Source organism: Rattus rattus, chromosome 8, assembly GCF_011064425.1.
Source record: "Rattus rattus isolate New Zealand chromosome 8, Rrattus_CSIRO_v1, whole genome shotgun sequence".
Classification (NCBI taxonomy): domain Eukaryota; kingdom Metazoa; phylum Chordata; class Mammalia; order Rodentia; family Muridae; genus Rattus; species Rattus rattus.
In genome coordinates, this window is record NC_046161.1 from 39702656 (window position 1) to 39773329 (window position 70674).

The 70674-nt window shown below is 48.8% G+C and overlaps 1 protein-coding gene across 4 annotated transcripts; it reads right to left on the reverse strand.

Moving 5' to 3' along the window:
* Positions 1-292: 292 nt before the first annotated feature.
* Tmprss4 (transmembrane serine protease 4) lies at positions 293-32919 on the reverse strand. 4 transcript variants are annotated; one of them, XM_032909945.1, is made up of 13 exons: positions 32627-32919; positions 17857-17890; positions 13558-13671; positions 12001-12153; positions 10948-11077; positions 8366-8467; positions 7091-7131; positions 5255-5414; positions 4155-4321; positions 3269-3367; positions 2917-3059; positions 1643-1792; positions 293-1195 (listed from the first exon to the last, which is right to left on the reverse strand). In XM_032909945.1, the coding sequence occupies exons 1-13, from the start codon at positions 32627-32629 to the stop codon at positions 1184-1186; spliced, it is 1308 nt and encodes a 435-aa protein (XP_032765836.1). In that variant the 5' UTR covers positions 32630-32919; the 3' UTR covers positions 293-1183. The 4 variants fall into 4 exon arrangements, with proteins under 4 accessions (XP_032765836.1, XP_032765835.1, XP_032765838.1 ...); XM_032909944.1 differs by lacking the exon at positions 32627-32919 and adding an exon at positions 20748-20826; XM_032909947.1 differs by lacking the exon at positions 32627-32919 and having other exon boundaries at positions 13622-13671; positions 17857-17878.
* Positions 32920-70674: the final 37755 nt, after the last annotated feature.

A 70674-nucleotide genomic window follows, 5' to 3' on the forward strand; every position in this document is an offset into this window, starting at 1 on the left:
CCTTCAGTGACGGACCGTGGCCTGAGAGCTATAAGATGAAATAAACCTTTTCCTCCCCAGCTTGCTTTTGGTCATGGTGTTTATCAGAGCAGTAGAATCCCAAACTGAGACATCAGCTGTGTATATCGACCTGTCTGAGGCTCAGGGAACATCACTGAAGAGGAGGTTAAAGCAAAACAAACGAGCAGAAATGCACAAGAGCTAGAAGAAGGGGTGGAGTTTTGTATGCATTATCTTGGAACTGAATGCTCCATTCTGGAAAGAGGAGGAAGGCTGGTGAGACACAGAAAGCTAATGAGAGGTGTAGTTTATGAGACATACACAGAGTCATAAGAGTCGTGACAAGTATACACAAGCAGCCACCAATTGCCAGGGGAGAGGTGATACACACGACAGAGCTTCTCAGTGAAGCCGTCTGAATGCTGTGCCGAGAATTCCAGTGATGTTGCTTTCATGTATTATTATCTATGCTGAGGGAGGGCTTGCTGGCGAGGCAGCTGCCTTCAAATTACCCATGCATCTGCCAGACACCCCAGCAAACGTATTGGTTCAGCAATGAAGACTCAGGTGGAATAATTTCTGTGGCTTGTCCTTTGTGCTCTGGGACCAGTCATGTAGCACCAGCCCAAAGACTAAAGGTGTGACAGTCCTAGTTGGATTCTTATCATGCAGTCCAGAAAGTCTATGCCAGCGATTTCTCGTACCCGTTTAATGATATTGACCACAGGAGGGACAATAATACCCTGACATTAAAATATACACCTCACCTTAGAAGCGACTGACCTCTTAACCCTGTGCTTTCACGACGAGGCAAAGAAAGCTTTTCTGACCCTTGTCTCATCTACTCAGTCCTCACTGGTCTGGGCTCTCAGGAGAAAGCTGGCCTCCCTTCCTTCAGTGGAAGAGAGAGCCACCTTGACTGAATAACACTTCTGAGAATTGTGTCAATGGCTTCACTCCTATGGACCGCATGTCTCCCAGGGTTTGGGAGAGGCAGGAGTGGCTGAGCCAGTCCACCTGACTCCACTCCAGGCACCTCTGCAATGCGTATGTCTGAGTCCTTGGCTGCTGCAGGAAATACCAGAGTTTGTTCAAGGAGGCTCTTGTCCCATGTCTGACTTTGAGGGATCACACAGTAGGCAGGTCTGAGGGGAAGCAGCCTCTGGGGTGGCAGACAGCAACATTACATCTCAGACTGGAAAGAAAAGAAGACAAACGGCAGACAGAAAATCAGATGACTCAAAATCCACAAAGTAGTGACAGGGTTGACATTATCTTTCTTTCCTAAGATCATTTTGCTTGCCTGTCCTCCTGCTCTCTCCTCCAGGGACCGGGAAACCTTATAACCCTTTCTACACCCTTAGCACCGTCCTCCTAGAAAGGACTCAGCAGGCTCATTCTGGTTGTGGAGAATGAGAAAGCTTAGGGTTCTGTACCCTAAGGTACTTGCATTTCACAGAGATCAACCAAACTAAGGAATCTTGGCTTTAATAGAGAGATCTCAGGCTGTCAGCTTGCTGGGAAGGAAATGTGTTTGGGATGTAAAAGGTTGTCAGAGCTATCTAAATCAAATCTAAGGACGGTGCATGCCCTCAGGGTAGACATAGTGAGGGAAGGCTCCCGGTGGGGCTGGAACACTCACCCTCCGAACGTTGTAGATCCAGTCAAGATAGGCAGTGACCTTGGTGTACACTCCAGGGGTACTTGGGCTCCCACAGCCATAGCCCCAGCTCACGATGCCTACAACCTGCCACTTGTCATAATGGTACATCAAAGGCCCACCACTGTCACCCTGTGGAAAGTTAGGGCAGGAGCTGTTGGAGAGGGCAGGGCAGGCTAAGGGTAGCCTTCTTCCCCCTGTCCCTCAACTTGTCCATCTGTTTCCCTGCACTCTCCATGGCTCTGTGTGCACTCACTTCTCCACCTCCTTCTTTCTAATATTGTTCAGTGTCCATTACTCTTGTGGGAGGTGGGGGGGTATGGTCCATCTGTGAGCAGGTAAGTTGAGGTCATGCTGCCTGCCTTATCAGAGGGCCATAAGTTACACTAGCAAAGTGCACTTAGTTTAAGTCCAGTAGTTCCTACATCTATTGGCTTTGCCATCGAGTGCCTGTCTATGGCAGGTCCTGTTCTGGATAACTGGGATTCATTGGACTTGAAAAGGGATCTTTGCCCTCAGGAAGTTTACGATCAACAGGGTTGACAGAGCCAATACATGAGCAGATGACAGAAAGCAAGTAGTGAAACTTACACCCACTGCCTCTCTCTGAGACCCAGTGACACTGTGGCCTGACAGCCGGCCACCATGTTGCCACCATGAGTTCCTGAGGGCAGACACGGTCTTTAAATCTGCTGTGTCCACGGCTCACAAGGGATGATTTAGAGACAGCTCTTGAATGAGGATTTTGATGTCTGGAGATGGTGGTAGACTGAGAAATTTGAATAAAAATGGCTCCAAAGATCCTCTGGAGGTTTGGGGTGGTAAGAAGATACACAGGAATTGCTCACAAGTCCCAGTGGCCATGGAGATGGGAAGAAGTCCATGTACCAAAGCTCACCTAGCATGGGATGATTTTATGATAAGGCACAGGACAGCGAGAGGGAAAATAGACCTGGAGCCACTGTCCCCAAAGGGGTCATAGATGTTGGGGAGTGAGGGTGGGTGGAGAAGGTAGCAATGGCATCTTTAAATGTGAAATATATTATTCAGATACTTTCCCTTCATCTAGAGCCAAATATCATCTAGCCACCCATCCCTCCTTCCTTCTTTCTCAGGCCACGTTTCTGCCTTCCTCCATCACAAACCAAGCACCCCAGTCTGCCAGGTTTTGTGCGGGCATCCAGCTTGTAGGGGTTCACATCTCTCTAGGACCTATTCCTGTCCACAGAGCTTCCCGTGCTCTTCCGAGGACCCACCTGGCAGGTGTCCTTGCCACCCTGTGGGGTACCTGCACACAGCATGCCAGCAGTCACCTCCCCCTGGTAGGCATCCTCCGCATTGCACCGTGCGCTGTCGATGACCTGGACTGACGCCTGCAGCAGCGTGTCAGACATCTTCCCTGAGAGGTTGGAAACATACTTCCTCATTCTCCTCCTCCCTCAGCCCAGGTTAATTTTCCAGGCCATCAATACTTTTTGCTGCTTGGGGTGTTGGTGCATGGTGAGCTGGGGTGGACTTTTCTGAAGGACGTTCTTATTTCTTATTACCACTGGGGAGGGTAATAAGACCCTCGGGCAAGGAGTCTGAGGTTCTGAGCCCAAGACTCACCTCCGTTTTCCTCTGTAAAGCCCCATCCAATGACCCAGACTGGCATGGTTGGCATGAGCTCTTCATCAGAGAAAGGCAGGCAGATGGGCCTGACCGAGCCTACCAGGAGCAGAGGGGAAGATGATCCTAGATTAGGGATGGCTTATTGTTTTCTGGTGCTTTTTCATGTTGGGGATCTTGCTGGTCTAAGTGAGACTAGGTTAGGTAATTCCTCGAGAGAATAAACCACTCGCCAGTGAGGCCCTCCACCCTTGACCTCACAATACCTTCACCTCCCTCTCATGTGCTTAGCCAGTATTCTCTGCCCCAAATCCCCTAAGTCTAGGTAATGAACAGTCAGAGGTCAACCTCTGCAGGCTAGGCAATTATTCTCAAGCATGCTCAAACTTGTCCACCCAACCTCCCCACTGTGGTCCCTTGGAACCACAAACACCACTTGAGCTGTTCACCTCCTCCTGAGCCCTTGCTGTCTTCTGACACATGCACATGCACATGCAAAGAAAAAAAAAACCCAGGAAATGCTAGGTTCCTTATTCCGGAGGAAAACAAGCAGAAGCACACGGACATTCCAGCAGGGTTATTGTGCAGGGCCTTGAGCACTGGCTAGGGGTGACAATTCTTTAAAAAGGGCCCTGACAACGCCAAGAGCAGATGACTTTGATCTTCCAAATAGAGCGTACAGACTTAGAAGAATCTCTGCCAGGGAAGACGTGCACGTCAGCTTGACGGCTAGCGCAGGTCTCATGGCACCAGTGATATGGAGGTGACATATGAACACCCACGGGTAAGCTGAGATCTTGAGTGGGAACAGGATGTGTCTAAAGTTGCTTAGCAGAACCTGAGTAAGGTTCACCTAGGGGCTCTGTGGCCGGGGACCACCTCCTACCTGAGAATGTGAGCGGCATCTTCAGCCTAACGAGGGCAATGTCCTTCTCTTTGGGTTGCAGGGGATTGGGTTCAGCAATGAAGATCTTGGCCACAGGCAAGGACGGAGAGTTACCCAGCTTGTTTGAGCCGGCCCTCACCTTCCAGCTGGACACGTCAAGATACTTCCTAGGGAGAGAGATGGCTACATCATGGGAGCATCCAAGCACTTAGAGGGCTCTGCTTACTTAGGGCCAGGCCCCCAAGTCTGCTGATGCTTTAGGAGATCATGGGATGGGAGGGACAGGCATGGTGGAAAGGACGATCTGAGAGCCACCCTCCTGAAGCCAGGTTAGAAAAGATCTGATTCCTTTTCTTCATAAAAGGAGCCCAAGGGAACTTCTACCCAGAGGGCTTGGGAAGGGGCTGCCTCTCTCCTGGGTTTCATGACCTGGCAGTCTCTCCCCCAGCCTTGTTTCTATCTTTGCATTGTCATGAGCTTTCAAGCTTTTGTTTATTCTTCACATCCTGTGTGCAGGGCTCTTCCCCAGCAGGGGATTTAGCGCCCTTGTCAGTCTCAAAACACTGTAAAACCCCTGATCTAGGCCTGGGAACCTTGAAGGCAACATGGGGTTTATGTGACGCGCACAGTTTGAAGGGCTGGTTTTTGGTACTCTCCAGATGCTGAATGAAAGGGAAATGAAGAAGCCCTGGGTGGAGCCCCTTTCTCAAGGCCTGGCCAGCTCCCTGTCTGCTGGACTGAAGGATCCTCTACACTCGGTTCAGTTTCTAGACGTAGGCAGTGACTCTAGATCTTGGTGTCATTTCCTGGAAGACTTACAAAGAGGAAACAAGTTCTTGGGAGCCCAGGTGTGTGGGGAGACCTTCAGTAGCATGGATGGAATGGGTGAGGATCCTGGGTGTCTGGAGCTTTCCACCCAATAGCGTTCAACCTTGGAGACCAGCACGGATTTTTCAGTGCTTAGCAAGGACATCATGGCTGGTGTCTCATTGCATAGAAGCTGCACCCAGAGAAAATGGGGCAGGATACGGGTGCACAATCAGGAAACCAGGCTGGCTCCCTGCACAGCCTCGCCCTCCTAGCTTCCTCATCTCACTTACCTGAAGCAGTGGGCTGCTGTGAGAATCCAGTGGTGGTCCAGAATGCTCCCACCACAGACATGCTGCTTGTTGTACTGGATGCTGACTTGCCACGGCCAAGAATCCGCAGAGGCCTCCACCCCACCCACCACACGAGTAGTCTTCAGGCTCTTTCCACAGTCTGGATTCAATCAGGGGTGGGGGGAGAAGTAAGGAGGGGGAGTCAGGCTTCTGGGGAGGGGCTGCCTCTCCAGGCACCCCTAAGTAGGAACCTCAGGAATGGTACGGGAATGATGGGAGAAACCACTCACACCAGCTCTGAACCCCACAGGCTTCTCTGAAACCCACCTCTAGTTTGTGGATAGGAATTTAGATTTTTGAACACGGCTGTGACCATCGTGCTGGGAATTTATCATCTTCAAACCAAACAAGGGTGTGGAATCACGAATTCTGAAAGCCCTTGCCCTGCCTCAAGGGACAGTCCCTAGAAGCTCCCCACTGAGTAAACAGATACTCACAAACTACTTTGGTATCAGGGAATAAGCACATTCTAGGAACTGGGTTTCTTCCTTCTGTTAAGGGAGCTGCCCATTGGCCACCCTGTCTTCTGACCTACCTTTTACCTATGACCTTTGAACTTGAGTTAAACATTTCAATGTCAGGGCTAGAGAGATGGCTCAGTGGCTAAGGGTGCCTTCTCTTACAGAGACCTGCGTTTGGTTCCCAGTACCCACAACAGGCGGCTCACGTCAACCAGCTCCAGAGGATCTCATGCTTTCTACTGGTATCCACAGGTACTGCGGGCGCATGCACGTACCTGCCCCATAATCAAAAACAAACAAACCCAAAACTAAAACCTCCAGAGGCACCTCTCTGCCCTGTACTGTGCCTCTCTGGTCTTTCAGACACTCCCTGACACGACGACCTTTCCAAGAAGGCCCCTTCCTGCCATCTCTCCCCTGCCTGGTCCTGTGCCTGCCAAATGCTGTCTGATCCAACCCTGCTTTCCACTTCCCCTGTGCTCGCTCACTCAAAGCTTCTTGGTTGGCAAGATGGGGGTCTAAACTCTTATGAACTGCTTCACACGGTCTTTATAGAGAGCTTCCTTCCAGCCAGTGACCTTCTTGGGAGTCTCTGGAACAGTTAGGCTATGGTTTGAATGTGCCTTCCCCAAAGGTAGCAGCTTAGCCCTGAGTGTGGTGGTGATGAGGCAGTGGGTTCTTTAAGAGGTGAGGCCTAATGGCCCTTAGGTCATCAGAGTAACTGCCCTTTGAGGAAAATAAAGTAGTTTTTGTGGTCCCTGAGTGTCTTCGAGAACTTAGGACAAGATAGAGCCTACCCTGCTGTCCAATTTCTTGTTTTATTCACATTCTGTCACATGAACCACCACCTACCATTAGGGCAGCACTTGAAGCCAAACCCAAGGTGGCTTTCTGGTCTTAGACCCCCAGGTTCTAAAACTGTAAGCCAAGCACGGCTTCTTTTGTATTGTGGCATATCTTTTTTTTTTTTCTTTTTTCTTTTTTTTCGGAGCTGGGAACTGAACCCAGGGCCTTGTGCTTGCTAGGCAAGCGCTCTACTACTGAGCTAAATCCCCAACCCTATGGCTTCTTTTTGACATTATCCTGCCTCAGATATCTCAGTACAACAATAAAATCTAATACACCCAGACCATGAACTGAGGGCAGATGGCAGAAGGGGAGCTCTCGGCATTAACCGCCTGAAGGAACACTGATCTGTAAGTCTAAGCTCGGCCCCACACAGTGGGACTTGGAGGCTAGGAGACAGAGCGGTGATGATGTAGGTCTTTCTTCTAACCATTGCTGGCCCAGACTCTAAGAGATAAGGTGTACTCACCAAGGCAGCGCAGGGAAACCAGGGAGCCTGAGAGGCAGGATCTGAAAGAGAGACACGGGGCCCTGTGGCTTCTGCTTTCTCCTTGGCTGGGAGGTTGGAACTCAGCCTTTGTGAACCGCCGATTCAACCCCACCCTTTTTGTTTTTTATATATGAGCCTATGGGGGTGCATTTTTTATCTTTATTAACTTGAGTATTTCTTATTTACATTTCGATTGTTATTCCCTTTCCCGGTTTCGGGCCAACATCCTCCTAACCCTCCCCCTCCCCCTTCTATATGGGTGTTCCTCCCATCCTCCCCCATTACTGCCCTCCCCCCAACAATCACGTTCACTGGGGGTTCAGTCTTGGCAGGACCAAGGGCTTCCCCTTCCACTGGTGCTCTTACTAGGCTATTCATTGCTACCTATGAGGTTGGAGCCCAGGGTCAGTCCATGTATAGTCTTTGGGTAGTGGCTTAGTCCCTGGAAGCTCTGGTTGGTTGGCATTGTTTCAATCCCACCGTTAATACTGCAAGAAACCCAGAGTGTGGGTAGAACTGCATTAATACTCAGTGTGGTTTGATTTGATGCACCACTCCTGTGGCTGTGCGTGCGCCTACAACATATAGAGCCTTGTCCAGTGCAAAGCTAGTCTGGGCTTCTGGCACCCCGGGAGGGAGCAGAACCTGCCGCACGGTGGCCCTTCCAAACAGAACAGGATTTTGATGGGATCCTGCAGATTGTTATTTTCCACTAAACCTGTCCTTTTCCAGAGTTACTGTGTTAAGACTCTGTCCAGCGTCCTGAATGCTAAGAAGCCAGTCTGCTCCTGGAGCCTCGGCTGCCTTGTAGCAGATTTTGTTTTGAGTCAGCTGTGCTCTAATGTGGGGTGGTGAGGTGAGGGCTGAGAGCCTTCTTTGGAGCATTAGAAGGTAGTGATTTGGCCTGGGGAAGTGATGGGATGTACAAAGCTTCTTTCAGGCTCTTGCCTACCAGGCAACTCACTAGTAAGCATGAAGTAGCTTGTGGGAGGTGTTAATCTTGACTGTTCAGGGAGAGAGAAGGTCACTGTTCACTGCTCTGCCTTTGAGCAGGACAGTGCATGTTGTATTAAAGGAAAAGGCCAGCAGAGAATACCCCCTGAGCCTGAAAATGGGATTCCATAACCGTGGACATTTAATGAGCTGCTCGGTTAGTTCTTCCTGTTGTCTGGCTTGTGTTCCCCTTGCTGCAACCCTGAGCCGCTCTCCAGTGTTAGGTAGCCTCTGCGGGTCAGAATGTGTCCTCTCACTCACCTGCTTCCATTCTGCATCTGAAGTTCCTGGCTGTTTCCTGTGACTGGGGTGACGAGGAGAGTCTGGTTTGGGCCCATCTCCACTGGTCCAAAAGCGGGTTGGCTGTGGTAGGGAGAGTCAACTGTGAGCTGGGGCAGAGGCTGGAATTGGATGGCAGAAAGAGCCCCTGCTCCCAGAGAGGGGGCACAGGTTAGTGGGGCACGGCTGGCTCTCTCCGCTGGATCACAGGGACAGCCCCACATCAAGGCAGAGCTCAGCCCACCTCTGGCTACTGTGGTCTTGTTTTCTTTGGCAGGATCTCCTGGCCCAGCAGCCGAGGTTTGTGGAGGGCTAGGGGCCTGCTTTCCTCACACCCAGCTCTGCCCCGATCTCAGATGCTCCAGCATCTTTTCAGGTTCACATCAGTGGGAGCAAAGAAGTGAAGAGACCCAGATGTCCTCCTGTCTCAGCACAGAGGGAGCTGGAGTGTGGATATTTGGTTTTCCATATAAGGGCCCTGGAGATAGGAGAAGCCTGGATCTATTCTCATAGGAGTCCAGATGGAACTTCCTGAAACTTGGTCCACCCTTTCCCTTCCCTTCTGCTAATCCATGTTTGTTTTCTTTCAAACCCTGTATTCAAGTCTTCCTCCTCCAGGAAGCCTTCCTTAACTACTTGGTTCTCTGGTTCTTTCTTTGCTAAATTTTCGCCTTCTAAATTTCTACCTTCTTCTCCAGTCTGTCCTCTCAGGTCAAGCTTTGCATAGACATCTGGGGCCAATCCATGTCCCTGGCTGGCTAATCCACACCCAGATAGGACTGCAAACACTTCCTTGGTGAAGCGGGTGCTGGATCTGGGATGACCAGAGTCTGTCTAAAGAGCCCCCCAGACGTAAGTTCCAATATGCTGGATCTGACACCAGTTTGGTGTGTGACCATGGGTGAGTCATATTTATCCTGTGTGTCTCCCCGAGTCCCAATTTTCTCCATAAAAGGATGCGTGAGCCAGGTGGTCCCTGACTCCTACACTGGACCACCTAGGGCTTTGTGTCCCTAGATAAGAAAGGTTTACTTCCAATTAAGGCAGGAAAGAAAGTAGAGAGATTTGAGCAGAGAGCTCTGACACAGAAGGAGAGAGAAAGATGTCAGTAAACATAGCCAGCAAAGCTTATTTCATGAACTTTGATGTCCTAAAGCTGAAGAGGTCGGGCGGTGCTGTCTGGTGCTTCAGTGCTTTCTAGAAGTGTAGGAATTCTGGGACTCTACCACTTTAAGAACCTCAGGAAACTCCCAGTTTCGTAACTTAGACAGCCTGCTGCTGCATCTGGTCCAGCTGACGCTGCAGTTGGCTGGACTGCAGTGGAGGAGGGGACGGCTGCAGGGGAAGTAGGGGACAGCAGGTGCTGGGCCTATTGTCCTTGGAAATGAGGTGACAGGTGTCCCTTTACTAGAGGGTGCTGGGAGTTCTCCTCCTCTGGAGGGGAGAGAGCTTTATAAAGAGGGGGCAGAGGGGACAGAGGCCATATGGATTTATACTGGCTGCCCAGAACATCTATGGGACAAAACCTAGAGGCTGCTTTAGGGACCTCTAGAGGGATAGAACTCTGTGATCGATGGGCAATGTCTGTCTAGCAGTCTGTCTTGTCTCTGGACTCGGTTTCTTAGAGTCCTGAGGAAGTTCAGCCTGCTAGGGAGAGTGTGATCCCTGTCTGCAGCAGACCACCTGGGTTCCTTTCCATCCTCTGTAGCTAGGCTCCCGAGGGACCAGTCCTCACTGTCCCTTCTGTCACTGATGAAGCCTTGTGAGTAGAGAGAATTCTCTATACAAACAGATGCTATGAGAACTCGTGGTGTCCAGGAATCGGGTCGAGGCGCGGACAGATTCCACCCCTCTACCTCCCAGCTTCTGCCCCAGCATGCTGCTTGTTCTCTCGGAACCCGCTTCTAACAGATTTAATATAACCATGCTTCGAGCTCTCTGCCAAGATCAAATGAATATAAATATATGTAATGCTAATTACCCTGCATGTACCTTCCATCCACTCCAGATTTGGACCTGCTTCTGCACTTCACCGAGAGAGCTGGGACTCTGGTGATGGGCCCCAACAGAATCAGGCTGTCCTTGCTATTTTTGTTTTCAAGTGCGGAGAATGGAACCCAGGGTTTTGCACGTGTCAGGTAAATGCTCTACCACCGAGCTACACCCCCAGTCTTCCTTCCTGCTAAATTTTAACCTAGATGACTTTGCATAGTAAATTAGTTTTTGTGTTATGGTCTGGGAAAGACTTCTCACAAAAGGACAAAGGAGAAGTAGTTTGGGAGAAAAGAAATCTTTCATGAGATTGACATTGGTAACTATGAGGAAACTGAGGCTGGGGGATTATCTTTTTGCTCCTTGTTAATAAAAGCGCTGGGATTCAAACATAGTTCTGTATGAATCTCATGTCCGCGGTTTTAGGGAAATGGAATAGGAAGTAAAAAAGGGAGGGGGGAGAGAAGAAGAGGGGGAGGCAGGAATGAAGGAAGGAAGAAAAGAAGGAAGGCAGGTAGGTAAAAAAAGTTGCTGGCCTAAGGTGACAGCCCCCTCTGGCCTTGGTGGAGTACCTGTTATAGCCCATCTGCCTGCAGGCTGTCTTGGCCAGTGCTTCTGTGAAGTTGTCGAAACAGACTGAGGCCCAGGTCCCTCTGGCTGCATCCAGTACCTGCAGGGTGGATCTGTCCTTGGAGAGTCGGACTAGGAGGGAAGGAGTCTGAGTCAGCTGGAGGGTGGGTCCATTCTAGCCCTCAGACGTTATCGTGAGACCAGCCCCCTCCCTCACCGCTACTCCCCAACCCAGAGCTGAGGACACACTCAACGTCAAGGGACGTTCTTCCAGTTGACTAGAGCCTAATTTGGATGGCAGCTAGGGGGAAGCCAGCTGCCCAGGGACAATGACTGACAGCCTTTCCTTTTGCTCAGATGGGTATCAGTTTTGATGGCTGGTGTCACAATTACTTTACCAAGGCCTATAGAGCTTGCCCAGTTTGGGAAAACATCCCAGCCAGGGACTTGGTAGCTTCTCCATGGAAGATGAGAGAGAAAGAGAGTTGGAGTGAAAACTTCTGTTGGTATTAGGATGGCAGGCATCCAGAGGTTTTAACCTCACTAATTAAGAGCCAATGCACAGGGAGTCACTCATCCCTGCCCTCAAAGGGTCTGATTAGTTATCTTTTGGGATAAGTGTTAGTGGGTCAACCAAGCCTGAGGAGCCCAGCTTTTATACTTGAAACACTTACTCCTTCAGTTACCTCCCTCTGTCCTGTTCCCTAGTATGTCACAGCAAATAACATGAGTAGAAGGATGGCTGGCTAGCTAAATGACATGGTGACAACATTTCTAGTCTAGTGGAGTTATCAAGGGGGAACCTTCAAGGTCATGCACTCTAGAAAGGCAAGTACGGCCAGCATAGTATCAGCACTGCTCCCTTGTCCCCTCAAGATCATTAGCCCTTCCTGAGAGTGTGCCCTGTCCAGTGCTGGGCTCTAAAGGTGCATGTGCCATGGCCCTGCTCTTGGGGACGTTTTCTATCAGGGCTAGACACTGACAAAGAAGGGGGGCAGAGACCACATCTGGACAGACTTCCTTCCCTCCTCCTGCTCTTCAGTCCCTGGACTCACCTGTCACTCCAGGCTTCTCAGGGAAGTTCTTGACACAGTGTTCCTCATCCTCCCCCGAGGCACAGTCAAGGTGGCCATCACACATCTGGCCCCTCGGAATGAAGGTCAGGGGATTTCCGCAGATGAAGTAGTATTTATCCAGAACCACCTTGACTGGAAGGTACATTAGGGAGGGGCAGAGCAGGCTGGGGTCAAGCAGGCGGCTAGGGACAGAGAGGGGTTGCTTTTTCTGAAAGTCAGGCTGGCAGGAGGCAGGCAGCCAATTTAAACAATGAATCTTTTGTGTGTGTGTGTGTGTGTGTGTGTGTGTGTGTGTGTGTGTGTATGCCCACTTGCACAACTTTTGGGAGTTACCTTCAGGTGTTTTGTTACAGTAATGGAAAGCTAACTAACACACCTGCATCAGGCTGGGCCAACTAAAGTTGAGAAGAAATGATTTTGAGTTTTATCCATCTCACAACCACCCTGGGCTCTCAAGGTTAGAGGTGGTGTCTGACGTGTGGACACCCACTCTTACTACGATGAGAACCTGGTCAGTCAGATAACTGGGGTCTCATCCCAGTCTCTGTACCTGCTTGCCTTGCCTGGGCTTTGAACCTCAGTGTCCAACTATAGAATTAAGCGTTCAAGCAGAAGGTCTCTATGCCATCCAATGGGTGGTATCTGCTGCTACAGCAAATGTCATCTGAGCTCTAAATAAGGCTCCCCAAGGGCGGGCAAGCCTTGCCCAGGTTGTATAGGCACTGCATGCCCAGGGTCCCAGCTCTTAGCTTTTAACCCAGGTTTTTGACATAAGGTTTCTCATTGCTATTCATGATGCTTAAAGGCATTTCATACTCCAGAGGCTCAGTGGACTTCTTTCTGGGCACACAGGTTCCACGAGGGGCCTTGAAGCCCATCCCTGACTCCTAAGCTTGTCTCCTATGCTCCGTTCCCTGCTGTGAGAGCCATGGTCAGTCCCTGCTGTAACTTTGGAAATCATTGTCACAGAGTGTGCTGCCTAAGATGACATCAGGGTTAATGAAGACCAAGCTGGGGTGGGCAGGGGGTTCTACCTGCCTGGTCATCTTCCCTAGTACCTCCTCTCCTCCGCTCTCTACAGGCAGAAATACTCTCTAGCCTGACAGATAGTAGGGTTGCACAGATACCCCATCCAGCCCCCTCACCCTGCTCCTCCACCAGCTGTCAGTTTGCAGGAGATGGGAAGGAGGCGGCTGGGGGGTGGGTACCTCTGCCACTGTCTGTGTGGGTTTGGAATGGGTGCCACGTGCATAGCAACCATCTGGAAGAGAAGCCATCTGGGAGAACTGGGGGATTTGCTTACCTTCCCCTTGCACTTAGAAGAAGGTTCCCTTCAAAGCAGGGGTGGAGACATGAGGTTTGAAGATTCACCCCCCCAAAAAAAAAAAACTTTGTGCAGATCACCTGCCTATCACTGTGGGTTGGAGGACTGGGGAGGTCTGTGGCTGGCTGAGGGGGTGAGGGTGAGCATGGGGGCTCCTGTACTGTCACCTATGGGTGGGGTGGGGTGAAAGCTGTGTGGGGGCTATAACTCACTGAGGAGGGCCACAATCCCGAGGGCTATCAGGCTCAGAATCACCGCGATGATGGGGATCCCCACCTTTTTGAAGGTCTCCAGGGGACTTCGGGGTTTGCGAAAAGGAGGGACATCTGCGAGGAGAAAGACAGAGGGAGGAGCGTGCAGTGAACACTCAGAACCCAGTCCTGCCAAGGCCCATAGCCCTCTGCCCCTGGCCTGTATCAGGATGCCCTGGTGACAGTTTGGTGAGAGTTTGACAGTTATCCCTGCAGGCAAGGCTGAGCCTTGAGAACACATCTTCTCCCACCTCCCCTCCCTCGCCCAGATTCACCTATCTTTCATAACCATTTCTCAAAGGAGTTGGCAGTGCCTGCCGCCTCCCCTTGTCTTGCCCTACCTTGTACAAGATGTCACTCTTGCTGGGCCTGACCTGTACCTGCCCTGGGAGGGGCCCAAGCTTGTCACACATGTACTTGGGTGCTTACCATGATATATGAGAATTTTATCATTTATCCTGCCCCATTCTTGAATATTTTTTATTTTTAATCAACACATAATTATATTTTGGGGGGTATAGTGTAACATTTTAGCAAATGTATGTGCTACATAATGGTAAGGTCAGGGTAATTACTGTTTGTCGTGTAAGACGTTTATTTTTGTGCATGTGTTGGGAACATCCAGAATTCTCTCACTATCTCTTCTGGAACATCGAATGTCATCAACTGCAGTTACCCCCAGTGCTGGAGAACATTAGACTTTACTCCTTTGCTCCTCTTCAGTTGTTTCTCCAATCATTTTTATTTAAAGGGCAGGGGAACTAGGTCATGTAGCACAGGCTAACCTCATGTTCTATATGCAGACCAGGATGACCTTGAACTTGTGGTCCTTCAGGTGCTTGGATTTTAGGCATACACCACCACCACTGTTCTCAGCAGTGTTGGGGCATGCAGCAGAAGGGTTTGTACAAGTTAGGCAAGCATCCTACCATCTGAGCCTCGCCCCTAGCCCACTGCCTTAATCTTCGCCTCCCCAAATAGTGAGGGTGTAGCAGAGTTTTGATGAACACTTGTGAGTTGTTATTATGTATTATGAGGACCCCACCTCCAAGTTAGTTCAACACACAGCAAGCCCTCAGCATGGTCCCTGTCTTTAAGGAGATTAGAGTTGGGGGCGGGGAGACAAACAGGACAAATGGCAGTCCACCAGGTGGAAGAAGGTAGAGTAGAGACATCACCAGAGGGATTCTGGGAAAGGATTCCCGAGTGAGTGATAGTTTGATACAGGGGAAAAAAAAACAGGAAACAGGGGCTCTGGGACAGTTCAGACCCAGGCACGGCAGGGTACTGTGAGTGTCTAGTGTCCTTGGGTATGAAGTGGGTCAAAGCCTGTTGGGTGGTAGAACAGCAAAGTCCTTTTGTGGAGACTTGAAAACCAGACTAGGGTTTGGCATTTGTCCTGACAGCACTGAGGAGCCACGGAACGCTTTGAACAAGAAAGGGTATGCGATGAGACTGTTGTCTCATTGTCCTGGGGAGGAGGGTTGAAATGAAAGACTTTGGGACCAGGGAATTCACATAGAAGACTATCATTGCCTACAAATTGTAAAACAAACAAACAAACAAACAAAAAACCCCAACCAACCAAACAAGCAGTTACGTTTGCTTCACACAGTGTCATAGTTTGAATCTGAATTGATACAACAGGCTCATAGTTTTTCAGTGTTTGGTCCCCAAATGGTGTCACTATTTTGGAAATGTCTAGAAACTTGGGGAGTTAAGGCTTAGCTGGAGAAAGTAGATCCCCGAGGGTGTATATTTGGGAGCCTACTTTCTTTGCCTGCTTCTTAAATTTCCTTTTATTGTGTCCCATTTTCTGCAACATCATGTGAATTGCTCTGTTACACCCTTTCATGGACTGGAACATTCTGGAGCTATTTCAGAATGAGTCCTGTGTCCATGAAGTTGTGTCAGGTGTATCGGCCACAGTGACACAAAAGAACACATGGCTAGCCAAGGACACGGGGCATGACAAGGTTGTGAAAAGTTCTCAGTTGGCATCAAAGGCAGGTTCCGGGTCTTTGCAGGTGCCTTTCCTTCAGGCAAAGAACTCAGGAGGCATTTGGGGCCCTTTCTCTCAAGGAGAGCTGGGTAAGAGGCACCAGAGCTTCAGAGACCTGGGAAGCAGTAGGCAGGCTCTTCTGCTTTCCCATCTACATGGCTCACTCCCTCAGCTTCTTCCAACCTCTTTTTCAAGTCCTTCGTGTGAGCCCACCCTAGATCTTTCTGTTTAAGGTGGGACCACTGCGTGTTCACCATCCTCTCCACTTGCCTGCTTTCCCCCAAAGCACTTATCATCGCTGACCTACTTTAGCAGGTTTTCTGTCTCCTTCCACCCCTCCCTGAAATGGAAACGAAGCCACCACGAAGACAGTGTCTTCTGTGCACTTCTGAGTCCCCAGCGCCTAGAACACAGCCCGCAGCAGACACCCAACTAGTGTCCACAGAATGGGAAATGATCCAACCTTGGCTCTGCTCTCTTAGGCGCATCCTGTCTGTCCTTCCCCCAGCTCTCACTTTATTCTGCCTCAGACAGTGTCAGTCATGTGTCTGCTCTACCCACTGTCCTCTGCTCAGCTGATACTCAGACCGATGTATGCCAGAGGCCAGTGCCCCATAAATGATGGTTTCAATGACTGTTGATAAGAGAGCTCAAATGTTGTGCTTCTCTATGGAGAGTTTGAACTGTACAGAGGCCCAGCACTGGGTATGTAAATAAGACGTGGTATGGCCTGTAAATTGTGAGGGCCTGGCACAAAGCAGATTATTGACAACGCTAGCTGGTCCTGTTTTTAAAGTCCACACACCAAGTCTTTAGAATTATTCTGCTTCTGTCGCCACGGATGCATCAATATTTTGTTCAGTCATCCATGAGTGATTTGTTTACTGGTCACTGACTCTGGGGGACATGAGCTTGATTTGTTTCCATGGTTAGCAAACATTCTGTTGGATTGTGTTCTGACTGTTTCAGAGAAAATCTGCTTCCCTTCTCTGGAAGGGATGTTCCTTAGGAAGGAACTTATTTAACTTTTAAATTTCAGAAATTTCCTCCCTGCCTATGGTTGTTTCTTCTGTCCGTTTGTCCTGCCTATTGCTTCTAGATAGAGCTTCCAGGAAGGTGGTTTTACCTTGTCCTTCCCCTTCAGTGACAACAGGGACTCTTGTCACATTCACTTCTGGACTTTTGTACTCTGAACCTTCTAAGCCGTGTAATTGACTTCATTTACTGACCCAAGTGGATTTCACTGCTAATTCAGCATTCACACACACACACACACACACACACACACACACACACACACACACACACTCTCACACACACACACACACAGTCACATCCACAGGCTGGCTTTCTGGTGTTGAATGACCTGAGTGTTATTCCTGACCTCTGGGACTCAGGATCTCAGACCCCCCTCCTTTACCACTCCCACCCCCTCACGCTCACCCTCTTCCCTGTGGCTGGCTGACTCATCCAGCCTGGTTAGCACAGCATTCCCCATCACTTGAGCAGCTGCACAGTCTCTCCCTTCAGATTCCTTTCCACCAGGTGTTCTGGTTTGGCAGTTCTTGGGTTTGTTCGTTGGGTGAGGCACAGGGAGAGCCAGGGGAAGCCTGGTGTTCTTTGGGGACTCTATGGTCTACTGTTACATTAACTCCAGAGTACAAAGGAGGTACTGTTTCTACTCGCTGAGTTATTGTTTCTGGTTATTATTAACTTGTGATTCAAATAAGACGTTAGCATGAGTGGGATTGGCCACTGTCTTATGGACGTGTTCCTCGTTCACTTGTCTTGTTGATGTGTAGGCTATCAGAAGTAGGTGTCAATGATTCAAAAAAAAAATATAACAAGAGAGGTAAAACCCTTAAAACTGGGAGCTTTTTTACTTATTCACTAATCTATCTCCTATAGTCAGAAATCCACAGCTATTTTCTGTTCTACCAGTAAAACACCAGAGCCCTGAATTCTTGGTGGCATGAACTCCATGTGACTGGGGCCTACACTGCCCAACTCCATGCAGATCAGGCCTGGCTGGGGAGTCACTGTTCTTGGCTCTTAGGTCTGCTGGTCACATTTCCTCCAGGACCAAACCTTTTTTTTTTTTTTTTTTTTTAAAAAGAGAACAAATCTTGGAATGTATGAGTACTTAGTGCTTTTCGCTGAGTGATGGATGGATGGTGGACTGACGTCACACGTAGCATTTAGCACGATGGTGGTTCACTCAGTAGCTGAGGTTCAAAGGCCCGGGGACATGAACTTACCATGGTTGTTCAGGGGTTGGCCACTGTCTGGCTCCTGCAATTGAAGGAGAAAGGTTAAGTTGAGTGAGGGGATCTCTGAGATCCAGACTCACAGGACTCGCTTCCTAGCTGTATTCTTCCTGCTATGTCTGTCTAAGCTACTGGTTGAAATGAAAAATCCACCCGTACTCCTATTTGACCTGGCTCGACTGGTTTGCCACTTGTAGAGACTACTCAGGAGCCTCAGATATGCTCGGCTGCTGGATGCTATCTGTGTTGCTTTTCCCTTTGTCAATCATTTGCTTACCTTTACATCTATTGTATTTTTTTGTAGAGACTTGAATAAAGGTGATACTTAAGTGTCCAATAATGCCAAAAGATGCTCACTGCAATTATCCATTACATAAGTATAACTCGGACTTCAGCAAAAATCGCTCTCACTATCTAGACATTAGAATGGCTAAAGTTAAAAACACTGACAATATTAAGTGTTGGTGAGAACACAGGACAGGGAGCAACTGCTGTCTATGTCTATGCTTGTTAGTGGGATATAAACTATAGCAGTGCTTTGATTAAATGATGTGATAGTAACCACAGGGCTGGTTTATAATTTGATGGCTCAGCAGATCTACTGTGGTGCATAATCACCACAAAGAAGTGCTTATACATATCTAGCAAAAACCCTTGAGTTTTCACAGTTGCATTGCCTGTAATGGCTAAACATTGGAAAACCCCTAATGCTTGAGTAGCTAAATAGATTGTGAATTATCTACACAATAGAATTTCAGCAATAGACAGGAACAAACTTCTTACAATTACCCTTTTTATCTAAAAATAATTTTATGTGTATGGGAATTTTGCCTGCATGTATGTCTGTGTACCACTTCTATGCCTGGTGCCTGTGGAGGTCAGAAGAGGGTATCAGATCAATGGTTAAGAAGAGCTCTTACCCACTGAACTACCTCTCCAACCCCCTGCTACTCTATGCTGTCAGCTTCGCTGGACTCAAAAATGCCTATGGAAGACTGTGGAGATGGCTCAGTTGGTTAACCGCCTGAAGTTAATCAGCATGAAGACCTGAGTTTAGATTGCTAGCACCCACATAAGACTGTGTGTAGTGGCGCGCCCCTATAATTCTGGCTCTGAGGAGGTGGAGACGGAGAATCCCGAGACTTGCTGCCATCTAGCCTAGAAAAATCAGTGATCTCCAATTTCAGGAAAAGACCCTGTCTCAAAAAAAAGGTGGAGAGCAATCAAGGAATACACCTACCATAGACCTCCACATATACATGATACATCCATGTACATACATGTACACACACACACAAACATGTGCACATACATACACAGAAGTGCCTAAGACATGGTGAATCACATCTCTGAGTATGTCTGTGTTGACATCTCCAGAACTGACGAGATCATTGGTCTAATGGATTAATTGACTGAGGGATTCATAAACACATTGGCATTATTGGGAAACAGTAAAAGACAGTCTCCACTACCCACCCTCTCTTGCATGTAGCCAAGTATCTATCAGGTAAGCTCTCTGCATCTGTCCGTGAGTCAAATCAACCTTTCCTCCTTTAAATCATTTCTGTCAAATGCTTTCTCACAAGAACATGGCAGCAACCAATCCAAGGCTAACGGCAACGATGGGGACGAACTTCATGACATGACGAAAGAACTAAGCACTAAGAAGCATGTGCTGCCCAGTGACATTGACACATGGGCACAGAGACAGAAGGTAAAGGTTAGGGTGCTAGCAGTCAGAACAGTGTTACTGCCTGGGAAGTGGGGTGGTTATAGGAAGAAGCCCAGTGGATTGTTCTGGTGTACTGAGAAACTTCTAGACCTTGCTTTGGGTGTTGGCTACACTGGGTTTACGTGTGTTAGACCTTCACTGTGAGGTATATTTTAGGGAGGAGCTGTTTGCTGCATGTGGATTATACCTAATAAAGCAGGCAAGCCCAAACAAAAGTCTGCTAGGATACGGGGCATTTCTGAGAGTGTGGTCCTAGCTCTGCAATGACACACGTGCACAAACACACGCACAGGCATTTCCTACATTTGCTCACTCCCCTCCCATGTGCGCTCAGTGCACACACAACCACAGGGGGTCAAACATGAGGGTTACTTGAGCAGAGACTCACATGCAAAGTACATTTACTCCTTTCTCTGCAGACAAGGGCCAGAGGGAGGGTGATGTCCAGGTTCCCATTCTCTGAGCCCCCCTTTAATCTCTGAGTCCCTCAGAGCCTTCTGCCCTTTCAGGTCTTGTAGAGGGTGGGGAGTTCCTGAGTTCTGTCCGTTAAGCCTCTAAGGAGGGACTTGCTTACCAGTACTGCACCAAGGTCACAGATACCAGAGGCAATGGGAGAAAGCAGCAGGATCCTGTACACATCCTACTGGGGATTTTTTCTGGTCCCATATGGGAGAGAAAAGACTTCTTCTAAGCTCTGGATGTGTGGAAATCCTAAATTGGTTACAAAGGAATACTTGGGGACTATCTATTCTCATGGTTAAACATGGGGGTCCCAGTGATGGTCAGGAGCTCCTTCCTGCCTCCCTGTCCTTCTGCATTCAAGTCTGCAGTCTTCTGGAGGGGTGCCAGGCTTTGCCCTTCGATGTCGTTAGGCCTTGGCTGGCTGATGCAATAGTTCACAAGGACCGAGTAGGAATACAGGCTCTACTTCCTACTGATTGTGGACTTTAGGGAAAGAAACGAAATGAGTCTTCTGGTGGGACGTGCCAAGGTCACACTTGGCCACCATTTCCTGCCTGCTCATCCACCGTGCTTCCCGGCCTTTTTCTGGGCAGTCTCCACTTCTCTGCCTTTTCCTGTTTCTTATTTTTTTTATTTAAGATTTTATTTTAAATTGGCAAATAATAATAGCCCTGGTCTCACTTCTCGCCTCTGTACTCTTAATGTTAAGATCAGGCTTGTGCCTGTGCACAACTGGACACATCTCTGGGCTCTGCTCACTCCCAGGCTCTTCTTGGTCATCTTTCAGGATGAGGATGAGAACAGATCAGAGCAGTTGGTCCTATGGACTCATAGTCAGGAGATAACAATACCAACAGCGGTTTACACACAGCAGGCAAAGAACTTCCATTTAACTTAGTCAGTTCCAGATTAAAAAGGACTGAAACCAAGTGTGTGGTAACCGCGGTGGTTAGCATTAAATCATGGCTAAAGTAAACAGATGAGTTAGAAATACTCATACCGTGCCAGGACCCGATCCCCTGAGAGGCAGATGTCGGGGATCACTAAGCATTCGTCCCAGCAGACAGGGAGAGGTGCCCAAAAAGACAACCGAGAGCTACACCCCTTGGAGGGCCTGGGGGTGGTGACGACAAGTAGATAAGCCAGAAAAAACCCACAGGGTTTGGGGAGCCTGCAGAAGAAAGTGGGGTTAAGAAAAGGGAGTGTCGACATGAAGACAGGGTCAAGGGAAAGGGTGAGAGAGGTCACATGTGAGTGGTGACTGGATGACAGGAAGGGGACGGCACTCAGGAGCGAGTGCGTGTGATCGAGGAGCTGCAGAGAACTAGGAGGGGAGGCAGAGGAATTAGAGAAGGAGATGATTGTGTGTGTTTGGAACTTTAACACCATGGGCTTTGTCATGCCCTCGGACATCGGTTAAGCAGGTTAGGGTGTCTGCTGAGATGTGGAAGGCTAGAGGAGGTTGTGGACACTAAGAGCATCCATTCAGTGGGCCTTCCCATCGGTGCATTCTTCTATATAGACTCTACCTGTGTGTACACGCCTCCATCAATTGGAGGAGGTAGGACGAATTTCTTCTGTGTATTACTACTACTACTACTCCTACTCCTACTCCTACTCCTCCTCCTCCTCCTCCTCCTACTATTATTATTATTATTATTATTATTATTATTATTACTAATTCCCTCGGCATTGACTGTACCCATAATGGGTGAAGGATTATACTAGAAGCCAGGACACAGAAGCAACAACAATAGCAGCAGCAGCAGCAACAACAACAACAGTGCAGTCTACACCTTTCTGCACTTTGACCGCTCATTTTGCTCTGACCTGGCCTGATACCTCACGTCAGGCAATGCTTCCCACTGCTGGTGGCTTAGTCGAGGCGTAGGATACAGAACACGGTCCTCATTTGCAAACAAAAGGCAGGAAACAGTGAGTCACCTTAAAACACAGTTCCACAGTCACGGAACCGTGACTGCCCCATTAATCACTGCATCTAAACTCTTTCCTACAATGCGTGAGATAGGGTGAATATTGAATAAATGGTGTTGAGTCCGTACATTAATGAGCCTGTCTCCGTTTTAAGACTTGGTCTTGGGCCAGCTTTTAAGAATCTGCCTGTAAATACAGTTACACAATAAAATGTTACACGGCAGTAAAAGTAAACGAACTCCAAGCTATAGCAAACAAAATGGAACATTAGCAATTGAGTAACAAGGGTAAAGTCCAAACAGGTTCCCCCGGAGCTCAGAATCCTTTTCATGAAGAAGCAAGAGAATAATAGACGTGGAACTCGGGGGTAGGCGGGGCCTACATCAGCTGAGTGCATTGAACTCGATTCCTCGGATGGTAAGTAGGTGCAGTCAATTTTTGTTAAATTAATAAGCAAAAAAGACTTCCTCTCTTACCTCAGCAGGGGCATGGGTGTGCATGTGAGAGGTGAGGAGGAATCTCATGAGTATAGACAGAAGTTGCTCTAAGCCCCAGTTGCTGTGTGGACTTACGGGAGCTTACTGTATTCTTAACCTAATGAGTTAATGAGTTTCTAATAAATTCTGTGTGAATCAATAGTGAAATATTATGAATCAAAGGCATGGTTTAGCCAACATTGTGCACTCCTGGAGAAACCAAAAGTCTGTCACCTGCCTGTGCCAAGGAGTTAGGGGAGCTTAGCAATTCTCTTGGTTCTCCTCTGTAACCTTGAAACCTTATTCTCTGCCCTTTCTGGAAGCTTCTGGGTGAACATCTTGACAGAGAGAGGTTCGAAATGGAAGGCTGTCAAACTTCCAGGAAGTGGAGATGTTGCAGATCATAGGTACCAAGGCCAGTGTCAGTAAGGCAGGTGATGGCTGGGGACCACCAATGTTAGAGATGTTCCGAGAAGAGCAGAAAGAGGAACCGAGTTCAGAATAAATCCTGAACTAAGGAAAGGAAAAGATGAGGCAGAGACACGTGGGTACCATGTGGTACTCAGAGACCCCAGACCCCACCAGTGGCAGGTTCAGTTGTGGTCAAGGGTGCAGTCTCTAGAGAATATTCTGGACCACTCTCCCTGAAGCCAGACAGAGGAAAGATACTACCCTAGAGTCATCAGAAGAGGGAATGTTGAAACACAACCGAAGACCAATTGTGGTTCCTTCTTCATTGCTAGGAATATCTTTGATGATCCTTACTTGAGCTCAACCTCTTGAGCTGGCCACAGTTACTATGGTCCAGTCCTTGTATAGCCTGAGTGAAGGCTCCAGTCTCCACACTCCTGTCAGAGGTGCTGGCTGGGCCAGGCCACCTGCTCTATCCATTCAGACTGTACAGAGCCCCGACTCGTGAGTCTGATTCAATCCAGGTCCACATCAGGGCTCATCTGGAGCAAGTTTTTGCTGGCTGGAGTCTGACCACGTTGAGAATCCCTGACACAGGTGGGAACAGGATAGCAGTAGAACATGGATGCTTTGTGGGCAAGCACTTGCCGTTCCCTGGTTAGCTCAGAGCATCTTCCTGCTCTGTTTTCTAGTCAGTCACTATCAAGAAACAGATTAATCCAGAAGCCACCTGTGAAGGCTGAACATTGATTTATCGATTGCAACCTTTCAAAGGTGTTATTATATTTCATCTCTAGGAATCCCAGACATTCCCACTTTGTAGAATTGAAAGCCGAGGTCCCGGTCCACAAAGTGGCTTCTGTGGTTTTAAAGCAAGTAAAGGGCAGACCCCACTCCCGGTTCTGGCTTCTGGACTCAGGGTCTGCATCTCCCAGAAGTTTCCAGGACCTGTGTGGTTAAGCATTCTTAAGGGGTTGTACACCCTTTTGAGTCTCTACCCTTCTGCAATGTGATCTTGTTGCTTGTGCTTAGCCTGTGATCAACGTGCAGAGACCCCCCCTTGGGAGCTCTACAGCCCTTCCATGGTTGGTAGGCACAGAGACCTGGGAACTGCTTCCTGGCTTGGCCAAAGCATCCATGAATGGTGAAGCCTTGGTGTCTGGGAATGCCCCGGTTACTGTTACTATTGAGTCTTCCATCTTTTGCCCTGTTTGTCCTTCTCAGCTCTCACTCCTCCCTCCCTCTCTCCTTCTCTCCCTCCCTCCCCCCTGTTTTAAATCCTGGAGAGGTTCCTGGGCTTAGCTGAGTTCCAAATATCAAATGGTTCCTTTTAGCCACTACTTCAGAGAGACGACGACCCCGAGACAGCTGGCCAGGCAGCTTTTGTTTTTAAACTCTACAGAAAAGCCACAAAGAAACAGCTAAGGATGTGTGACTTGTGACTTGCCATCCAACTGGGCTACTCCTCTCGATTTCTATGACAAATACTGGGTCCCCATCAAGCCGCTGGGAACTGTCTTTTGGAGATGGTGAAACACTTGGTTATTTCACAGTGGAATGGACAGTGGCCCCACTGGTCAATAATGAAGAGGCCCAGAGCTGTCTGCTTCTCCACAGCCCAGACATCACTTGGCTCCGGGAAGAGGTTAGCAGGAGAGCTGGAAGAACAGAGTGGGGATGAGGAAGACAAACCAGAGCACCGAGAGGCTGTTTCGCTGGCTTTGTTCTTCCCTGTGGCAGCTTTGGGATCCCATGGGAAGGCCCTGGCTTTCCTTGATCCCAGAGGGAAACCTTGGAGCTAAAGATGCTGCTGTTGCCAGGTGATGGATACACAGACCCTCTGCGGCTTACACAGTTGAGTTGCTGAGGCCAGTGACAGGGGGACATGAGCACCCCTGGGAGGGGTGGGGACTGCTCTCTGAGTGAGCCAAGAGACCTGGGGCTGCTTACAGTTAGCAGGAAGACCTAGGCTTGGCCACAGCTAGCTCTGGTGTTCAGGGGATTCTCTAGGTAGCCTTAAGCCACTCTGACCCCCAAACCTGCACCTAATCGTCAGTCCTACCGCTGGCAGGAGTCTGCCCACCTGTGGCTATGTGTGCACTTTGATGCTTCATCAGGCTGGGAACAAGACTGTCTCTTGGGTGCCTCCACAATGCCAGGTAAGGGGTTATGGAGGGGCGCTTCATCCTGGGTGTGTGTGTGTGTGTGGGGATACAGCAATGCAGCAGTTTAAGGTGCGATCAAAGGTTTCAGTGGCAGCAGTCATGTTGTCTTCCAAGTAGTCCTGCCCTGTGACTTCAGTATGTCTGTCCAGCAAAATAGGCTAGGCACCAGCTTCACACGTCTCTACAGGGTGTTGGCTTTCTTTTAACCTAACCTCAGCCCAGCTGCTACATTAGAAACCACTGTGCCCTGTAATAAACCACAAAGGTGCTGACCTGTTGGCAATTAGAGTAGAGAACCTTACCCATTCCAAGGTATAGTAGCTGCAGGGCAAGGCCTGGGGGGCAGGAGAGAGGTGTCAGATGACCCACCTTTATCTTGGCTACCAGCCTGCCATTCAGTTCTGTCATTTAAGAACTGAGTTTCAGCCAGGCTCTTAACTGCAGGTAGGGCCTGGAGAGGGGAGAAGAGGCAAGAATCCCTGCTTTGTGGGTGGAGGTGTGGTACAAGGTTTACAAGATCTCTGTCCTCTAGCTACACCATGGGACAATGAGCAGGCCAAGAGTGAGGCATTAGTACAGGCCTCTGGGGAGGAGGCGGCTGTAGACACCTGGCTTCCTGCAGAGGCCTTTTGCTCCAGGTGGCTCTGTTGTGATCTCCCTCTTGCAATGGCCATCAAACCCAGGGAAAGCACAGTTTCCCCTCTGGCCCAGAACCACTCCCTTGTGCCCACTTTCTCTTTCCAGAACGGTCAGATGAAAAGGTTAGCTTCCTAGAGATACTCAGTGACTCTCTCTCTCTCTCTCTCTCTCTCTCTCTCTCTCTCTCTCTCTCTCTCTCTCTGTGTCTGTCTGTCTGTCTGTCTGTCTGTCTATGTGTTTATGAGGCTGCACAGGTCACACTTCCAGTCTGACATGGATTCTTGGGCTCTTGCTGTTGGAAGGGCCCATGGATATTAGAGCGTAGTTGAGTTCTCTAAATAATGTTTACCCAAACCAGGTAGCTGCCACCGCAATGCAATCTGATATTTATAAGAGAATTCCACACAGTTGATGCTGTCTTTAAAACAAAACAAAACGAAACAAAGCTTCCTCGGCTTGTCCTGAATTGCCTTTAAACTTTAAGGTACGGGAAGTGGTGGTAAGGGAAGAGGAGGTTTTATGTAGAGGGTCTGGATCCTCTGCTGAGCTGCTAAGCAATCCTGGGCAATTCTCCGTGTCTCCTGGTCCTAGCTTCCTTCCCCCTTTGCAATGTGGGTATGAATCGGCACAAACACTCCACCTGTGTCAAATGGTGTTCAAGCACACCAACAAGGTTCCCTGCAAGGGCAGAAGGGAGCAGCCTGCTTTGCTCCGATGCCTCGGGGATAGCCGGCTTCTGGTGGCTCCTTTGGCTGCTGCTGCTGCTCTGCCCACAAAAGACAGTGACTCTTCGATGGCTTTCCTGGGAACTCTGAACTCCAGAGCCTATAAATAGCCTTCTGGCGGCTCTTCCGGGACTTCTCTGCATTATTACCCCGTGGTTGCATAACCTAGCGTTCTTCTCCCACTTCCCCGCCCACTCGCATAACCCTGCAAATGCTTTGGAAGTTTCCCCTTGCTGTGATGCCAACTGTTAGAAGAGGCATCTTGGCAGGGGATGGAGCAGGGGGCCATGACATCCTGCCACTGAGGTCTGAATCCCACCTCTGTACCCAAATGGTTTGACCACCAAGAGCCTCAATGTTATGTGTGTATGAAAAAGAGGGATAGAGGAAGAGACAGAGACACAGAGAGACAGGGACAGAGACACAGAGAGACACAGAAACAGAGATTGGTTTTTAATAAGTCTTCCTCCTAACGACCCCTAAATATGCATGGCCTCCAGCACATGGTCTGGAGTCAAGTGCAACAACTGTAATAAAATTATTTTATTCAATCAGGAAAGCACTGTTTGGGGGCTGCAGACCCAGCTACACACAAGAGTCAGAATTCTTGTGCCTGTGAGCAGACAGCCTGCTCCTCTTCTTAATAATTACTGATGATATTCGAATAGAACCTGGCCAGCACCTGACATAGTAGATACTTGGAAACTATTCATTATTAACTGGTAAGTTTCACAGAGCATCTGGCGTGGATGTGAGGGAAGTTGGACAGCTATTTTGATGGCTAGGTAGCAGAGGCAGGTCAGAGAAGCAAAGCCAGACAGAAGGACAAGCACAGACGGCCATTCGAACCATCTGAAGGAAGAGACCCAAAAGGATTCTGAGACAATGGGGGGATTGCAGGAGCTCTCTTGGCAGAGGGAAGATTGCTGCAGCTAGAAGCACTTCTTAGAAAGGGGCATGAGGTGAGTGGGAGCTGAGCCAGGCAGGAGTTTCTCAAGCAGACAGAGGCAGGTCCAGATGCAGGGCCTCTCACAGCTTTGGTTACTAGGCTGCACTCCAGCAGTGCTGGGGTGGTTGGGTGGGGCAGGAATGGATGAGGCCACTGTCCTTCCAAATGCTGCCACTCTGGGTTTTCTGTTTTGCTTATGGAATTCTGAATTGGGTTTTAGTGAGGGCTCCAAGGCCAGAACACACAGGGCCTCATAGATCCTTCCTCAGGAGTCTGTGACCCGGGAACTACTGGCTGCTGGCTGCTGACTGCTGGCTGTTGGCTTGCACCTTCTCTTGTCAGGTAAGACTGGTCTGAGGCCTGACTCACTCATCGTTCTCTCTTGGAACTTGCTGGTAGCCTAAGCTGCTCTCATATCCATGGCAGTCCATCTCCCTCGGCTTCCAGGATGCTCGGATTACAGGTGTGAGCCACTATACCTGGCTTGGCTTTAAGGCAGTTTTCTCTCTTTAACGGTCACATGGCAATATGGGTCATTTTTTCCTCAGCAGACTGGCTGTGAAACTTTGTCTCAGCTTCTCTGAAGGTTCGAGATAATGCCTCGTGGCTTGTGTTGCTCTCCTCTACTCTGTGATCTCTGCTATCTTAGGGAGGGCTGGAGTCTCTGCAAAAACCCAAGCCCTTCCCTTCCCCATCCTCTTGTGTTAGTGTCTTCACTTCGTGCACACCTTGCTGTAAAGTCCAGCAGCATGGAGGTGGTGACATGGGATGCCCCAGTCCCATGGTAACCCAGGGAACACCCCGTGGCTGGTCCCATGGGTCTGCAACCTGACGAGTTTGGAGTCTTATCTCTGCCTCCTAGAGGCAGGTGACCCTTTTCAAGACATCGGGCATCCCTGTGCCTCTATCGCATAACTTTCAAGTCTCAGAGCGATGGTGTCCTACTCAGAGGGAGACACTTGAGTCACAGAAGCCACCCTTCTGGTAACAGGTTAGAGATGAGAAGTCTCTTGTCATGATCCCCAGTAAGACATCAGGGGTTCCAGGTCCCCAGGATAGGAGAGTGAGGATGTCTCTGTTATCAAGGTGACAGTGGGATAAAGATACCCCAGTTACTCCCTTGATGAAAGTGCTATGGTTGTCCCCTTCTTGGTGGTGTCTGTGGGAGAAGGAGGGCCATGTTCTGCCTGAATAAGGGAAGCAGTTTATTCTTTTCCTTCTGTGCAGCCTTGGATCCGGGGGTCTAGATCTTAAATCTTCTCCCAACCTTCCGGGGTCTTTTTAGAATGTAATCTATGGTAGATGCTTAGGTACCCACTATATGAGCAGTGGAGACGTAGTGTAGGCAGACAATAGTGTAAGAAATTGAGACCACAGCCTGTGTACCAAGCATGTGTTTCTCTTCCCACCAGAGGGCAAAGCCCAGGCAGCTGTGTAGTATACCTCACGACCAAAGGCCCCTCCACACCCCGGACAGACTACCTCGTTCTGTCACCTGCTTCCTCCAGAAAGCGTTCTTTCACCCGACACCTAAGAATTTCCATTTGCACGTAGATTAGACCTAGAAGTGGAAAGCACTCCTGAGCAGACTGGAGGTGGCAGGAGGAGAGGGTGTTGCAGCTCTGAGCTCTGTTTCTCTGCTGCAATCCAGTGTTTAATCGGAGTGGCACGCTGGGCGGTGCAGTTAAACACATCGCAGGGGGATTGCCACACTGTCTCTGCCTGCTTGACTCTCCCAGGTCCTGTTGCTTGGGCTTCCTAGCAGGCTCGGGCCTGTCCTTCCCTCATCCCCAGCTCCTGGTTTTAGGGTTAAATATACTTTTGTTTCTGGTAGGATTAGGTACTTTGTAAGGTTGGACGTGGTGAGCCTTGCTTTCTGTATCATCTAGATTAGAATCTGGTTACAAGGGGTTCAGTTTTGGATCTCTCAGTCATTCACTCCCTATTCACTCGTACACTGGCTGACCAACAGACAGACAGTCGCTGATCCACTGACTGACTGACTGCTCGCTCGCTCCCACACTCACTCACGCACCTGGGGACTATTTCATTCCAGGTCCATGATGTCTGAGCTAAGAAGATGAAAGACCGGCATTGACACTGGGGAGCTCACGGTCTGTTGGGGGTCAGTTTAAGTCCATTTCAGGCCTAGGAAGCTCACTGTGACTTAGGGAGTCACTGGGAAGTTGAACTGTTTTGTTGAGGCTGATGTTTGCACCTGGGCAAGATGGAAGGCTGAAGAGAAGAGGTTCTTGGGAAATCTGAGGCCTATGAGGATTCTCAGGTCCGAGGATGTGTACCTCCAGCTGTCTCTGGGCTTTGGGAAGTTTGTCTGGAGTTCCTGAGCCCTTTGTGGGATCTGATTTTTCTCATTTCTGCTTATACCAACCATCTCCTCCCCATACTGCAGCTCCTGTCCCTACCCAGCCTTCTCTGACACCATAGGGCTGGTACCTGTGGCTTTCTATCCTGCCTCTCACCACCATCACAGTGAATTAGTGTGGTTGCCTGATGACTCTAGATGTGCTTGTCCCCACCTCCCAGTGCTTTTCTAGGGTCTGGTGCTGATGAGGCCAACTGCACTATTGTACAAGGAGTGGGCAGAGCTGAATACTCCGGTCTTGCCTGGTGGGAAGCATGGTCCTTTGGAATGTAACCACTCAGTCGATGGCCACTGGGACCCTTCTCCAGCCTTGCCTTTCAGAGAGAGACCCTGAGGCTGAGTTCTCTGATGAAGGGATCAGATTGCATGCACTGTGACCTCTCTGCTCCCTACACAGTTTGCTCCAGCCATAGCATGCTGTCTCTTTTGTCTCTTGTCCCAACACCATCATTCTGTCTTGCTTGTCTCATGAAATTCCCTCTATGTAGACGCACACTCTTCCTGGCTTCTCTGCCTGGAGAGAGCTGGCTCATCCTTCAAGATGTCCAAAGCTAGCACTTTCTCCTCTGGGGATAGCTTCCAGCCAGCCACCCTGGAGAGATTTGCCCTTTTGGCTCAGGGGTACCTTGTAATCCCTCTTTTGTGAGTACCTCTAAGGAAGCAAGCACCTAGATATTTCTCAACACCTCCCCCCCTTGCCAAGCAGCTGGTTATTGGCCAGGGTGGATTAAGCAGCTGGCTCCCTGGAGCCAGTGACATCAAGTTCTCTTCCCACAGGGAGCAGGTCTGAAGAGAGAGCTTCCTTGGTACTCTCGCCAGGCTCTCCCTACTGCCTAACTTTCAGTAAGCCACCCCAAAGCCAAGGATGACATCACCAGAGTAGAGGGCTCCTGGAGTCTGTGCTTCAACCTGAGCGGGACCTCCACATGCTACCAGGCCCCTGTTGCCAGAGGGCTGGCCTATTCATTGGTCACCACCCTCCAGCCAAGCCCACAAAATACTTTGGGGCAGTATAGGTAAGAAAAGGAAGCAACAGGGAATGCTTTCAAGGGTTGAGACTGACCTTGGGCGTTGGTAGTGGCCCTGCCTTGCTTGGATCATATTACCCTCTTCTTTGGAGCACAGTGTGCTTAGGACTTATGGAGTAGTAATGAGCCCTGGCCAGGTTGGCTACTCAGGGGTCCCCAGTTTCCCCTTTAGTCTCAGCTGCAGAGTACATATGGCACAGTCCTACTCAGGTCTCACCCTAGGCTCTCACTCTGCACAGGCTGGTGGCTCACTGTAGCTCTCCCAGGACATAACGGGCAGAGTAAACTCAAGGGAAACCGTTGTTAACAGACAGCTGGACTTTGACCAGCTCTTGCAGGGAGAGGCAGGTGGAGAGAGGGGAAGAGCGGGGAGAGCTGAGCCTGGCCTTGGGTTACCCCATCCTCTCCTGTGGGCGGAGAGCTGGCTTATCCTGGCCTCATCAATGGGAAAGAACTGGTTGCTACACATAGGTAGCTTAGTGGTTTGCTCAAGTACCAGAGTCTGGCATTTCTCTTCTGCAGATTAGCAGTCATGTTGCCTGCCTTTGCTCTGTGATCCTGGGCCTGACCCTGCCCATACTGACCATCTGCCTTTCTCCTTATCAGCAACATCCAACTTTCGTTTCATGGTAGCAGCATGGGTGAGATGTGGCTCTCACTTCCTGGAGTGGGTTCCTTATTACTTACAGCCTTTCGTTGACTTGGGCTTCCTGGTTTACAGGGTCTATTCACACACGTTGCTTCTCTCAGCCTCTCCTCTCACCCTGTGGGCGTGTGCCAGGGGTTTTGTGAACCACTCTGTTTCCCTTCTACAGGGGTAGGGAATGAGTTGAATCTCAGTGAGATTAAAATCTCAAGACCTCACAGAGAGCTAGCGTCTTGGTAAGGAGTTCTACATCAGGTTTTGTTCTTGTTAGCTACCTCAGAAATGGCACCCTGGTCAGCAGCTCATTCAAGAGGGCAACCCAGGGTCTCTCAGAGCTATAGAGCAATGGCTCACAGTCCTCCTCCAGTGACCCCAGTGGGGGCACCTCTGCACCTCCTCTGATGGAGTAGCAGGTAGGTAGTAATTTCAGTCCCAGCTCTGGTCTAGTACTGGCAAGGCAGTTCCTGGTGCTCTGTCCTCAGCTGGACACTAGCATTTTACCAGACTTTTTACTAGAGGGTCATTGGAAGTGTTAGGTAGCATGTACCCCCTTTTGTTGTGGGAGAGGCAGTTCCATTCTCCAAACCATTTTGTTTAGTGCTGGAGCAACTGCTGAGGATTGGGAAATGCAGGCCCATTGGCTCCTATCTTAGGCCTGATGATTATCTCTTTCCCTTCCTGGTTCTCAGTTGTCCCCCTTGGAAGAACAAGCCAGCAGCAGAAGATGCCATAGATAGTCAATGGAGAAGAGAATTAAAGAAATTAAACAGAGGAGCCCCACAGAACCCCCAGTACAGGGGGCCTCTCTGTACTGTTTTCTTTATAAAGGACAGGAGTGATTTTTCTCAGGGAATGTCCAAGGGTCACTGTGGTGCCAAAGTAGCCCTGGCCTTTGAAGTAACTATGACACCCTCCAGCAGACACACACGAGACAGTACGCAAAGCAACAAGCATGATTTAGAAGTGATTGGTGGACAAAGACAGCCCTGACTTCTGTGCCCACTTTCAAAGATGGCTAATGATGAAGGGAGAGGAGAACTGATGGCCTGAGAGGCTGAAAGGGGAGGTGATTTGGTTGTGACCTCTTTAATTTTTTTTTCTTTTTAAACCTGGAAGGTGTCATAGCATTCCCAGTTAATGACCCCACAGGTTACTTGAAGAGCCCTTTGTGGACAGCTGCCCTCCCCACCCTGAGGGCCCCTGTACTTACCATATTGCTTTGGTAATCCTCCTAGTTTTCTTACAGCCTGGAGCTAGATCTGTCACCCAAGACAGCAGGAGAGGGTCCTCAAACGAGCCTCATTAGGAAGCAGCTCAGAAAGCTGTGGTCAGCACTGGGCAGAGGGGGCCCAAGTGCAAAGCTGGACTTGCTCCTTGATTTCCAGCATTCTCTTCTTCCTCCTCCTTCCGCAAGCCAGCTACCACCTGCCACTATCTAGGAGTGACTTGAGGACTGTGGGGTTGGTCAAGTCCTATAATTCAACTGAAGTTGCCAAACTGGAATGATTATGCTTCTTATGATCCAACACCCAGTCGTAAGGGCAGGGACAACACCTGGAGTCACTCATAGGCTCAGAACAGGTGACACACCTAAGGTGTTACACAAGCCTACCTGCTTGAATGACTTTCATCCAACCAGGAAGGCAGGAGGGCGGGCATTGATTGAGGCTAGGTGATGACAAACAACTCTTTCTCTTTCTCTCTCCTCTGGTTGTGTGACTTCTCACTGTGAGGGTGCTTTGGTTTGGCGTTGCAGGAAGTCCAAAGGGTAGATTGCTGGCTTGTGTTGGGCAGTAGGATTGGGGTGTTTGTGCGTATCTCTTTCCTAAAGAAGATGTGTGTTCTTTCTTTCCCGGGTCTCAGGGTGAAGCTGTTGAGTGTTGGGCTAATGAGCAACCTCCCTGGCAGGCAATGCACCTTTCAAATAGCGTACGGTTGGAAACTCACCAGTGTGCTACAGCTAGGGCTAGGTCCGCTCCTCCAGGGGCTCATTTCTGATTCATGTCCTGCCACACAGGATGGTTGGAACCACCCAAGGCCAGGGGCTGCGTGAAGTGGAACTTTGGGATTAGATGGTGCAGCTGGAAGGGACCTGGATGCTTACGGTATCTCTGGGGCGAAACCTCCTGTCACATACAAGTTAAAAATGTCTGTTCTGCCTCACACCTGGCTCTCCTGGGAGAACAGTAAGGTGTATGTCTTGGTTCTTCCGTTTAGCAATGTGCTTCTGTGCGCCATCTTGTTGATTCTCATGATAACCTTGTGGAGAACATTTTGTTCTATTCGACTGTTGAAGGCGGTGAAGAAGTTTCTGACAGCACAGTGGTGGTTGGAGCCTGAAGTCCTCTCCTATTGCCAGTCAGGCAGATGGGCCGCCATCCTGACACTACAGAGGCATCAGAACACTCTGGGGATATGGTTGCTGTGGTGTCTGTTGAATAGCCTTGGTTCCATCTGAGGCCAACCCACAGGTCTTCAGGGCCTATAGGGTCTTCAGGGTCTATAGAGTCTTCAGGGCCTATAGGGTCTTCAGGGTCTATAGGGTCTTCAGGGCCTATAGGGTATTCAGGGTCTATAGGGTCTTCAGGGACTTCTAAGTCCATGAGGCTCTCATGCTTCTCCAACCCAGACAGAGACCTTTAGAGCAGAAGTTTGGGGCCATGGCCTGGTTTCGGTAGACAGGCCTTTCCTACCTCTTCAGGCCTCTTTGGTGGGTCACTTAGAGCCAGGCCTTCCTCGTTTGGTTCCAGTCTGTGCCAGGATAAACATCTGGCCTATACGGTTTTCTTTCCTCCTCACCCAGTGCTCAGGTGGACCGGGAGGGATGGCTGCAGGGCAGGGCTGGCAGCAGGACGATTGCTCAGCACTCCTGGCTCTCCTGGCTCGGGCTTTGGCCCCAGTTCTCAGATGATTCTGGGAACCCAAGAGAGGCCTGGGAAGGAGGCACTCAGGCAGGACTGACCAGGCTGCTGTGAGGCTCAAGGGAGGAACATAACAGCTCAGAGCCCTGTGTCCTGTGGAAAACAGGCCTGCATTTCCCAGCTACCTGGTGTGAACAGCTAAGCTGTAACTCCGTCTTCAGTGGGAGGCCTCAGCCTTTTATGGGTGTGGGTGGGGTACAGGGTCTCCTGTAGCCCAGGCTGGCCTCTAATTCACTGTTTTAGGCCAGCATGACCAGAATATCCTTGCCTCTACCTACTGAATACTGAGAATAAGGTGTGCACCATAACTTTTGGTTTATTCAGTGCTGGGGGTCGAACCTGCAGCTTCATAAATGCTTGGTAAACTTTCTATCAACCAAGGCACACGCCAGCCCCTCCCCCTCCCTTTAGTTTTTCTGCTAGCTTTCCCCTCCTCCTCTCTCAACGCTGACTTCTTATCTTTTCCTCCCCCTTGCAGCAGATTTCCCTTTCTTCTCCTCGCTCCTCCCTCCAAGTATGTCAAGGTCAGAGTCACTATGACCCTGGGGCTTTTGTTCCCCTCACTTGCATGATCCCTAAGGTCATCTACAGGATTCGGTTTTTGTAATTTTTGTAGATACGCGCGCGCGCGCACACACACACACACCTCTTCAAAATATCTAGGCTTCAGGGGCTGAAGAGATGGCTTGGTTGAGAGTACAGACCATTTTCTCAGAGGATCTGAGTTCAGTTCCTAGCACCCATATTGGGCAGCACACAACCACCTATGCTTCTGACCTCCATGGCTTCCTCTGCACACCGCTGCCACCCCTCCCTCCCATGCAGAGTAAAAATAAGCCAGATACAGTGGCTCACGTCTTCAATCCCCGTACTTGGGGGACAGAGGTAGGCAGATTTCTTTGACTTTGAGGTCAGCCTGGTCTATGTAGCAAGTTCCAGTACACGGTGAGAGACCATCTCAAAGAAGAAAGCAAAATAACAATAAAAGTAACTTATGTGTATATACATGCATGTATGTAGGCATCATATATGCATATATGTGTATATGTGTGTATATGTATGTTTATATATATGTATATGTGTACATATATGTGTGTATGTGTGTATATGTATATATGTGTGTGTATGTGTGTATATGCATATGTGTATATATGTATATGTGTACATATATGTGTATATGTATATGTATATATGTATATGTGTACATATATGTGTGTATGTGTGTATATGTATGTTTATATCTGTATATGTGTACATATATGTGTGTATGTGTGTATATGTATATGTGTACATATGTATATGTGTATGCTCTATACTTTAGGCTTCCCTAACCTGCATTGCCTTTGGTCAAGAACATGGCCTTTGGTAGCCTAGAGTCCCAGTGCTCTAGTCTCAATTGATATTTGACAGTGTTACTTTATTTCTTGAGTTCCATTTTCCTCACTACACAGGGGTCATGCAGGGATGGCTTCAAAATGTAGTTATGAAAGTTAAAAGAGGTGACACATCTGAAAGAGACTAGGTGAACGGAGCTATTATCCCCGTTCCTGTGGATACAGCTCTTTTGTGCACTGTTGGAAACAATGATCCAGTAAGATGTAGTTCTATAAACTGGGGGTAAACAAAGGCTTTGGGAAAGACGACTGCAGGTAAGATAGAAAGAGAAGCAGAGAGGGATTGTGGAGGCTGAGAAAGAGTCTCCTAGTGCAGAATTAGGGGAGAAAGGTCGGGCCTGAGAGCACCTGCCTTGGTCTGTTGGAGGAGACAGGATACACTCATAAATCATGATGTTTAAAAAGGCATTCCAGACACAATGAGGATGCCTTGGGGGTTAGGAGACTTGTTCTTGGCTCCCACAATCTGCTGTTCTTTCTGTCCTCACCTGTAGCCATCTCCTCCCTGCCCCCATCTTTGTTGTACTCCCAGTTTCCGACTGTGCATTTGATCTTAACGTTAGTGGTCACCTTTCCATCCAACCATACTCAACCACCCGCCCACCCAAGGGGTATTTCCTATAGTGTGGATATCAGTATATCAGTGTGGTTAGACAACTACGGTTTGAGAAAATAGAAAAGATCCCTCTCAAAGAGCTTAGTCAGCCACACCCTGCACTACCACCTTCAAACACCCTGTTAAAGTAAGCCTGCTGGGTTCTCTGCTTAAGATAGGACCAAAGTGTGCCCCAGAGAGTTTGACAGAAACGTAGACTTTTGGTGCCCCCGTCCTCCACCTACTCAACCGGAATCCTCCTTTCAAGTTCTCTGGGCGAGGAGTTACCTGCCTCTGAGAGCTCGCTGCTGCCATCGCTGCCACCACCACCTCCACAGCCACTGCCAGAGGTGGCGGTGGTGATCCTGTCTTAGGGTAGAGGAGCAGAAAGACACTGTTGTTTGTGGAGTAGACCAAAATCAGAGTTAGAACTGGGTAAAGGCAAATCCCTTTGGTTTGCCCTGTGAACCCGAATAATTTGAGATCAGTTCAATGACAGATCTGTTTGTTTGACCTTACTCAAGAAATCAGGTAAAGAAGGGTGCAGTGGGTGGGCAGGACCCGGCAGTGTCCGCCACACTCGCACCGTCGGCTGCACCATGATGGATTGCCCTGCGAAAGGAGTGTATGAGCATCCTTTGGGAAAGCAAGAGGAGCTGCGTCATGGAAAGGGGGTGAAAGTGAGGCTTCCCCATCAATTCCCTGACCTTCTAAGAGAATTGTCATTTATCTAGAGACATGGAACCTCAACGGGCCCCAAAGATTCTTTAGTCACTTCTGTTGGTGAGGGGCTGACATTTCTCTTGTGACCCCTGCTGATGGAGCAAACCATTCCAGTCTCCACATATCAAGGCTCTGGGCTCGAGGAGGGTGAAGACATGTAGGGGCCTGACAGAATAACAGGGCACAGTTGCTTCAAATAAGCTACGGCACGGTAAGCCACAGAGAGTAAAATTTGGTCAGTGTGTTCCTCCCAGGGATGTCCGTAGGCCTCTGTACAATGTCACATTAATTCTTAATTCACTCCATTGTGTGGCTGGTACTGCCAACTCTATCTTACAAAAGAGCAAGTGGGAGCTTAGACGGAGTTGGAATCCACGTTGTGTGACCTAGGAGGCTCAGGACTTCCTACTCCACCCTACACGGCTCCCAGAGAGGGTCTACAGTGGCTGCTAAAGCCTTTCTGGAACCTCCGAGAAACCTCCCAGACCCCCTGGAACACACAGAGCAACTGTGCCTCAGGGGAGAAGTGGCTGTCATGTCTGTGTAACTGGGTAGCAGGCTCGGTGAGACAGGCATCTTCCCTGTAACTGGGCAAAAAACAAGATGGCTTCTGAGTCCTCTCTCTCTCTCTCTCTCTCTCTCTCTCTCTCTCTCTCTCTCTCTCTCTCTCTCTCATACCTTCCTTTTCAGGACACTTTCTGACTTAGTTCTGGTTTCAACTGCTGTGACAATAAAAGCGAGTTGGGGAGGAAAGGGTTTATTTGGCCCACCCTTCCATATCACCGTTGGTCACTGCAGGAAGTGAGAACAGGATTTCAAACAGGACAGAAAGCTGGGCGCAGGAAGGGCGCTGTTTACCGGCTTGCTGTCTGTGCAAAAGCTCAGCCTGCTTTCTTATAGAACCCAGGACCACCAGCCCAGGGCTGGCACCACCCACCATGGGCTGTGCCCGCCCCCATCAATCACTAATTAAGTCAGTGCCCCACAGGCTTCCCACAGCTGGATCTTATGGAGGCATTTTCCCAACTGAGGTTCCCTCTTCTCGGATGACTTTTGTTGTCATTGTTGACGCTGACATGAAACTGTTCAGGACACTTCCTTTTTTACCGAGACAGAGCCTGTGTGGCTCAGAGTAGCCTCAAACTCAGCATATGCACCGGATGATTTTATATCAACTTGACACAAGTTAGAGTCATCCGAGAGGGAGGCGCCTCAGTTGAGGAAATGGCTCCATGAGATCCAGCTATAAGGCATTTTCTCTCTCTTTTTTTTCCCCCCGGAGCTGAGGACCGAACCCAGGGCCTTGCGCTTGCTAGGCAAGCGCTCTACCACTGAGCTAAATCCCCAACCCCAAGGCATTTTCTCAGTTGGTGACTGATGGAGGAGGGCTCAGCCTACTGTGGATGGTACCATCCCTGGGGTGGTCGTCCTGGGTTCTATGGAAGGTAGGCTGAGCAATCCTTGGGAATCCAGGCCAGTAAGCAGCATCCCTCCATGGCCTCTGCATCAGCTCCTGCTTGCAGGATCCATCCCTGCTTGAGTTCCTGTCCTGACTTCCTCCAGTGATGGACCATGATCTGGAAGTGTAAGCCGAATAAACACTTCCCTCCCCAACTAGCTTTATGGTCATGGTATAATAATTGGACTAATAGAAACCCTGACTGATACACTACATAACCCAGGCCAGCCCTCAAACTTGTAATCCTCCTGCCCCAGCCTTCTGAGTGCTGCAATTACGGGCAGTTATTTGAGATAGGGTTTCTCATTGAACGTGGAGCTCTGTGATTCAGCTAGGCTGGCTACATAGTGAATCTTAGAGATCTTCCTGCCCCTGCCGCCTTGGCACTGGGATCGCAGGCGAGCACTGCCACGCCTTGCTTTATGTGGGTTCTGGGGATTGAACTCATGTCCTCATGCTTCTTCATGCGCTTTGCTGACTGAGCCATCTCCCCAGCCCCAGATTCTGTTCTCTTCTACCGTGTGTTCATTTGAGACTGCAGATCAGGAGGACTCTGTGATTGGGCTTTCTAAAAAGTCTGGTTAGAAAGTAAATGATCTCCTCTTATTCTGTTTTGCTCCTTTTCTCGTGATCCAGCTATGTATACAGAACACACATGGCGTAACCTTCAGGCGCAGCTTAAGTCTGTGACATCGTGGCTCCATTGCCTGCTGGGTACTGCACCTTGTACCTCTCCTTAATCCCTCTGTACTGCTCCTTCCTCCTCTGTAGCAGGACAGGTCCTGCTATTGTGGACCTATTGTGATAAAATGGGGACTGTTGTGATAAAATGCTTACAGAGTGCCTGGAAAATATCAAATACAGACAGTGAGAGGAGAGTGAACATTGAATGTCTCTTTCCCAGCAAAATGGACTTTTGACACACCATTGCCGTGTATCCCTTAGGCATCATTGATTCCTTGTTGCGTCAATAGTCATGTGTTTTACCCAAGTGCCAGCCCCTTCTGAGAGCTATGTGGGTAAGGGCAGGGTGTGTCTATTTTTTTTTTTTTTGGCTTCAATTACCTGGGTATCTCAGCAGCTGCTCAGCTCAACCTGCTGTGAGATTATAGGATGCAACATCCCACAGGAACGCAGATGGGAGGAGAGAGTGCTGCATGGGGTCTGCCTACTGACAGGAAGGAGCTGGCTTCTTTTTTCATTTGTGACTAGGAAGAACGGAGAAGACTCTGGTGAGACTCATTGCCCTAGACCCTCTGGAGTTGTGTTGAGTCAGCACACCATATGCTTTCCCTGGGCCTTTAAACCTCTGTGTGAGCGTTGATTGGCCCAGTCCTATGCTCCTTTCATCTGCAGGAGCTCCTTCCAAGAGGTTTGCAGGGGGTGTGTTCTGATGGAGTCGTGGAGGCCTTTATCTAATGCTGTTCCAAATCTGCCCAAGAGAAACTGGGGTGCATGACGGAGCCTGAACCAAGGCAGTGGGTAGTCCAGATGAGGAAGGACTAACAGGAAACACACTGGGTTCTTTCTGGCCCAGCCCCTAAAGACTTCAGCAGATCTTGAGTCATAAGCTAGTCATTCTCTGATCTTCTGCAGAGGGACTTAGGAGATCTTCTGAGTACGTTAGCTCCCTAAATCATCTAGGAAGCCAGCATTCTGCTGTGGAACACAGCCCTGGAGAAGCCACAGGGTTGGGGAAAGGTGGCAAATGTATTGGTGTTCAATCAGACATCACATCACGGAGGGAAGAAGTTACCTATGGGCGAAGAAACACCTTACTGCTTTACAGCCACAAACACTGTCTCAACTTTGGCTTTCTAAGCAACCCTCAAATAGTCAGGGAGAGAATAAACGCTCAGAGAAATTAAGTCACTTGTCCAGGGATGGAAATGGCCCCTTTGGCACGTATTATGTAGTCTATCTTTTATCAGCAGCTGGGACAACCTTCTCTGGGGTTGTAGGTGCCTGCAGTCAGCTGAGTAGTGTCTGCTAAAAATTCATGTCTCTGCAGATCCTCAGAATAGTCAGTGCAGAGACAGACGATGACTTGAGGTGACGTCAGGCTGAAGTAGGATAGAGCTCTTGTCCAGCATGACTGGCTTCCTAGCAGAGATCAAGGGACTCAGGCAGACGTAGTGGGGAGTATATGAAGACACATGGGGAAGATGACCATGTGAAGGCAGGGGCAGACTTAGAAATGACATTACCACAAGCCTGGGAGCATCGGAAGCTGGGAGAGTCAAGGGAAGCTCCTCCTGTGTTTCAAGGTACCCTGCAGAGTTTGTATGTTAGAACAGAGGTGGAGGCAGGGCATTTAAGAAATGATTAGCCCATGAGAGCTTATGAACGAATTACCACTGGTAATGTGGGAATAAGTTGATGGTTTGCCTCCACCCTCTGTGTTTCCCGCATGCTTATTTACTTTTCCACTGTATTCTGATGTCCTTCTGGAGGCCCTGACCTGCTGCTGTCAACACGCTTGAGGACCACCTGACATCTAGAACCGTGAACCCCGTGCCTGTATAAGGACTTCCCAGTGCTATCCCAACCAGTGGCACTGTCAGGGGCAAGCAGAGCTTGTAAGAGGTGTCACTCAGTGGAAAGTCTCCCTGTCCAGCAGAGCACACCTTTGAAGGGGATATTGGGCCCTAGTCCCTCCTCTTATGCAGCCGCCATGGTGTGGCACCATGTTTCAGGCCTCCAAGCAGCAGGGCCCAGCAAGCACTCACAGACGTTCCTGAGATCGTGAACTGGAACAAAGCTTTCTCTTCTTGGGCAGGTATTTGGTTCCAGTGATGGCAAATGGACTGGTATGCCTGGTTTCAGTAGCACAGAACGGACGAAGGTAGAACCTTTGCTAGACAGTGTGGAACGCGCAGCCCTGGACACTGGATGCCACACACCTGGCTTCCAGAATGGTGAAACAGAATTTTCTTGTTGGCTTAAGTCATCCAGCTGTGACACTCCGAGTCTGTAGTTCTGGGAAGTAAAAGGCAGAGCCAGTGTCTCCTTGTTTCCTTCAGGGTCACTGTATTCTTCTCTTTCCACCATAACTGTATACACAGACTGTCTGAATCCTGAGAAGACCAGGGATCCCATCTTTGCCCTCGCTATATTTATCCCAGCAAACTTACCTGTTGAACCCTGTTTAATTTATTCAGTGCAACTTCTACCTCAAATGCACCAAGGGAACGCCTTGTCTCTGTGTACATGTGTGTGCAGGAGTGCAGTTTTTGGCTTTCAGACTCCTCAGAGAATCTCTTGAGTCTATCTGCTGGGGCTCAGTGGTCTCAGGCTGGGGACAGGTTGTTTTGGGTCTTTCTCTTGCTGCCTTCAAAGGCAGCAGATTAGAACTTGGAGTACAGAAGTCACAGAGTTTTCATGGGGTACAGGTCTTGGTTTTTTGCTTTTGTGGGAAGACAGCCTCTTGGTGAGGAGCTAATCTTGCCTAGGCTGCCACACATAGGGAAGGAAAGAGGAAATAAACAACCTACTAAGTACGTATTCTGTCATTACTGTAGAGCCAACCGTTTCACATATCAAGTATTATAAAAGGGCCGAGCCATCTAGCAACAGCTGTGTGCTTGCCGGAGAGCCACAGAGGGCCCAGAAACCAGTAGTTGCTTAGAACCAGAGAACCCATAATGAAGGACCCACAAGGAAGCTCTGCCTCCTAAGAGCTTCTGAAGGCAAACGCACATTAAAAGTTTGCAGAAGGCTGGCCCATGGATGCAGCAGTCTCTTTAGACACGTGTGCTGAGGAAGAGTGAGGCCTGCATACGCTGGCTGGTTCCCTTCTCCACTCTCCTACTTTCTCTATCCAGGTTCCAACCTCCTGAGCAGTGTCAGCCACATCCAGAGAGAGAGAGAGAGAGAGAGAGAGAGAGAGAGAGAGAGAGAGAGAGAGAGAGAGAGTGTTTTTCTCTTCCCCAGTTGCCATATCAGTTGTTTCTGCAGATCTGCTAGACTCGCCCAATGTGGCCTTTACTGGTCATCTAAGCATCCCCAGCTCAGTCAAGTTGTCAATCAAGACCAGCCGGTGCACTGTTTCCATGTTATGCCGTTGGTCGCAGGCAGTCTGTGCCAGGATTCTTTGTTACTTGTCCACGTGCTGAAGGTAGGTGGTGTGCACAGTGTGCAGGGCAGGGAAAGGATTTGTGGAGAAGACAATGTAAAGTGGGAAGAACAAAAAGTTCAAACACGGCTGGTGGCTACCGCTCACTGCGTGCTATTGCAACACAGCTGAGATGGCTCATTCTATAAAGAACAGGAAGTGATTGCCACACAGAGGCTGAGGATCCCACTCTCCAGGGGTTAGTGTTTGGTGAGAGCCTTTTGCTGTTACCCCATGGTCCAAAGGGTGTGGACATTAGCTACATTTCTCAACACTGTGACCAAAATACCCAAGAGAACAATCTGAAGGAAGGAGGAATGCTTTGTTTTCCCTTATCGTTCTAAAGCAGCAGTTCTCAACCTGTGGGGCACATTACATGCTGACTCCTAACAATGGCAACATTGCAGTTGTAAAGTAGCAACATAATAATTTTATGGCTGAGGGGGCGGTCACCGCCATAACTGTATTAAAGGGTGGCAGCGTAGAGAGGTTCAGAGCCAACTGTTCTAGGGAGTTAAGTTCATGGTGGCTTGGCTGTGTATTTCTGGGATCATGGTGGTCGGAGCCTATGGAGAAAGAGGTGGTTCACTTCACAGAGAGAGGAGGCAGAGAGTGAGGAAGGACCGCGGATCAGGTATAACCTTCAGAGGCACGCCCCCAATGACACAATGTCCCTAGCTAGGGCACACCTCCTTGCAGGTTCCTCCACTTTCCTAAGGAGCAGCCTCAGCTCGGGGGCCAGGCAGTCAACGAACGATTTTATAGAGGGCACGTTTCTTATCCAGACTACAGCAAGGTGGAAGAGATGGGGAGTGGGGAGAAACTTTGTATGGGAAGAGTCTTGTTTGGGAAACCCACTCCCTCTTCAATAAGTCCACTCAATCATCATGGCATTAATCCATTTTCTCTGGCATCACAGACTACGTGCTTCTCATCGGGCCTCTCCTTTTAGGGCTGATTAAGGGTTATTTTCCCAGTACATGCTAAGAACCATAGCACTATGTGGCTAAACCTGTCAGGTATTTCCGGGACCATCTACTGGTCTTCCCATGAGTAACCAGTACCTGGCCCCTAAACGGTGCTTTGGTAGTGACTATTACGAATTTAATGTCAAGTGCAGCTCCTGCCATAGAGAACCACAGGGCAGTGATCTAGGAGAGAGACGGTGAGACCATGTCTGAGGCAGTTGCAACACTGCCCTCACTGTGCAGCCTGCTCCCGCTTTACATGCTGTGTCCGCCTGAGTTGTCTTAGTGACCTTGCACCTGAAGTCCGTGTGTTCCTATTTTATAGATGTGGGAACCGAGAGATCTGTCCCAACACCACCAGCCTGGGCTTGGCAGGATAGCCTGAATTTCTGGCATGAGGCCGCATGCTGGACTGCTGGCTGTGGAGATGTTGCTGATTCAGGATGAGGGCACTTGGCTGAGGTAGCCACGGGATGACTCAGGCATCCATCTGGGTGATGGAGGTCTGAGGCCGACCATTAACGGATGAGTTCAGTGGTTGACCCCATTGGAGAGGAGAAGCTTTTAGATTGTCTGCACCCAGGCCTTGGCACGTCCTGCAGATGATCATTTATTGATAATCCTGGTGCCTCTGGCTTGACTGAGTGCTTTTGGCCACATAGCGATGCTTCGGGTGGGAGGGTGATGGCTGCTGGCTTCTGGATACCCTTTGGCCTCTATAGGGCTTCCAGAAACACAGACACAGTGGTGCCAGGCAAAAGGGGACTCATCTCTCTCCCCTAGGCCCTCTGAGTAGACTTCATCTCCAGCCCAAAAGGCCACTGGCGAGCACCGCTCTATGAGGTCGATAGGCAGGGCCATCCCGGATGCTCCTTACCTACAGCCACCTTTCCTTCCGTCTTACCTAGCTATGTGCAGAACAGTAGGCATAGGGCCGCAATGAAAGACTTTGAGCCTGGCATCTTCAGACTCTCTGGCTCTGGCTCTCCTCCCTGGCTCTGGGAGAATCTTTCATTGAGCAAAAATGTGCTGAGCTCCCTGAATGTGCTGGCTGCTGAAGACCGAATGCTGAGGTGAGGAACTTCCCCTGCCTCTGAAGCTCCTCAAGAGGGAGGAGAGGGACTCAACGCTGACACCACAGGGGGAGCCGCTGGCAAACCCTAGGGCGAGAATGGGCAGGAGCCCAGGCCCTGGGGACAGAACATTTGAACTGAGCTGAGGAGGAGGAACTGGACTTTGTCAGGCGGGAGACTGGACACAGTGGAGAGACACCCTCAGCCCAGATAGGAGGCTGTGTGTGTGTTTAGAGAATTTGTGGTTAGTTCCAAAGGTACCAATTGAGAACCCTCTCTGGGGCAGCCTGTACTAAGATTATATAAATATGCCTGGTAGACAGCGCTGCAGCCAAAAGTATTGGTGGCTCTTTCCAAGGTCCTAGGTTCGAATCCCTGCGCCCACGTGGTAGCTCACAACTCTAGCTCCAGGGGAATCTGACACCTTCTATTGGCCTCTGAGAGTACCAGACACATAAGTCCAGTAGTTCACAGACACATACACAGGCAGCACACACCCACACCCACAGGTACACGCACACGCACACAACTCAATGGATAATGAATGCATGGCCCTGTGATGGGAAACTCACAAAGGGCAGCTTTGTCTGAAGGCCTTGTGTACGGCTATAGGACATGACAGAGGCGTTTTATGAGAAGTCTCCAAATTAGGAGTTTTGATCCTTGAGGGTGTACAAAAGGATGCATTGAAAAGAAAAAACACTGGAGTGTTTATGTATGTTTTTCCTTAAAAAAACAGAATTTCTTATAAAATATTTATTGCTACTGTTATCATTATTTAGATGTGTGTGTGTGCATGCGTGTGTGTGTGTGTGTGTGTGTGTATGTGATGTTTGTGCATGCTACAGAGACAGGTAGAGGTCAGTAGACAGCTTTGTACAGTCAGTTCTTTATCTGCTGAGACATCTTGCCAGTCCCTATTTATATGTAGTTATTAATTGAAACAAGTAAAGCTTTTATGCATTTCTAATACTTAGCGTAGGACTTGGCCCAATACCTATGCTCGTCCCCTTGTCAGGGGCTCATTTCTTTGTCCTTTGTTCCATGTGTGCCGAGGAAGCACATTGTTCTGACTCCCTGTGCTCAGAAAAGTTGGGTTTCTGTCATCTCATCCAGTTCTAGGTGACTTAGTCCTCCCAGAATGGACAAAAACACTTAGAGGAATTTCTGAAAAGATTCCGGGGTTACCAACAAAGCCGTGACACGGGTGTGAGCAGAGAGCACAGTGGTAAGGGTCTATCACCCACTTTCAATCCACTTTTTGCTCCAAGCTTCTACTAATCTGATCATAATTGTTAGAAGCTGCCCCCGCAATGCTCCAAGTTATCTAGGTACTTGGGAATAGATTAAAATCTCCCGATATTAGGAACACCCATAGAGAGATTCATTACTCTTTATTACGCACATATAGAGACATTGTTCTTGGATGTTGGCTGATGATGACGGCAGGTATATACAAAGCCTGGACATAAATGAACGCACATAGATTCATGATGTATTCTGCACTGTGGGTGTGTGCATGTGTGGTTGTATGTGCATGTTTGTGTGTGTGGTTGCAGAGATCAAAGGAGCGTGGAGACCACAACGGTAGGCGGTGAGCAGCTGGCAGGAACTGTGGAATCACAAGGCTGACTTGTTTGTTTTTGTTTTGTTTGGAAAGAGCACCTGGCTCTGTGTAGAGGGCCTGAGGTGGAGGGTGGCAGAGTCTAGGACAGATCCCAGTGAGCTTCCCTAAGCCGGACTGGCAGCTCCCCAGCTCTGGTTAGGAAACCAGAGTAGCAGAGAGAAAGATGCCTCAGTGGCCACAGGTACATACCTTCAAGCCTGATGAACCCCCGTGGTACAGGAGAAAATTGATTTGCCTAGATTTGGAAAACAAGTGGAATGGTAGGGGCTCCAGGTTGCTTGGATGGTGGGGAGAGGTTCTGTTCTCTGTGCTACTGGGAAAACTGGGGCACCATGTTATTTCCTAAGATAGCAAACGGAGGTGAAGAGTGGGACTGGGGAGGGAGGTAAACAGGTTGAGTCAGGATAGGAGAGCCTCAGGTAGAGTCATTCACTCCATCAGGCTTCTGGGTGTCTTGGAGTTGGCTTGGAGCAGGGTCCTGGTGATGGAAGCTCTTGAAGGAATGACAGAAGCTAGGGGGCAGCGGCGGTGTCTGTCTAGACCTCCAGATCTCAGCCAGACCGCTGAGAACACTCCCACATTCCACCAAGTGTAGGTGGAATTCCCCACGGCGCTCTCCTCCTCCGAGTCATCAAGCCATTGTGGAGGTGATTCGAGCTGCTTATCTTTGGGGCTCCAAGCCAGTGTCATTGGGAAATCCTAGTCGGGCTGGGAATATCCTTGCTGTCATTGTCAAAACTCAGATATGCAAAGCGAAAGGCAGAGGATGAGATGGGTGGAGAAGGGAGCAGGTCTGTGCAGCTGCCAAGACTGGGCAGGGGAAGGTGTTTGATCAGGGAGAAGCGCTCCCCCTGTGTCCTGCTTTGGTTTGCTGAGTGAGGTTCTTACTTGGGGCTTGGCCTACAGAAGAGCAACAGTGAGTGTCAGCGTAGAGAGACCAGTGAGATGGCTCAGTGGTAAAAGGTCAGGTAAAAGGTCAAGTCAGGTCATACCTGAGTTCAATCCATAGTGCTAGAAACAAAAGACTTTGTGGAAAGCTCTCCTCTGACCTCTGTACATATACCCCGGTACACAATCACCATACACATGCAAAATAAGCAAATACAATAAGAATAATTTGAAAATATGTTAGTCATAACTTCAAGGGTGATACCCAAAGACACCTACTTATACCTCTGTCCGGATGTGTGTGGGGTGGAAGGCATGTGAAAGCAATAAAGGTAGGTGGTTATCGTATTTCATATTTAAAATTTTTATTAGGAAAAGAAATGGAAGAGTAATATAGATAGGGAAAATGATTAAAAATTAAGAGGGTAAAGCTTTAGAAATAAAGATAGGCTCATAGGAGGCCAAACATAGCGGCCCACACCTCTAACCCCAGCCCTAACTCTCTGGGAGTCTGAGGCCAGTCTTGTCTACATAGCATTCCAGGCAAGCCAGGCTGGCTATATGGTGAGACAGGAGGGGGGTGGGGGGAGGGGAAGCCAAGTAAAATAAACAAAAAGAAGAATGGAGTGAAGGTGTACAGAAGACAGAATATGAAAGATAAAAAAACTACATGAAATTAAATTGGAAGCATAAACTTGGCCGTTCAGAAAAAAGCTGAGGGATAGAAATGACGTGAAGGTGTGTGTGTGTATCTCTGTGTGTGTGTGTGTGTGTGTGTGTGTGTGTGTGTGTGTGTCTGTGTGAGTGTGTATGTCTGTATGTGTGAATGTGTGTCTGTGTCTGTGAGTGTCTGTGTGTGTCTATGTGTGTGTGTGTCTGTGTGTGTGTCTGTGTCTGTGTGTGTCTATGTGTGTGTGTGTGTCTGTGTGTGTGTGTGTGTGTGTGTGTGTGTGTGTGTGTGTGTCTGTGTGTGTGTCTGTGTATGTGTGTGTGTGTGTTTGTGTGTGTGTGTCTCTCTGTGTGTGTCTGTGTGTGTGTCTGTGTGTGTGTGTGTCTGTGTGTGTCTGTGTGTCTATGTGTGTGTGTCTGTGTGTGTGTCTGTGTGTCTATATGTGTGTCTGTGTCTATATGTGTGTGTGTCTGTATGTGTGTATCTATGTGTGTCTGTGTGTATCTGTGTGTGTGAGTGTGTATGTCTCTGTGTGTGAATGTGTGTCTGTGTCTGTGAGTGTCTGTGTGTGTGTCTGTGTCTGTGTGTGTCTATGTGTGTGTGGCTGTCTATGTGTATGTGTCTCTGTGTGTGTGTGTGTTTGTGTGTAGCTTGGATGGATGAAACCCATGTCCTTCCTTTGTCCATTAGCCTGATTCCCAGTTGCAAATCAAAGAAGCTACAGCTCGAGTGAACTGCCTACTGTCATGGCTGGGACTCTGGGAGGTTTGGGTAGTGACCGTGAGATGTGGCAACTTAGGGTGACCAGTGTCTTCAAGAGGCAGGCCTCTGACCTAACAGTTGCAACATGAGCTGAAGCAAAAGAAAATGAAACAAAACCTCAGCTCCCACCTCTCCAGGTTGATAAATCCTATCTGGTATTTTCATTAGAAAGTGGCTTTAATTAGCACCAGGAGTTGATGGGGAGGCGGGGAGGTGAGAGAGGGAATCTACACTCAGCATGGAGACGAGACTCGGAATATCCCTGTGGAGAAAGGCCTCAGATTTCTTCACCATTTCTGCTCATCATGGAACTTGGTACCCAGGAGTTCCGGGTTCCTATGAGCAACGTGGCATCCCGTCTACACCCAGAGTGAGTTGGAACTCAGGGAGTTTAGTCTGCTTTTCTAGGTGAGGAAGCAAAGGAGTAGAGACAGCACCACACTGGGACTCATATCAAGACAGAAGGATCCCGGAGGCCCACTACATCCGGTGCCTGTATTCTGTAGGTTTTTTAACAGAAGATGGTGGTCTGTTAGCTGTGTTAGTGTGTTGCTATGGTGACATCCTTTCATGCAATTTCTAACTGAACCCTTTAGGCACTCTGAGGTGGGTTTGAAAGACTCACAGTTCCAGAAGGGAGAAATTAGCCCTTAGTAGGGAGCAGGGCTGGAGCAATCTACTGTGTGCTGTTCCCCTTCCTGTCAGCGTAGTCAGGCATCATTACACTGTCCCCAGGTGACACCCACTTTACGCATGGGGTCACACAGGATAGCACCCTTTGCATATGTGACCCTCTAGCCTTACTTCACATTAGCCTGGTGCAGAATTGTGTTTGTTGGGCATAAGAAGTCCCATACGTGCCTTGGGCTAAGCAGTCTTTGTAGGATGGTGGGATTTTTGAAAATCTTTTCTGTTACCCACTCTGACTCCTACAGATCCTCACACTGGATCAAACAGGAGTCTACTAGTGCTGGTTGACTCAGTGAGACTGTGCAAGACATATGTCAGCCCGGGGCAAACCCAGATAATACTCAGCCTGAGGAGAGTCTCATTCTGCTCTGCCCTGGACCTGCTATCTTTCCCAGCTTGACTGTAACTTGCCCTTCTGGAGCCTTCTGACTCTCACTCTGGCTTCCCTCTTAAGCAGTCAGCTCTAGTTGAGGGCCAGGAATGGGGAAGGGTCTGAAAGTGCTGGCTTCCTTTCAGCCTAGAGATGGTGCCTATCTTTTTCTAAAGTGTGTGTGTGTGTGTGTGTGTGTGTGTGTGTGTGTGTGTGTGTGTGTGTGTGTGTGTGTGTGTGTGTGTGTGTGTGTGTGGGTGTGTGTGTGTGTGTCTGTGTCTGTGTGTCTGTGTATGTGTGTGTGTGTCTGTGTGTGTGTGTGTGTGTGTGTGTGTGTGTGTGTGTGTGTCTGTGTGTGTGTATGTGTGTGTGTCTGTGTGTGTGTGTGTGTGTGTGTGTGGTGTGTGTGTGTGTCTGTGTGTGTGTGTGTGTGTGTGTGTGTGTGTGTGTGTGTGTGTGTGTGTGTGCTGTGTGTGTCTGTGTGTGTCTGTGTGTGTGTGTGTGTGTGTGTGTGTCTGTGTGTGTGTGTCTGTGTGTGTGTGTCTCTGTGTGTGTGTGTCTGTGTGTGTGTCTCTGTGTGTGTGTGTCTCTGTGTGTGTGTGTCTCTGTGTGTGTCTGTGTGTGTGTGTGTGTGTCTGTGTGTGTGTGTGTGTGTGTGTGTCTGTGTGTGTGTGTGTGTGTGTGTGTGTGTGTGTGTGTGTGTGTGTCTGTGTGTATGTGTGTGTGTGTGTCTGTGTGTGTGTGTCTGTGTGTGTGTCTCTGTGTGTATGTGTGTGTGTGTGTGTGTGTGTGTGTGTGTGTGTGTGTGTAGGTCAGAAGACAACATGTAGAGATTGGTTTCCTCCTTCTACCTTGTTAGTTCTGGGGATCAAACTCAGGTCCTTGGGCTGGCTGCAAGCACACTTACCAGCTGAACCTTCCCCCCAGTTTCTTCCTGGCCTCTGCAGGCTACCCTGACAGGAGGACATAGTGGTCCAGCCTTGGAGTTCCTGGTGGGCCCAAGTACCCTGCACACTCTTCATCTGCTCTGCCCTTACTCCAGGAAAGAAGTGCCCATCCCATGTTTCCTCATATTCTGACTTCTCAGATGTTCATAAAGTGTGTTTCTGACAAGGTAGATAATCCAAGGCCTCTGGCACAGTCCTGGCACAGGCCTCTTCCCTAGCCGGGCCCCTCCTAGCCAGAACTCCAGAATTTCTAGTGTATCTATGCTGTGGCTGCTTGCCTATCCAGATCTGCATGCTCCTACTCCACCCAGGGCCCATCCCAACCCAGGACTCTCCCTCTCACTGCCCCTGGGGTCAATCCCAAAGCTGATAATGCTATAGAGGAGAAACCTCAATACAAGATGGGACAGACCTGGCACAAGGGAGCACGGGATCACCTTGGGGCTACAGGAAGTCCCCAGAGCTGAGTAGCATCCAGGAATGTGCTGGGAGAGGGAGGTAACTTCCTGCTTCAACAGAATAGTTCCATGTACTTGAGACATTTATTTACCATCTGGGTATTGAACTCAAGGCCTCTCGGTCTCCCTACCACTGAGCTACAGCCTCAGACCTTTTGTTTATTTGTTTAGTTGTTTTTTTTTTAATTTCTAGACAGGGTCTTATTGAGATATCCAAGGCAGATCCTTCACTTGTAATTCTCCTGCCTCAGCTTCCCAGGAAGCTTAGACTGTAGGCTTGGAAGTTCTTTTAAACGATTGTAGAACAGCTTGGCGCCCTACTTACTTGGCGCCCACAGAGTTTACTGTCTTGCCTGTGACTAGCCTGATTCTGGAGCCAGTTATCAAATTACGAACGTAGGTGAACTGACCGTGAGTGGAATTATTGATTTTGAAATTTTTTTTGCATTTAATTTCATAAAATGGCCTTACACAGAATGGCTTTACAAAACTCAGTTTTCAGTGGTCCGCCGTCCAGTTCTCCTTTCTGGTCTCCCCTATTGGTTGCAACTATATTTTTTCCTCTGAAGGAACTGGGTCTCCTGACTTCTCTGACCTCTTAACTTCAGCCCCTTCCTGGTTTTGTTTCTAGGCCTCTGGAGCAACCCCATGATTTCCTTGCAAAGTATCTTATCATAGCTGAATGACAGCGCTCTGACCCTGGCGCGATAACCTCCCACCACAGCGGCCCCCACACGTAGGTTCTGAACTGTCACCCAGTTACGTAGATGTGAGCACGGCAATGGTGTCATCTGACTCCAGCGAGCCCTCTCAGTGGTATCCCAAAATCTGGGTTCTTGTAGCATTCTTAGACTTTTTTTTAACTTGAGTGGTGTGTCACACTTCGCTGGAAGAGAAGCTCCCTTTGTCTCCTCCACCAGAGACCTGTAGTGACTCTTGGACCTACCTTCCTGGTCGGTCGGGCAAAACAGAAGTGTATGACAACTGAATGAACAAGCCTTGAAGGAACCTTCCAAGAGCCCTTCCCTCCTTGGGGAAGGAACCATTTCTGCCACCAGGGGGCGCACGACTCACATGAATTTTTTTTTCCCGTGACAAGGAGTAAAGGGCTGTAGATGGCTTGTTTACAGTGAGGGCCTGACTCAGGTTCCTTCAAGAGCCAGGGGAGAGAGAAGGAAATGGCTACATATATGCTATGGGAGTGGGGTGCACCCACAGAAGGTAGATAGAAAACATCGCCTTTATGCAGGAATGTGAATTGCCCAGATCAAGCACAGTGTCTTGTTTGGACCAGAGACAGTATGGCTAGAGCAGTGGTTGAAATGTACGACACAGACTACTAGTGTAGTCTCTGGTGGCTCCTTGGTAACCCTCGAGCAGGGAGCAGGCACGCAGGGAAACAGCTGGGGTGACCTCCTGCAGAACCGAGTTCTCTAAGCTCATCCTAGCCTAGAACATGTCCAAGGCCTTGGAGGCACTGGGACTGGAGGCTGCTACACCGGCCTTGGAAGCCACAGGCAAAAATGTCAAACTCAGGAATCGTGGATGGTGTTTCCCTTTCTCCTCTGAGAGCCCTTAGGCAGGTATGGAAACCACTCTCCATGTCTGGGGAGCAAGACTTGGGAGAGGGGTCTCATCGTTCCATTCGGACCATGGGGTTGGAGAAGCTATACGATTTAGGCTTCAGAGCATTCAGAACTAGACTCTATTCTACTTCCCTGGATTCTGTTGCTGTAATAAAATGCGGAAAGTGTTTTAGGAGAAGGAATGGTTTATTTCATCTTACGGGTTACAATTCCTCCATGGAGGGAAGCCAGGGCAGGGATTCAAATATCAGGAACCTGGAGCAGAAACCACAGGAGAGTGTGGCTTCCTGGCTAATGCTTAGTTTTATTGTTTGGTTTTTTATAGCCCAGGACTAATGGCCTAGGGAATGGTGCTACCCACAGTAGCCTGGACCCTACTCAACCGTCATGACAATGCCCTGCAGACACGCCCAAAGCCAGCCTAATCTGGGCAATCATTCAATTGAGGTTCTCTTCTCAGGTGACTGTGTCAAACTGACAGTTAAGGCTAACTAGAAGAAAACCTAGTTGTCTCCAGTTCTTGGGGAAGAAATCAAATCAGCCACTAGGGGACACACAAACCACAGGGATGGTTTCTTAGGATTCTACTAGACATTGCAGAAGGGAGCCTGGCTACAGCATGACAGCTACTGTATTTTGATCCTAGGACTAACCTCTGACCTTTTCAGTCATTGTTTTCAGGATTAGTCCTGCTTGTGGATTTACTGCACTGAAGAAACATTTGTCCTGAACCCAAGAGGGTTCTGTCCTGAGCTGGGGAGATAGGCTCTGGGCACACAGACATGGGTAAATCCATCTCCAGAGAAGGCAGGTGGGTTCTAGGTACAGCACCTTGCAGTGTTGACTCTGGAGCTTGAGTGATGGCTTCCTGCTGAAGGCAGGATGTTCTGTGGGCCTCTAAAGGTGAGCGGGGAAACTAGATGAAAGGTTAAAAAAGAGCAGGCAGGACCACACCCTAAGCCACAACCTTGAAGTAGGAGCCTAGTTGGCCCATCCACTTGGGTATGACAAGACAACGCCAGGCAGGATTTATAGGATGAGGCTGCAAGGTAGAGGGTGCTGGATATGGGGTGAGGGGGTATGTTACCTTTCTAGTTGTTATGACAACTGGCACAAAAGCAACTTAAGGAAGGAAGCCTTTATTCTGCTTCATGGTTTGAGAATCCATAGTTGAGTCCGTCATGGTGGAGGAGTCGTGGTAGCCAGGAGGGTGAGAGGGCTGATCACATTGCATCTGCAGTCAAGATTCACAGAGGGAGGTGGATGTTGGTGCTTAGCTTGCTTTCTCTCCTTTTAGTGTGTGTGTGTGTGTGTGTGTGTGTGTGTGTGTGTATGTGTGTGTGGTGTGTGCATGTACATATGTGTGTGTGTGGTGTATGTGAGGTGTGGGGTGTGTGTGTGTGATGTGTGCATGTACATATGCATATGTGTGTGGTGTGTGTGGGGTGTGGGGGGTGTGTGTGTGGTGTGTGTGTGTGTGGTGTGTGCATGTACATATGCATATGTGTATGGTGTATGTGTGGTGTGTGGTGTGTGTGTGTGGTGTGTATGTGTGTGTGTGTGTGTGTGTGTGTGTGTGTGTGTGTGTGTGTGTGTGTACACCTCCCTCTATCACTCTCTTCCTTATTTTACCTAGGTGCTGGGATCTGACCTCAAGTCCCCATGCTTGCACAGCAAGTGTTTCACCCACTGAGCCATCGCCCAGCCATCTTTTCTATTTATTCAGTATAGGAACATGTCCCATGGAATGCATTGGACACATTCAGGGTCTCCCTATAGCAATCAACCTAGTGTGCATTTGTTTGCCTAATAGATGATCCTGGATCATGTCGGACCAGCAAATGATGTTAACCATCACAGACAGAGATGGTTGTTTTTGCCTAGAGGTGAGGAGGGGACGTTGATCCAGATTTCCTGATTTTGAGATTTTTAAATTGTTTAAAAATTTTAAAAAATTTAAATTTATTTATTTGTATAGTGTGTGTGTGTGTGTGTATGTGTGTGTGTGTTACCTATATCTATGTGCACCACATGTGTATGACCAAGGAGGTCAAAGGGGAGACATCAGATCCCTTGGAACTGGAGTTGTGGGTGTTGGTAAAGCTGCCACGTGGGTGTGGAAGCCAAACCTAGATTTTCTCAAGCAGCAAGTGCTCTTGACTACTGGACTGTCTCTCCAGCCCTGGCTTTTACATTTTTGAGCTAGAAATTTGTGCTATATTTCAGGCTGGCCTGGGAACTCACTCTGTAGCCTGGGCTGGTCTTAGATTCAAGATCTTCCTGTTTCCTTCCTGCTATCATGCTGGGATGACAAACATTCATCTCAGTCACCCAGTCCTTAGAGGCTTTCTCAGAACAAGAATAATAGATATAATTCAACTGAGGGGCTTAGCTCACGGCGAACCCTGCTCAGCCCCGGAGACACAACCTCCATGATTTCCCTGCTGCCTTTAAGGGCTCAGGTCTGCCTTTGGCCCCCTTTGCTTGCCAGTTTGATTTCTCCGTGGCTTCCATTTGTCTTCCTTCCTGAGTTTCTTGGAACCTGGAGCCTCCGTAGAAGGCAGGACTCAGGAAATTGGTATCTGGAATGTTGTCTAGATGAAGAGGAGCAGAGGGATGATGGGAGGTGGGTGGCAGTGCCTTTCCACGTGGAGTTTGAGCAGAGAGCAACCTTCAGTTGTCTAAGGGAGTTTGAATCTGACCAAGACTCCCTGTTAACATTTACAGCAGCACGTAGGTGCTGAGCATTTTCCTGCCTGCCAACCATTTTCACGCCTTATATCCCAGTGAGCAGCAAGACTACAATGTTCTTCCCATAGGTGTAGGATTGGCTTTGAAACAAATGCCTAGCTGGTGCAGGCTAAGTATGACCTCTACCATTAAAGGACACCATAGACTCCTTGTATTTCCAGGGCTGGGCACTGAATCCAGGCCTTATTATGAGTGGTAGGTGCTCTCCCACCACCCCTTCCCCCCAGATGCCCTGCACTTCCTATTCACAGCTCAATAATATTTAGGCCCAGATTGCCTGGCTTGGATGCCCACATAGGGAAATGTGTCACACTGGGGGTGAAACCACAGATGACCTGGCTTTGGTATTCTGATAGTGAAAGGGTGTACAGATCTTGTTGACCTGACCCTGGCAGTACTGTCCATCTCTCATTTCAGTCATTCCTTCCCGGGATCAAGGGTGAGCTCTCACTTAGTAAAAGCTGTGTTTCGACATGGAAGCTCCGTACTGACTTTCAGGGTCTTCTAGAATCTGGGGCTGCCTTCAGGGGAGGGTCAGGAATAGAGTGTCTTTTAGTCCATTGGGGAGCATTGAGTATCCACTTGTGTTAGACACTGCTGAGTTGGGCCTGGTTGGCCCTAAGGTTTTACTTCAGCATGAATGAATGGCTCTGGGTGCCATACACTGTGCTGGGCTGGAGGAGACATGGAGTGGGGTGGATGATCCATGTGCCCACGCATGAGAAGCCTTCAACTTAGGAGGAAGTGTTCACCTTGGATCCAGTGGAACAGCAAGAGGCACAGTCTAGCCCTACAGAGGCAGCCTGTGCAGTAGCCACAGGGGGCAGAGGCCTCTGACCCACGAGGATCCTTCTCAGGCCTGGATTAAGGCAAAGACAACCTTGCCTCACTTCCCTCCCACATTCCCACAAAACCCTGGAGCAAACTCCTCTTTCTCCTGCTTCACAGGGGCAGGAGCTCATTTGGCCCCTTTGAGATTAACCGACAAATGAAGTCTATGTTCTCTAGAAGTTCTTAAGAGGAAAATAGCGGGGAGACCAGCTGGGGCCCTTGGCCTGGGGTTTGAGCATGCATCAAGGTGACTGGGGTGATAGGAAGTGTAAGGGTTGGGCATTCTAAGTAGTCAAGAGCTTCTAGGTGTTTAATGGATAGATGCAGAGAGCCCAAGGCTCCTGACTCTGTGACTAGGCAAGGCAGCCTTGGCTTGTTCTATTTCTAGCAGGGAAACATGAAGCAGCCTGGGTACAAGACAAGGAAGCAAGAGGTGGGAGTCAGCTTTTGCCTGTGAGGTGGGAGGATCCTGGGGTGCCCTGAATGGGAGCCTACCTCTATGTGCATTCCCTCCTGCTTAAGATCTGGTGGGGACCCACAAAAGAAGACTCTAAGAGTGATGGTGCCCTTGCCTTTGAAGTTCTCCAGCAGATGTAGGAACCTGAGGATGTAGGGATGGTTGATGGCGGGTGTGAGTGGCTGGGTACTAGTGTGGGATAGAAGTGTAGGAGGCAGATAGAACGAGGTTCAGCATGGCCTACGGCCAGGGCCAAGATGAGATCTGTGGAGCTCAAATGTATCTGCCTGGGGCAGGCACAGGGAGAGTAGGTATCTTGCCCACTTTCACATGTATAACTTTTGGTCCAGCTAAGTGGAAGCCAGGCTCATTCTGGGGTAGGCCTCTCAGCATGGGGCTTCCCTTACCTCCATGCCTGGCCATGGAGGGAGAGGCTTTACAGTCCCTTAACCTCTGTCTCCCTTTATCTCATGTGATCTCACCTCAGTGCCATGAGGTGCGTCTTACTCTTCTAGGGAGGATGAACCTGAAGTCCAGAGTGGCTTACTCAAAGAAAGGTTGTCCCAAGCCTTCCCCTACAGAGCATCGCTGTATCCATTCCCAAGAAGGCTGGGGTTTCCAGAGACCCTAGCCTAGAATAGGGTGCATTAGACTCAGTGCTACCAGATCCCCAATGGCTCCCAATGTCCTCTCTTGGCATTCAGTGTGAGAGGCTTGGTAGACACAGAGATGTGCTGACAGGCATCTAAGCAAGCATAAGGAACAAGTACTACAGTCTTACTGTCACTAAGTCTTTTAGATTGTGTCTCCCATCAATAAATGACACTGTGTATTGTACTGTGTGTATTGTAATATTTATGCATGCACAAGATACTTTTGTACTTACACACTGATAGGGGCAGCCATTAAAAAGCACACATGCAAAGTGTAAGTTAAGATGGAGAAGATTAGAGCTTCCCTTTATGCTACTTTCCGACCGTGTATCAGGCTCATACTTAAGACCACCTTTGGGCCACCTTGGGCTATGGGCTCCTACGACATGACTTCAATGTGTTGAGGCAAGGCTTGACCACCGCTAAGCCTCTCCCTGCCCACCGGGCAGCTGGTGTCTAAGGGCTGGTGTTGGTGACTCCAGTTGCTACCAGGTCATGTGCTTGTAGCCATGTGGGGTAAGCATGCTTAGTTTAAGAAAATGTTCAGTTGCCAAAGCACCTAGTAACTAGGGACAAAATTATTTCATTTTCCCATTGTGTATGTGTGTGCATAAGTATCCATGGATGTGTGCACACATGCGTGAGTGCACATGCTTACACATGCGTCTGGAGGCCAGAGTCTGAGTGCCTTTCTCAATCATTCTCCACCGTACTCTTTGAGACAGGGTCTCTCACTGAACTTGGAGCTTGCCAATTTGGCTATACTGACTGGTCAGTGGGTCTCCTGCCTCCGTGTCTCCAGAGCTGGGATTGCAGATACGTACTGCGGCATCCAGCCTTCCTGAGACACAGAGCCTATTCAGTTCACATTGTTGATACCAAACGTGGTGCCCTGGGGTCACAGTGATTCCAGGGCATAGAAGTCCTTTGTTTGGGCTGGTGTAAAGAGACCTTGGCCATGACATCCCTTAGGTCAGTGCCGCTTATATTTCAGCCTGGGACTGGCCTGAAATAGTTTACTTGCTGCTCCTATCTATGGAGGTTAGACCACGCAAGCAGACCTAGCATCATCTCCATGGTTTCCCAACCCCTGGACTCTGGGTAGGACAGTCTAAGGTCTAGGGTCTTCTGAGATAGCCGTAGTCAGTGGAATGTGGCTGTACGACCCATGTCTGCTCCTGGGTGACATTGTGACCTCACTGGGATACCACCAAACGCTATGCAGGACCAGCACAAGGGCGAGAGTTGATCCCGATGAAAGAATCAGGATGCATAGAAAAGGTCACTTAACCAATCATAGCTTCTCCACCGTGACCCAAAACAAGACAGTGCTAGATCCTTTCTTCTTCTTCATATAATGCCTTAGTATTGTCAAGAAGGGTTCAAAGGCTACTGGTCACTTATGAAAGCCTCTAGTATGCTACTGTTGTAGAAAATTACAGTCTAGGTGACGGTGCCACCCACATTCAGGGCCAGTTTTACCCTCTCATTTGTTCTCCAACATGCCAATCATCTCTGGGAATGCCCTTATAGAAAGAAGTGGGCTTTTCTGATCTCTTAGGCACCTCTCAGCCTGTAGTACCAGGGAAGTGTTAGTGAACCCCCAAAGACCAGCCGAAAGCTGATCTGATGCAATCACACCAGGGCCTTTATTTGAGCTAGCTCAGGCCCCTCAGCCCACCACTGACATGCAGGATGGTTTGGGTGGAGAGGAGCCCCGAACATCTATCTGGGTAAGGTTTTATAGAAAGCAGCAAGAGCGGGCTGAGTGTCCCTAGCCTGGCAAATGTCTAATTGGAGAGCTACTGTGGTCTTTAGCATCACTGGCTGGCGCTGGGAGTCAAACCGTAAACTTAACTTCTGCTTCCCTCTGCATAGGTGGTTATTAGGCAGGGGGTGGGCTCGTTGGGGATTAACCTGGACATGCTGGATTTGTTGGTGATATCCCAGAAACTGGAGCTAGGCTCAGGTTATGTTGGGGAGATGGGGATAACTTGGAAACTATGCTAGGTACCAGCCTCTTAGCTTACCTGAATTCAAACTCAGGTCATGTTCTCTAAAGTGGAGTCTGAACTTAAAAAGATCTGGTCTCTCAAATACAATCAAGATGTTGTAAATGCCCCGGAATTCCAAGTCCAGCAGCCCTGCCTGGGCCCTGAGCCTTTGAGAGTCTGGCCCCTGCTGCCATCCACCTTCCATCTATGTCCCCAACCACATTAGCAGTTAACGATGAAGGATCTTCACGTTGGGTTGTCTCGTGAATTTTATCACACTCAAGGATGTCATGTGCCAAGTATTCTTGGGGCAGCATTTACCAAAAAAATATCCAAAATGTTCATTTATCTTAAATCCTTTTACTTAAACAATGCTAGCCCAAACGTAAGCAAATTTTCTCTCTAAACTTAAGCACCTTCAAAACGACTCTCCCCTGTTTCCTCCCCAGAGTGATACAATCAGGGCTGTTTTCTTTGGGAAAGTCCCTACATTAACTCTCACCTGAACAAACTTTGGTGGGCTTCAGGCCCATGGAATACATGGTTGTAGCCACAGATGAACCAGTTGAGTGAGGGCTTGCCCAAAACTACAGATTCCTGGGTCATCTCCAAGGAGTCTGGCTGGACAGCCGTGGAGACGCCTGGAGAACTCTGCCACACATGGCGAGCCTCTGCTTCTGACTTGTCTGCATTTCAGGAAAATGTTGGCTCAGATATGGGGTCCTTGATACACAGGGGTACATGGAAGCTCAGGGCTGAGTGGCAGGGAATGAATTCATGTTGAAATTCTATTTCGAGAAGTTAGTGAGCAGGACTCATAATGTGTAGGTGTCTTTGTGCTGCTTGTGCTGTTTGCCCTGTTAGGGGAAGCAGGGAGGAGAGTGTAGGGTCTCAGCACTGCCCGTGGATGGAAGCAGGATCAGCGATCGCACCCCGGGTGCCAGTGGGGTGGCTGGCACTGAGGGCAGGGGGGTGTGACGCGGCCTGGAGCTCACCAGGGTCCTGTCCCCAGATGAGCTGTCCAGCTGCACAATCACTCTGACTGAGCAACAACGGGATAGCGGAGATGAGTTTCAGCAATATTTCAGTGTTTGTGGTGCTCCGGAGACCGTGAACCCGATCAGTGACTCATTGTAATAAGTATTGGCAGGTCAAGCTGTTTGGGCAAAATAATAGATTGTGTGACACAAAGAAGATTGTCATGCCAGTTTAATAAATGAGCGTGAGACAGAGATGGGAAAGACGGTGGAATGGAGTAGTGTACCTGGCTGAGAGGTGGAAATGGAGACACCGCAGGTACAGCAGGTACGGAAGTGGCTAGGTGGACAGAGGAGGCATGTAGTTGCTGAGGGAGCATCCCTGGGCTACCCAGGGGTTTGGGCCACCACCGATTCTACAGGGGTCACATATCAGATGTCCTGTATATCAGATATACAGGATACATAGTGTATGATATACACTATGATTCATAAGAGTAGCAAAATTTTAGTTATGAAGCAGGAACAAAATTACTTTTATGGTTGGGTTATGCAGGTTCACAGCATGACGAACTGTATTAAAGGGTCACAGTGTCAGGAAGGTTGAGGACCACTGCTCTAGATTAATTTGTTCTTTTTCTTGTGACCATCTAGAAATGGTGATTTAAGAACTTTCTTCTTCTTTTCTCCCTCTTCTTCCTCTCCTCCTCCTCCTCTCCCTCTCCCTCTCCCTCTCCCCCCCATCTCTCTCTCTCCCCCCTCTCAATGAACCTGGAGTTCACTGATTGGACAGCCTAGCTGGCTAGCAAGCCCACAGGTCCTTCTTGTCTTTGCCACTCAGTGTACATACCACCACATCCACCTTCTAAAAGCTCTTTTAAAACATTTAATCTTGTAGAATTTTATACACGCCCCAAACCTCTCCCCAGCTTCATGTCCTCTTTTGATAACTTACGGAATAGTATCCACACCATCTTTCTGTGCTCGCGTGTGGGGCCACCCACCGGAGCACACGCAATACCAGGTGCCACCTCCTCCCCTGAAGACAACCAACTCTCCTGAGCCTAGGAAACTTCACCTGCCAAAGTCTCAGATGGCCGGTCGTCACGGCCCTCCCTCCGTCTGTCTGGGCTGGGGTTGGGCCTGGTTAGATCTTGTGCTAGTGTTGTGTGGTGGCTACAGCTGTGCAGTAGCTTTGTCCTGTCTGGAAGACGCTTCTCACCACACTCCTCCCCAGCCTGGATGCTTCCTGAGCCGGGCAGGAAGGGGATGTGCTAGGGATGTCCCCCTTAGGACTGACGGCTTCATGGTTACTCATGTGCTGTTCTCCGACCAGCTGTGAGTCACTATGGTAATGGATGACCATTGTGAAACCGAGCTTTCTCTGATGAGGGATGGGGGCTGGGCTAATCTATGTGTATACATCTGAGTGTCTAGAAGTCAGTTTGATAGCTGGCGTGCCAGCAAAATAGTAGTAGGTTCTCCTCTAGCCCCTATGAAGTCTCCAGCCATAGGTTCTTAGATGACTACCAGCTTCTGTTTATTTATTAGCTTGGGTTCTGGGGGCTCAAACTCAGATTCTCATGTATTTTACTCACTGAGCCATCTCCCCAGATCCTTTCTAGAAATCGTTTCCCTCCCCATAGGGCTCATGCTAGAAACACACACACACACACACACACACACACACACACACACACACACACACACATCTTTTAGCTTATCAGAATTAGTTTAGGGTTTATATCAGCTTGACTGTACTGATTACTGCTCCCCTCTATCTTTATTTGTGTGCTGTTTGCTTACCCTATATGCTAAAGTCACAAGTCTAACACAATATTGCTATGATTACTTACCAGCTGTGATCATAGTTGGCATTACACTACTTTGCAGCCATCCAATTCCTTTGTGCTATTTATGGACAAATTCGTCTCCATCTGTTGTAGCCCCAACATTGTATAATACATCATTTGTTTTATACCTGTGAAGATCTGAGAAATATACACCCATACAAAATTATAGAATTATCTTTATTGGTGTTTATAGTGTGTGTGTGTGTGTGTGTGTGTGTGTGTGTGTGTGTGTGTGTGTGCTCATACATACTACACAAGTGCTCCCCCACTGAGCTGCACTCTGAGTCTAAGATTAATAGTCCAGCACCTGGTCCTACTGAGGCTTGAACTCAGGGCCTTCTGCATGGAAAGCAGAGCTGAGCATAATGTGGAGTGACTTTGTGTGTATTCCAACGGTCATGCAGTATCATTTGCTCTCCGCCTGAAGAAAGCCTTCCACTAATGTCTATACTATTCAGTAAGTTTTTAACCTTGAAAAATTTGTCTTTATTTTGTCTTCATTATTGAAAGACAGCTCTTGGCGGCTGGGTTTTCCTTTGAGCACCGTATCTCTGATCTTTGCTGTTTCCACTCGGAAGCAGCAGCTGTCACACGGGTCCTGCTCGCCCATGAGTCCCAACGTGTCTTCTTCTTGCTGCTTTCGTGTGTTCCTCTTGTTTGATTTTTAGCATTGTTTTGCCAGCATTTGTCTATTTGTAAATCTCTTATTTGGAATTTCTGGGTGTATATGTTATCAGTTTTTAAAAGTAAGTTTCATAAATTTTATGCATTTTTACCCATCCTCTGGCCTTTCCCCCAGTTCTAGCACCACTGTTACTCTTGATAGTAGTGCCTCAGTTTCTCTGGCTGCTCGCCTCACATGTCCCTTCTGCCATCTAGCTCGTTCCAAGCTTTCTTATTCCTTGTTCTATTGGTCTGGATCTACTGTTGAGATCCTTCAGTGACTGCATTGGTTTTTATTTCTACCATTTTCAAGACAGAATTTTAATTCTTTAGACAGGGTCTGAGTGTTTAGCTGAGGCTAGCCTCAAACTACCAAACACAAGGCATCCTCCTGCCTCAACCCCCACAGTTCTCCTGCAGTGCTGTGATGACAGGTGTCCTCCACAGCCCCCTTTACATCTTTTGTCCTTTCATTCTGGAAACAACTATGCTGCTAAAATTTTTTTTCTATTAAATCCAACATTAGATCATTCTTTCAGTCTGATTCCCCATCTTTTGGGCGCAGCATTGACTGTCTTCTCCTCTTGGTAGACAGAACATTCTCCATGTTATGTTGCAGAGGTCCTGGGTCCAGGCTCCTGCGTCCTTCCTGGGAAGCTTGTAGCTGTCAGTACATAGTGAGTTCTACATTTTAGGCTGAGTAGTAAGCTGAGATGTCTCTACTTTGCTGAGCTGAGCCTGAAGTGGAAGATTCTTGTCTTTCTTAACCAAATTGTCACAAATCCAATTAGTGCTCCCTTTGACTGTAAAGAGCAAAGAAGCTACCTTTGGAGTGCTATTGATGACTGCAGACTCATGGTTGAGGAAGAGAGACACAGAAGGCTTCTGTGACAACCCAATTCCCACACTCCACAGTAACAGCCTGGACAGAAAGCCATGGAAGAGAACTCGTAAAAACTCTTAAAATTCTTCTTCTTCTTCTTCTTCTTCTTCTTCTTCTTCTTCTTCTTCTTCTTCTTCTTCTTCTTCTTCTTCTTCTTCTTCTTCTTCTTCTTCTTCTTCTTCTTCTTCTCCCCCTCCCCTTCCCCTCTTCCCCTCCTCCTCCTCCCCCCCTGTCCCTCTTCCTCCTCCTTCTCTCCCTCCCCCCCCTCACCTCCCCTCCCTCTCCTCCTCCTTCTTTTCCTCCTCCTCCCCTCTCCTCCTCCTCTTCCTCCTCCTCCCCCTCTCCCCTCTTCCTCCTTCCCCTCTTCCTCTTTCCCTCCTCTTCCTCCCTTTCCCCTCCTTTTCCTCCCCACCCCCCTCCCCCCTCTTCCTCCTCCTTCTCCCCTCTTTCCCCCTCTTCCTCCTCCCCCTCTTCCTCTTTCCATCCCCCTCCTCTCCTTCCCCTCCCTCTCCTCCTGCTCCTCCTCCACCTCCTTTTCCTCCTCCTCTTTTTTTGGGGGCTCCTAAGGGTGTGGTAGGGATTGAGCTGGGAGGATTGGGAAGTGAATATGCTCAGGGTTCATGCTGTGAAATTTCCAAATAATCAATAAAAATATTATGGAAAAATCCTCACAAATCTTCTAAAACAGATGTTTTTCATCTGCTGTTTGCCTGTAAGCCTTAAATAGTTGTTAAAAAAAAAGTCTTATCTCTCTTTGAAAGCAAAAAGTCTTCATGTTTTTGTGCCAGAGTCTTATCTCTCCCTTTTCCTCTTCCTCCTTCTCTTTCTCCTCCCCCTCTTTCTCCTCCCCCTCCTCTTCTTCCTCCTACTCTTCCTCCTCTTCTTCCTCCCCCTCTCCCCTCCTCCCCTCTTCCTTTCACCCTTCTATCTCTTAGATTTTGAACTGTGTTTGGTTTGGTTTTTTCCTTTACTTCCCCTCTTCTTTTCCTCTTCTCTCCCTCCTTAAGCTGTAAGTTCATTGGGCTGATCCTGCTTCCTAGATTATAAGGCTTAAGGTTGAGTCTTCCCACTGAAGCCATCTGCCAGATATCTAGTCATTTGACATTTGATCTTTGCATCCTGTGGCACAGATCACTACCCAAGGTCAATTTACCATTTCTTCTTTCCTTCTAACTCAACCCCTCACTCTTTTCTGCTCGAATTTATTCTATACACAGCAGCAGAGCAAATTTTAGAACGGGCATGTTGGTCACGACTTTGCTCCAGTAGCTGCTTAAACGGCTTCCCACAAAGTAGAACTCCTTCATGTAGACCACAGGCAGGGCCAGATGAGGTAATCTCTTCATCGTGTTCTTATTGTCTCCTCTTTGTGCCCCACTCCACACCCAGCCCTAATCCATGCCCAGCCCTATTCCACACACCTCAGCCCCACTCTACATCCAGCCCTACTCTGTGCCCCGACGCCGGTGTATGCTCCGTCCTCACACACTAGACAATCGATATTTTTTATGAATCCATTGGTTTTTATTCTCTAATGAGAGCAATTTGTCCATCTGTTTTCTGGATCTAAAAGGTCTCTTGACACTTAAAAAAATCACATTATTCTATGTGGCCTATGTGTCAGAGTCAAGGACGTCTTTCTCACCTCTTAGACTAGCTCCATCCCCCTGTTCTGACTCTGGTCCCTGTACTTCGGTGAACAAACATGGTGCCCAGAGTGGTTGGCTGACCCCTATGGACCATGTTTTATGAGGTCAGGAGTCCTTTGCCCTGACCACTCTGTGCCCAGTACAGAGTGGGCATAGACCTTGGCACACTCAGAACTCCATACAGATCTCTTAGGCACGTGACAAATGTTCCCTGGAGGCAGGAAGTCAGGGTTGTTGCTAAGGGTTGTTGCTAAGGGTTATTGCTAAGGGTTGTTGCTAAGAGTTGTTGCTAAGGCATCCGCAGGCTCTGCTGAGAGCTCAGGTGTCTCCTGAGCAATGGCTTCTGAATTTCAGAGGAAAACCTCATTTCTAGCCATAGTCACAATCTGGTTCATTAGCTGAACACACAGTGGACACATATTGCAGGGGAGTCCACTGAGTGTTCTGTCTTTGGGCCTTTGCTGTCCTAAGGTGGCCGACTCCCTCCCACTTGTCATGTCTGTGGTGAGTAACTCCTAACTCGGTTACAGGTTATAGAAAGCCTCCATTTCCCACTTACATTTGCTTGACGTTGTTAACCCCGAGCTGGTTCTAACCTACGTGGCAGTTGTAAGACGGGAAATAAAGACTGAGATGGAGACCATCAAAAATAATCACTGCAGGGGTTGGGGATTTAGCTCAGCGGTAGAGCCCTTGCCTAGCGAGCGCAAGGCCCTGGGTTCGGTCCCCAGCTCCGAAAAAAAGAAAGAAAAAAAAATCACTGCAGGGACGGGGCAGGTGGTTCATTTCACAAAATTTTATCTTGCAACGGTAAAGACCCAAGCTCCATCTTTAAGGCCTATGTCAAATAGGTGGGGCTGGGAGCTGGGAGCTGGGTGCTTGTGAACCCAGGGCTGGGCGTGGCGGTGGGTGAAAACAGATGGAGGCTCAAGTTTTGTGGGGCAGCCGGCCTGGACTGTGGAGGGTGCCTCAGGCCAGTGAGAGGCCCTGACTCAAACAGCAACAGCAAATAACGGTGTGGGGTGAACTGCGTCTCAGCAACAACGCTCAACACTGTGTTCTGGTCGCCACACTGGACTGGGGGGAGGGGAGGGAGGGAGAGGGAGAGAGGGAGGGGGAGGAGAGAGAGAGAGAGGGGGAGAGGGGAGGGGAGAGGGAAAGGGGAGGAGGATAGAGATGGGGAGAAGGGGAGAGAGGAGGAGAGGGGAGAGGGGAGGGGGAGGGGAGAAGGGAGAGAGATGGGGGGGGGGGAGGGAGAGGGAGGGAGAGAGATGGGGAGAGGGGAGGAGGGAGAGGGGGAGAGGGAGGGGGGAGAGAGATGGGGAGGGGGGGAGAGGGAGGGAGAGAGATGGGGAGAGGGGAGAGGGAGATGGGGAAAAGAGAAGAGAGGGAGGAGGGGGGAGGGGGGGAGAAGGGGGAGGGAGAGAGATGGGGAGAAGGGAGAGAGGGGGAGAAGGAGAGGGAGAGAGGAGAGAGAGACAGAGACAGAGAGAGACAGCAAGATAGAGACAGAGAGACAGCAAGATAGAGAGAGACAGAGAGACAGAGAGACAGAAAGGAACAGACAGATCTCCCATAGGCCACAGGCTCCAGGCCACAAGCTGAGGTTTGGATAAAAAAATAAAAACAAACACATCAGAATTAACAAAGACTGTCTCAAGTTCCTGGTCCTGACACAGCTACCTCAAAGACTAGATAGAATTTTAAATGCGAAACTCAATTAAGGTTGCTGAAATGGTTTGGCAGGTGAAAGCACCCGCATGTCTTTAAATAAATTAATTAATAAAAAAATTAAAGTGGAATTTAATTCTACTTTCTGGAAAACCCTTCATTTTTTTTTTCTGTCGTTAAAGTAATATGTGCATCTGCTGTAGAGCTGTGGCGCCTTCGGGAAGTTTGGAAGTGGGGTCTAAGCTCTCCCCAACCACCGTCTTCCCTGACCACTGTACTGCTTCTGCAGAGAAAACAGTGTTAGGTCTGCTGCTTTCTGTTGGCCGTGTAAGGAGGGAGGGCTCGTTTGGGCTCACGGTTTGGGTCCGTCATGGCTGGGGGTGGGAATGGTGGCAGGAGTGTGGGGCAGCTGGTCAGGCAGTGTCCCACACTAGACACAGACTGGCCCTCGTCATTTCACACTCTTCTCCCAGGAACCACACAGAGTGTCTCTCCCATTATATACTTTATTTGGACTTCTAGTCATTGAAGACGGAAAGGGAATCTGGTCCTCAGTAGTCCATAATGGCTAGAGGGGAAATGGCCACAATGTTGTTTTTACACAATTAATATCAAAACTATGAAGAGACAGCCTTAAAAATCTGCACAGGAGAGATAAACACCAAATTTGGGCGAGGGGTTACTTAGAGGGAAAACCAAGGACTATTCTACAAGTTAGATCTAAGAATAAATTATTCTTTGAGAATTTCATACATGTATAGAATAAAGTTTGATATGTCGATTCCTTATTTCCCCCCAACTCTCCCTGGTATTCTCCCATTGTATCTACCTCTCAACCTCATGCTGCTTTTTTCTCTTTTAATAATCCACTAAGTCCAGCTTGTGCTACCCATAAGTACATTCCCATATGTGGGCCATCCCCTGGAGCAGGGATAACCTAGCAGTACCCACATCCCCAAAGAGGAACAACTGTTCCTTCTGACGACTATCAACTGTCAATTGCTTATCAGTTAGGGGTAGGACCCGGTGAGCTCCTCCCCACTCCATACTGGAACCTTGGCTGCCCTGGTTGTGTGCAGGCGACCACAACTGCTGTGGGTTTATGAGAACAACAGTCATTTCACATCCAGATGACGGCATTCCACAGCTCCGGTCCCTAGCCTTATATGCCCGCCTCCCACCTCCCCTTCAGCCAATGTTTGCCACTGAGGGCTGAGCACTCAGAGTTGCTTGTTCTCGGCTCATTGACTAGTTATGGCCTTTGCTTGCGGTCTTTAATAAGCAAGGATGGCACAATTTTAGAATCTTTGGAGGTTAGAAGAGAAACATTGTTACTACCATGCTCTTCTGTATAGCAGGGATATTTTACAATAGAAATTTAAGGGTCTAAAAGGGAGGCTAAGTAAGGAATATTCACTAAAGAAACATTCTGGAAAAACTGAGAAGAAAGAGTAACGAGTGTTTCTGCTAGCAATCTCAGCAGGCCCAAAGGAGGAACAGAGATGGAACTTCCTTCCCTCCTCACCTCTGGATCTCAGGTCAACGACTTCCCTATTAGTGCTTTCCTTTTGGTATTTTCTACTTCTGGCCACTTTGCTTTGATAAATCCCCTCAAAATCCCAGCTTCCACATTCACTGCTAGTGCTACTAACATGTGAAGGCAAGCCCTTCCCTTCACTCTTGGTCACCCCCCTCTTAGTTATCGACTAGCTTCTGGGATCTCTGTCCTGTCTTTCATGGATGACTCTGCTAGTTAGTTTCAGGTATCAACCCAATATAGCTCAGAGTCATCTGTGGGAGATTCAGTTGGGGGCTTTCCCAGATCAGATTGGCTTGAGGCCATAACAATAAGATTGTCTTGATTGGTGGCTGCTGTGGGTGGACCATACCCACTATGGGCAGAAACATGCCCTAGGCCTCAGATGTATAAGAAAGTTAAGCAGAATCTGGTGAATGAACCAATAAACAGCATTCCTCCATGGTGTCTGCCCTAACTTCCCTCATGTTAAATTGTGACCTGGAAGCATAAGTCAAATACCTTTCTTCACCTAAATTGCTTCTGGTCAGACTATTTTATCATAGCAACAGAAAGGAATCTAGAATAGCGACCTTGCTTTTGTGTTGGCCTTGGCTCCTTGTCTGTGTTTCTTCTCATGTTCACTTCTTGCCTGAGTGTTTGCTAAAACGTCCTAGCTGTTTGTCCTTTTTCAGCATCATCCCTTTCTGCTTTTTTCAACAGCTGGGGTCAGCTTTCCATCAATCATGTCCTTCTACCATGTGACACGGTGTCTAGAAAGGCCGGTGACATATGAGTGATAAAAATAATTTACCCAGTGTATTAATTAGGGAGAACTTATTGGAATATACTCATAGATATGTGTGGGTTCCCAAGGAAGGGACCATATTGCATATTGAGGAGAGGGACAAGGATTTCCTCCCTAACAGCTGGGTGGAAGGGCAATTATCTGGCCTTATCTCGTTGGCCATCCGTGAACTGCCTATATCTGCTTTCGTGGGTGGACATCACACTAGCCTGTTAAGAGGTTCAGTTTGGAGTGAAAGTTGCCTTTCTTAAGACTGGCCCTTTCTGTAGGAAGCTGTGAGTCACTGGGACCAGGTTCCAAGTAGTTGCGTCCTGGTTATTCAAATGTAGGGAGTTTGCTTTTCATTTTGGTCTTTCATTGTTGAATGTCTCTGCTCAGAGTCCTGTGCTGACTATCTTGCTCAGAGAACAGGCCAAGCTCTTCCTGTGTCCAAAGCACTATGGCTCCTGACACCCACTCTGTTTCTGCACTCCTTACCACACAGGATACCAAGGTCCTTTTGGAGTTCCTTGCTTCCTCTGTTGAGGACATTTTTGCTTTTGATGTCTTCCTCTCACATCCTTTGGATGTCTCCTCATCAGCCTTTCATCCCGAGGCTCCATTCTCTATTTAAACTCCACTCTCTAGCCCCTTGGGACTTCTCAGCTCTTCTTTTGCCCTATGTGTTGTCCCTGGGCTGCGCCACTGTCATATATATCATTTAAATTTCTTTCTTTCTTTAAGCTCGTTGGTCATCTCCTTCCACGGAGTGTGTTCTCCATGAGGACAAGGATTTCTGTCTCCTCTTTTTACTTCTGTAACACATGTACCTACAAGGAAAAGATGTCATCAAATATGTGTGGACTGACTGGGAGCTTCCTGGGCCAGCACAAAGCTGTTCACAGTTCTCCCAACCTGTACTGGTCCCCACAGAGGCAACTTTTAGGTCAATGCGACTCAGTGTTTCTCTGTCTGATGTAGACCTTTGGTTTCTGATGCTGGATAATTTGTAAGGCGTTGGAGTTCATTGCTTATGGTTTTTAAGGCTGGATTTTCAAGATAAGGTGCCAGCAAGTTTGGTGTCTGATAAGGGCCATTCTCGGCTTCAAGAGGGTGAGCAGTGAATGCTATGCTCTTACACAGTCACAGAAGTGTCAAAGATAACAAGTCCACTCCACCAAACTCTTCTGTAAGGATGCTAATCCCTTCCCAAACATTTCTAATCTTTACCATTGGGCTATCAGTAGGAGGCACAGATCTCAGTTGACAAACGCATGTGTGCCAAAAAAAAAGGTGACTTTGTTGTTCCTAGAATCCAATGTCTAGAT

What these genes read in the sequence shown, in the direction of transcription:
- Tmprss4 (XM_032909944.1), bottom strand. Translation starts at nt 20,801, where the DNA reads ATGTGTCCAGTTGTGCACAGGCACAAGCCTGATCTTAACATTAAGAGT. An exon ending in TTAACATTAAGAGTACAGAG is followed by an intron (nt 17,891 to 20,747) that starts GCGAGAAGTGAG and finishes CTTCAATTGCAG; the next exon opens with GAGCCAGACAGTGGCCAACC. An exon ending in CGGGATTGTGGCCCTCCTCA is followed by an intron (nt 12,154 to 13,557) that starts GTGAGTTATAGC and finishes TGTACCTTCCAG; the next exon opens with TCAAGGTGGTTCTGGATAAA.